General features: G+C 43.7%; 4 protein-coding genes across 4 annotated transcripts in view; 1 reads left to right on the forward strand and 3 right to left on the reverse strand.

Moving 5' to 3' along the window:
* fars2 (phenylalanyl-tRNA synthetase 2, mitochondrial) overlaps positions 1-14754 on the reverse strand; it is a 124416-nt gene extending 109662 nt beyond the window's left edge. Inside the window, exon 1 of the mRNA XM_069667798.1 lies at positions 14502-14754. The gene's annotated coding sequence lies outside the window, so the exon portion shown is untranslated. The remainder of the gene's footprint in view (positions 1-14501) is intronic.
* Positions 14755-19468: 4714 nt separating this feature from the next.
* lyrm4 (LYR motif containing 4) lies at positions 19469-57263 on the forward strand. The gene is made up of 3 exons (XM_069667799.1): positions 19469-19557; positions 31285-31405; positions 56014-57263. Exons 1-3 carry the CDS (start codon positions 19472-19474, stop codon positions 56062-56064), a joined length of 258 nt encoding a protein of 85 aa, XP_069523900.1. The 5' UTR covers positions 19469-19471; the 3' UTR covers positions 56065-57263.
* Positions 57264-61705: 4442 nt separating this feature from the next.
* ppp1r3g (protein phosphatase 1 regulatory subunit 3G) lies at positions 61706-62503 on the reverse strand. The gene has a single exon (XM_069667829.1). It carries the CDS (start codon positions 62501-62503, stop codon positions 61706-61708), a length of 798 nt encoding a protein of 265 aa, XP_069523930.1.
* A 2887-nt stretch (positions 62504-65390) lies between these two features.
* On the reverse strand, positions 65391-71438 carry cyb5a (cytochrome b5 type A (microsomal)). The gene is made up of 5 exons (XM_069667932.1): positions 71144-71438; positions 67530-67658; positions 67399-67428; positions 67119-67153; positions 65391-66504 (listed from the first exon to the last, which is right to left on the reverse strand). Exons 1-5 carry the CDS (start codon positions 71279-71281, stop codon positions 66420-66422), a joined length of 417 nt encoding a protein of 138 aa, XP_069524033.1. The 5' UTR covers positions 71282-71438; the 3' UTR covers positions 65391-66419.
* Between the last annotated feature and the right edge of the window lie 217 nt (positions 71439-71655).

Genomic DNA, 71655 nt, shown 5'->3' on the forward strand with positions numbered 1-71655 from the left:
TACAGATTTAAAGAGACCAAATTAATTAAAAGGATCACAAATGATCCGACGTCCTGCTCATACTTCAGCCTTTGTTTTGGTGAAAGGTAAAAGTCGTGCTGCATTCGCTGGTCTGATCCTTTCTGAGAGGGTGTACAGGTGATCATCACTGTTGATACTTAAACATCTAAGAGTTTGTTTAACACTTTGTCTCTGATGAATATGAGACAAAATCTCGGAGCTTTTTTCAAATTAATTTAAAGCAGCTTTATGAACACAAGTTCTGTGGACGTCAGAGAAACGCTTTTTCCTTCAGCTCAGCTGTGATGAAAGTGCATTATTCATCGACTCGCTTTGTTTCATAGTTTTCCTGCTCAGCGCCGTCAGGAAACTCTGTCATCATAGAAAAGGACTGAGCCTGCGAAGCAGCACAGAGCGGCTTTATGAATACGAGGAGGCCGGCCGGAGCATCGATCGCTTCGAGCTGTCGTCCTGAGGGACGGCGAGGGCTGATCTGAATCAATCATCCTCTGCAGTGACCACACGGCCGCGTCTCAGCGCTCCGTTTTTCTCCCCCGACCTGTCAGATTCAGCACGCAGCAGCTTCAGCAGGAGGAGGGAAATATGTGGACCTTAGCAAAATCTGAAGTTAACTTTGGCTGTTGTCGTGCAGTGTTGTCAAGCAGGTTATAAACCCTGAAAACACAGCATTTATCAACGTCCAGGCCCAGATCAGGGGGAGGGGTTTCACTGCTTCCTGAAAACAACACGATGAAGATTGGGATGGGAATTGGGAACGGTTTCCAAACTGTCTGATCCATCGGACTCTCTGTCTCAGAGCTCGTCCAATCATTTTAGCCAGGCCGACAGTCTTTGCAAAACACTGACGTCAAACTGACGTGTCAACGCTGGAAATGTGCAAGAAGAAGGAGTCATAGCAGTGAGGAAACGACATCCAAGGAAAGGATGCTTCCCAATATTTAAGTAACACTTAATGCTTAAAGATCTTCCTACACAACATGGACTTAAACCCAGGCGTGTGTGGAAACAAAATCAGGTTACATTCTGCTTTCACCCCACCGTGTACACAGGTTTGTCTCCCAAACAGAATAAAAAACAGCTGTTTCGCTGCTCAACACCTGAGTAGGACGACTTTTCAGTCCCCACAGAGAGTTGCGTTTCAGACAATTCATGAAACTTTTCCGTTAATTTGACCTATTTCCCCCACAGGCGCTGACATGCAATATGCTGAAGTATCTGTCCGCACAACGTGGGCTTCAATGTCAGACAAATACGGTGGCCGACAAGGGCCATCGTGCAGCAACGGCCCAAACGACTTCCATTAGGAGAAACGTGCTGCAAATTCAGAAACACATGCAAAAGAAAAACGCTGCAAATCCAGTCATGACTACGGACGTGCTCCAGGCCTGTAGGGGGCGCTCCGTGTAACGGGTTTATTATTGACGGCAGAGAGAGAGAGACTAACGTTAGACGTCCCTGGAGCTGAGCGTCTCTGTTGTTCATGTGACCGCTGTGCAAAAACACAACTTTAAAACACGAGCGAAGAACTTCAGCTGAGGAGCGGCTCCTGATCGACTGACAGCTTTGCTAAAGTAACCGTTACAAAGTGTAGCTGTTGCAGCGCGGTTGACCTTGTCGGCCACCGTAGAAAAGTCCTGTATTAGACAAACTACACCTGAGTCCATCCATGTTAGCGCTTCCCATGTGTAGCATCGTTTTCATGGAGCCTTATATCCTGATTATAATCGCTTCAGATGCACAAACTGGACCTAAACAACAGAATCAGAATAATAAAAGTTTACATGCAGAGAGGGATTTTATTTCTTCATATATCAGAAGACAAAACGCTGCCTAAATGTAAGCAGTTTAACGGGATCACTTCCTGTCTGCGTTCTCTCTGTCCTGGCGTTAATGCATGCGGATGTCTACAACTGCTTTTAATGCGACTTATAGAGTAAAAAGCTCTGCGCAGTAAATGTGTGGAACACTGTGGAGAAAACAGTCCCTCGCAGACGCTGCCTGCTCGGACTGGAGTCTCATTAGGATTGAAAAGCAGTTTGTAATATTGATGTTTCCATCTTCCAAATGTTAAAGCATTCAGGAGGCGGCGTTAACGTCTTAATCCGATATAATCCAGAATATGTTTGTCGTCATGGTGGCAGAATTTTAGTCTGCATTTTATTTAGTTTTTATTCTGTGAACACGTTTAGATCATGAGAGAAAAATAAATACATCTGACGTCAGCTGCACCTGTGAAGGGAGCGCTGCAGAAACCTTTGGCTGCAAACAGACCACCTGTACACCTGTAAAACACTACTGCTGGGAGTGTGTGCGCGTGTGTGTGTGTGTGTGTGTGTGTGTGTGTGCGCGTGTGTGTGTGTGCGCGTGTGTGTGTGTGCGTGTGTGTGTGTGAGTGTGTGAGAGAGAGAGAGAGAGAGAGAGAGAGAGAGAGAGAGAGAGAGAGAGAGAGAGAGAGAGAGAGAGAGAGAACCAGAGAGAGAGGGGAAGTGTGTAGGCGTGTCAATCCTGGCTGTAACACAGTAAACATATGCTCATGAGACGTTGGAAAGATCGCAAATTGGAAATTGAAAATATGCAAACACACACACACACACACACACACACACACACACACACACACACACACACACACACACACACACACACACACACACACACACACACACAGTCGGGTTTCTTTGGCTAATTTTGACACTTTGCAATTCATATTTTCAGTGTTTGGGGATTCGAAAGAAGCCGGCGTCTCATTTCTTCCCGTTTAGCTGTCACCCACACACGCAGCTCCTCTGCAGAGAGGATCGACTGTTAATAATGATACAGCATTGGCCAAATAACAATACTGACACATTTGAAAGCGTCTGCTGAGGCTGAAAATAGACTGTTTGAAAATGCTAAATCATTCTTGAGGTTGTGCATGCAACATGAGGGAGTGATAACACGGAGGCAGCCAACATTTCATGACTGAGGTTTGGTTTGTTGGTCAAGAAGTTTATTATATCATTAAAAGTTGTGTTTGTTTCATCTAATTTTATAAACTTTGGGAAATATCTTGTTTTGAATTCACGTTTTGTTTGTTGGCGTTTTTCTCATTTCCTGCTACAGGCTGCAACAGATGTCAGAGCTAACGGGTCAAACCCTGACTGTTTCCAAACTGTCTGATCCATCGGACTCTCTGTCTCAGAGCTCGTCCAATCATTTTAGCCAGGCCGACAGTCTTTGCAAAACACTGACGTCAAACTGACGTGTCAACGCTGGAAATGTGCGAGAAGAAGGAGTCATAGCAGCGAGGAAACGACATCCAAGGAAAGGATGCTTCCCAATATTTAAGTAACACTTAATGCTTAAAGATCTTCCTACACAACATGGACTTAAACCCAGGCGTGTGTGGAAACAAAATCAGGTTACATTCTGCTTTCACCCCACCGTGTACACAGGTTTGTCTCCCAAACAGAATAAAAAACAGCTGTTTCGCGGCTCAACACCTGAGTAGGACGACTTTTCAGTCCCTACAGAGAGTTGCGTTTCAGACAATTCATGAAACTGTTCCACAAATTTGACCGGGCGCTGCCATCCTGCTCATCTGTATCCAGAGCGTGTGCAGTAGAGATCGGCTGGTGGAGCCGCAGTATCGACGTCCCGCCCCTTCCTCTACCCGACACACACCTTTACCTTGTGTCCTTGGCGTGTCGGAGCCCTCAAAGTTCAATGACTGTAGTGTTAGTGTTAGTTACGTGTCCTCTCGCTGTTCCTCCTGTCAACAGAGCTGTCAATCATGAGGCCACACCCCCTTTTTTACAGAATCAAATAACTAATTAAAAATAAACTTGTCAGAAAAATAAACAACATGGAGGAGGCGGGCTTTATGAGCTATACTGCAGCCAGTCAGCAGGGGGCGATAGAGAGGGTTTGGCATCACTTTTAAGGAGCCGTCATGTCGGCCATCTTTTTACAGTCTGTGGGTCAAACACAAGGTGTAAGGTCATGACTGCATCTTTTACCTCCTAATTGTCTGCATACTGTGTGTAAAGCTCGTTCTGTGTCGGGGCAGCTTCAGGTGTGACTGACAACAGAGGCAGGGAAAGTGAACGCAACTTGCTCCCACTCCAAAGCATGCCTCCTGTGAAGTCAATTATCTTTGTGTGAGATGCAAAATTTCTTCTCCACGAGGCCAGAAAAGGTGGAACATCAAGTTTTTCACAGTCATCAAAATGAGTTTAGAAAAAAGGAGAATTAAGGAGAGAGTTCAGCGTGCAGTCTAAGCACACAGAGTCTTTTTAAAACACAAGTATTACTGATTGCTCCAGCCTCACTTCTGTCTCCAAGTTTCTTCCTTTTGTCTTCTTGTATTTTCTCCTGCAGGTCTTAAAACATGTCCTCCAGCTAAAACACAGGCACGACTCATTTGAATTTGTTGGACCGACTTTGTGCACGGAAGCAAAAGATGTACAAACTCAACTTACAAGACGGGTTACACAGAAGTACATTTATATTTCAGCTGAAGTTATTCCGGCTCACTGCAGAGCTTAGACTGAATGACAGACAATTTTCTCTGCTTCAAATTTAGATTTCTTTTCCAACAAGCTCGTTTGCTCAGCAGGTCGGAGGGTTTGTTCATGACTCTTGGAATCTGTGAAGCTTTTAGGCGTTCCTCAAGGAACCTGATCGGGTCCCCTTCAACATACATGTTTGTATCGTGTATCACTTTGTGTTTACTGGGACATATTTGGTATGAGCGGACACTTTAGGATGGTGAACAGGATTTTTAAATTTACTGTTGGTTTGCTCAAAGTTTGGCTGCACAGGTTCACTTTGAAACGATGGAGTGTGTTTCTGTGTGGAAAGTTTCTAGATCGTCAGGCTGCAGAACCAGCTTTGATTCGTAGATCATTTTTTTCCAAACATTTTAGATATTTAAATGAATTAAGAAAATGACACGCGGATCAATCAATGAAAACATTCGTTATAAGAGTTCTAGGCGTGACGCTGAGCGCAGACGAGTGACATGTTCTTTCGGTGCACTACAGGATCAATTTCTAACTTTCAGCAGGATTTTAAATCCACAAATGTTCATCTTCTACAATCTCCTCAGTGCTTAACACTTGATCTTTGCGTAACAGTGTAACAGTCTGTTCTTGACCTGAAAATGATTCATAAAGTCGCTTTAACGTCTTTATAATGTAGACAAAATGTTCCTGCCTGAAAACAGTTGACACAGTAATTTTTACTCTTCAACAAGAAGCACCCAGAGAAATCAAAAGCTGGATTCACCTGCTGTAAAATGCAGAAATATACTGAATGTGAAACGTTTGTACTCTGTTGCTGCAGGTGATCGCAGAAGAAGAAAAGAGGGCTGAGAAAGTTCTCCTTTAAAACTTCGACTCTTAATATAAAAGACGTTTCATGCACAAAGTTTCCGTCTCTGGAAACTGCTGCCATTGTAGGAAAAGAAAGAGATGAAAGAGGAGACGGAGGAACGGGTGAAGCCGGCAGGTCGCAGGTGTGTGTCGGCCCGGAGAGTCGTGTTGAAGAGTAATTGGCAGCAGAGTGAGGATGAAAGGCTGAGCCGCTGACCTGTAGGTCCGCTCTGACAGACTGCACACTCCTCTGCACGCATGTATGATCCCAACTTCCCCACGTCTCTCTGCCCGTTTCTCACAAGGAAATATATTCCTCTCAAGTCCGGCGGCTTTTTAAACAAAGGCGAAGCAGAGCTGGACTTTCTGTTTAATCCTCGTCTCCTCTGCAGATCTAAACTCTGCCTCTCGTTATGTTTCAAAGCCGAGAGACACAGCAGACAACGCTTCAATGACGGCAAAGTGTTCAAGAAAATACACGCGGAAAAGACCCTCGAGGAGGCGCGTGTGTTAGTTATTGTAACCCTGCATGATTGGGACTTTTCACCCCCTACCTTTGTTCAATAAAAGCTCTAACAGCCTTCTGTTTTTTCAGCTAACTCCTTTCTTTAGTGCGCTTTATTCTGCTGTCTTTAGCCTGATTATACTCGTGCAATTACACCAGCAGAACACTAGTTGGCGGTGTGGTCTGGATGCCACTGTGCTGACGGTGTTAGTACTTCAAACAAAGGCTACAAAGGTTACTGGGGCTGAGCGGATCATCCGCTTTGTACGAGCAGATCTGCGATGGATCTGAAACAGGTTTTAGTTTTGGTATATTGGAGCGCAAATTCCTTAAAGAGTGTTTAACTTCTCTCACAATCACTCACACAGACACACGGTGTTCATGTTTACACAATGAGCCCATAATAAAACATAAACTTCATCAGGCTGCAGCCCTGAGAATGTGAATGTGAACAAAGCAGCAGGACAGAGTCTCTGGCTGGTTTAGATTTTCCCTGTAATCCTCTGTCAGGTCCACAGAGAGCCCGACACACTCTGCTGCCTCCTTATTAGCAGCTGAATGTTTTATTTTCACCGTTGTTACCCAGAGTTCCCGGCTCAGACGCAGAGAGGGTGCTAACTCTCCGAGGCCCGCAGAGGCCTCGCAGGTCATAAAACATGGATTTAGATGCTGCAGTGTAAAAATGAAAACAGGAAACACGTTTAAGATTCTTTAAGGATTAAAACCTTTTTTTTTTTTTTACATGCAAGTGCATTAACGCTCAAAAGGTTAGGGTTACTCAGAGTCCCTCAAACCCTCTCTATCGCCCCCTGCTGACTGATGCTGTAAAAAGGGGGCGTGGCCTCATGATTGACAGCTCTGTTGACAAATGTGGCTCCTGCAGCGTTCTGTTCCCGAGTAGCAGAGTAGAGGAGGAACGGCGAGAGGAGACGTAACTAACACTAACACTACAGTCAGTGAACTTTCCATCAGCGTGAATATCTGCTTCAGACCGACACAAGAAGCTGTTCTGCTGCAGACTGAGCCCACCTGAGGGCTCCAACACGCCAAGGACAGCAGGTAAAGGTGTGTGTCGGGTAGAGGAAGGGGCGGGACGTCAGTACTGCGGCTCCACCAGGTGATCTCTTCTGCACACACTCTGGATACAGACGAGCAGGATGGCAGCGCCCGCTCCGGGTGGTTGAGGCTTCACTTAAGTACAACGAGAGGAGGTGGAGACGCGTCGGCCATCTTGATCTTAACTAGCCTCCCTAGTTTAGATCTTTTTAATGTGGTAAATGACCATTATGGCACAAATTCAGCCACCAGTTAAAATGTCTCAGTTTTTATAACAAAATGACATTTAAATATCGTTTAACTGATTCAGAAAGTGTCCGATTAATCAATGATAAAAATAATCTTTATTTGCAGACGCCTACTTCATTCATTTACATATGTGGTGGGAAGAAACAATGACAGGATGCAGCAGAGTTACAGTTTAACTGATTCACACAGCTTGGAAGTGTGTGTGTGTGTGTGTGTGTGTGTGCGTGTGTGCGTGTGTGCGTGTGTGCGTGTGTGCGTGTGTGTGTGTGTGTGAGTGTGTGTGTGTGTGTGTGTGTGTGTGTGTGTGAGAGAGAGATAGGTGTCCAGGAAGTGTTTCAGATGTTATATAATCGAGCAGCTCACCATGGGCTCTGTATGTGCACGTGTGTGTGTGTGTGTGTGTGTGTGTGTGTGTGTGTGTGTCTTTAGAATAAGGTCTGGTGGGCTCAGCAGGTTCAGGAAGGGCTTTCTAGAACAGATGGAGGACACGCACACACACACACACACACACACACACATAGAAGAAAGGCTGCGCACACACAAACTCACACACCAGAGAAATCAATTTGACATCCTGGGTGATATTTGGACAGCAAAGGACTACGTTATATCACACACACGCACACGCACACACACGCGCACGCGCACGCACACACACACACACACACACACACACACACACACACACACACACACACACACACACACACACACACACACACACACACACACACACACACACACACACACACACTGATGGCCTGTAAACTGCTCTGCAGTTTCCAACAATTAGCACAGCAGCTAATTTGTCTTCAATGACAGCAGAACAAATGCTAGCACTCCCCGTCGCTAATACAGTTAGCATGCTAGGCCAGATCATTACTTCAGTCCAACTAGCTGTCTTTAGCTCTCCGGCTACACTGCAGACTGTAACTGGGACTCACTTAACCCTTCAAACTCTGCAGTACAAATGGGCCTTCAGTGCCTGCATGGTGATTTTGTAAGTGAAGAAGGGAAAGGACAGGAGGTCCAAAGACAGACAGGTTAGGTTAACTGGCGACTCCACCTTGTGGGTGGAGCTAATAAAAGAAGAGGCAAATAAAAGGTAAAAGGGGAATAAGGTTGTGATACATTTGAAACTGTAACATAGACATGGTAGGCTGTAATGGCTGCAACATAATCCTTGATGGGTCAAAGGTCGTCCACTACAAGTTCTTGTTGTTTCCACTGACAGGCTCAGATTGTTCTTCTAAGTGTGTGACAACATGACAGAAAGGATCCCTACAGAGATAGACCTTTTTGTTACAGAGGAAGATGATTGTTTTAACCACACACAGACGTTACATCGCTCTCTGCAGACACACCAGACTCCATTCAGAAAAACACTGATTTAAGCTCAGACCGCAGGAGTTATCGCTGCCTCTGTCAGTTAGTTTGTGTAATCGTGTAAGTTTGATGTTTAACATGGTAAAACGTTTGCATGTGGTGGCTTTGAAGAGAGCGATGGAGCAGCTGTTTCTGGTTAAATGTTAAACGTTTGCGTCGCTAACATCTCCCCTTTCAGAAGAAAATGTGTGGCAGTAATTTGCAAAACATTGGAGGGACAAAATAAAAACAGATGAATGAGATTTTTTAAGCCTCTTTTCACTGGCAGAGGATCGTGTCTGATCCTAACCTGATTGGATATCCATCTAACAGCAAACTGTCATTCATCGCCCTCCAGGTGAGTAAAACCCGAGCGCGCACGCCTCCTCCTGACCTGCAAACAGCTCATGTTGTTCTGTCATTAACAAGGTGCAGGCAGGTGGCTTTCTCTCAGCTAATGTGTTTAGTGCTGCACACCTGGGGTCCGACCTCATTTACAGCCCCGCCAAGAACACCAGCAAAGGTCGATTAAGGTTCCACAGAAGACAAACAGCCTCTTGGGAAATGTAGTTCAGAGTCAGAACTAAAGGACGCCAAGTTTATCTGAATGACGGAGATTTCATCAGCCTGGAGCCGGAAAGAAACACGAGGATACAGACGGAGAGAGGAGGAAGTATTTTGGTGTAAATGTTGCCTTGTTTGTCTTTACATATTCAGATTCTCAGAGTGAAGAAAACAGCTGAGTGATGATCTTGGACAGCAGATTTAAAGCTGCTTCTGTAACGCAACGAGACCAGGAAGGACGCCAAGAGACAACATACACTGATGCAAATGTGATGCCACTGAAGGCAGCCATTAGCCCGTTAATCACCTTGGCTGTAACTCTTAAGATTCGGCTCTAATACACAAATTTAATCCCAGACGGGTTTCAGTGTTTTATTATTCAAATTAAGCACTAATGAATTCAGAATCAGGCAGTAAAACATAAAGCACTGCTGCTGCTTTTTCTGTCACTGCTTTATTTCTAAATGGTGGCTGTGATGATGATTAACCCCGACACCGCCTCAGACATCTTTTCCATCTTTGGTGTGGATTTGTTAATTATTCGATCCACTATAATCATCACCATCATCATCTGAAGTCTTGCCACATGCGCTGTCTGCAGCAGGAACAGGAATCAGCAACCCGGGGAGAAAGTAAACACAGAGGGCTGCTGACAGCATAGGTGGACGCTAGCTCTGTTAGCACACTTAAACGTTGACGCAGGTTTTTCAGACCCGCTTATAAATGTCGATTCTCTCTTTTCCCACTGCCAGTGAAGTATCCTCCTGTCGGTCTCTTTTCTGCTGCGTCACCGTCTGACATCACAAACGCTCTGGAGACAGGGTTAGTAACCAGTGAAGATGTTACGGTGGTTAGGTCTTTATTGTCTCTATTACTCATTCAGTCGGTTTATCAAACGACAAATTTGGAACGATGATCGAGCGCTGCTCGGACGGAGACGGGCGGAGTTTGTAGCTGATATAACAAGGAGTTGCAGCATCGCGCCAGAAAGGGGGCGGAGACTAGTGTGTTGACACGGGTTTTGTGTTCACATCAATGTCGATCGGAGCCGAGGAGATAATTACCCGGGTCAACTGCAGAGTCATGTGACCCGGGTCTGAATGCTGATTGTAACCTTTCCCACAAAAAAGCTGGGTGTTAGCGGGTGCTAGCGGGTGCTAGCTGGTGTTTTGACCAGTGGGAAAGCGGCTCATGTCAGCACGGCAGTAAACTCTGGTGAGCCCAGGAAAGTTTTCAGTTATATAGAGGAAGGACCTTCAACAGCTAACTCTTAGCTCGTTATGCTAACCCAGCTAACGTAAAAGCCTCAGATAACACAAACCACTGCACACGCAAGAGAAGCTGGGGCCAAAAGCTGCTCCTGTTTCTGCTTCATTGTTTGTTGTTGTTTGATGTCCACCAGGAGCATGATGGGAAATAATCTCAACAGGAATCTGGTCATAGTGTGTAAATAGTGACCCTGCGAGACCCCGCAGCCTTTGTTAAATCTTTAGTCTGTGACTGAAATGTACGAACATGTGTGAGCGCTTCAAAGTGAAGCCAGGACAGCTGAGGCAGGAAATGTTCTGAGGAGAGAGCGGGGGATGACATGACACCAAATGAACCTGCGATCAGTACGTCGAGGACTGTAGCCTGTATATGAGGTGCCTGCTCTTCCAACAGAGCGACACCAGCAGGGGGCGCAGTCTATGAGAACATGCTCCTCCTCCTCTCCTGATGTATTCCCTCAGTAAACATGTTCCTAATGACTTTATGGTCTCAGTCTCTAGTTTCAAGTCTTCTTCAACACAGCATGATGTTCATTTAGTCGCTGATGCTCCCATTGAGAGTCACACAGACCAGGAAGAGGGGAGGGGATAGGGCGGGGCTACCTGTGATTGACAGGTCTCTACCCCTGCGGCCTGTTTCAGTTCAATGGAAAAGGACCTTTGTTATGTAACGTTTACCTATTTGTGAAGATTCTAGTAGAATTAAGCTTAAAAAAAAAACCTCCCACAATGACGTCACCATCAGCAAAGCACACAGTGGAAGGGACAGTTAGAATCTCTGTTAAATAACGCATCACGCTTCTTTTAGTTTGTCCAAGTTGTTCACACAAAGAGTTAAAACCTGCTGCCGACGTGTCCCGTGTTTGCACCTCAGAGGAGTGGTGTGAACAGATCTGCATGTTCGGAGTAAACATCGGTCCGGAGAGCAGCGTGATGAGATTCAGAGCCGATGTCTCCCCGGTTGAAACCTGCGGCGGGGAGTAATTACAGGCGAAGGCAGGACGTGGATGCCCCTCTGTTATTAATGAAAGCTAATGAAGGCTGTGGCTCTGATCTGCTCTCCTCCCTGCATCCCTCTGTATCAGGGGGATGGGGGCAAATAGGAAGCTGGGTTAATTTAGACTACAGGCAGAGATCCAATACTAATATATCTCTGTGTGTGTGTGTGTGTGTGTGTGTGTGTGTGTGGGTGTGTGTGTGTGTGTGTGTGTGTGTGTGTGTGTGTGTGTGTGTGTGTGTGTGTGTGTGTGTGAAAGGCTCATTAAGAACACAGGGAGGTTTCCTGGTTAGACTGAATATCGCCCATAAAGAAACGGTTCAGTAGAAGCTGTTGGTGCGGTCACTGATCATGTGTCACTGAGCTCGTACGTGCAGGTTCATGTGTCCCAGGTCACATCACACTTCACACTCAGGAGTGTTTGTTTTGGGTAAAAGAAACTAAAAGTAATGAAAGGCTTTTTGAAGGTCAGAGACGTGCAGGACAAAATATAAACACATAATCAGCCATGAAAAATCGCCTTGGAGTTTGGATTGATCACATCAAACAGAAGACACAAAGTCCAGTCGCAGGTTTCAGAAATGAACTAATGCAGAAGTGAGTTGGACTTTAATGTGATGCTTTCTGTCACAGTTAAAAAGCTCCGTTTGCTTTGTGCTGGTTTCACAAAGGAGACGAATACGCACAAATTGTCTCCATGATCGCTTCAAATTTCTACCAACAAAATGTTTGTCTAAGAATGATTTGACTGATGCAAAAACAGTGTGAGAGCGACACTTTCAGCTCCATTCTGTGCTGCGTTCAGGCTCATGTACAAACTCAGCATCAAGCTGAGACTTAAAATCAGGTTCTTTACCTGAGTGTGGTGCATCATGGGTGATTTGACTTTTGACATGTGACTTTAGTTTCTCCGACCGTCTCTGTTGTTCCCTCTTCCTCTCTAAACTGTCGCTGCGAGGTCGGCGCTCATCACATGACACGCCAGCTCCCCCACAAGTGAAGCCCGAACCTCTCCATCGCCCCCTGGAGGAGCGGCTGATAGTTTAGGGAGCGCTTGATTTGATCTGCAGCAGAGTTTTCTACGTGTGGAGCGTTTTAAACGTCAGTCATGCTTATTTAAACGTTGAAGACAAAATCGTGATCAGGGTTAATATTGGATTAATGGAGCAGCCCTACAGGAGCTGATAGCTGATGAGGACTTGATGTTTCCTCTGACACCCAACTCAGAACCATCTGCAGTTTTTATCCAACTGGTCGTGAAGACCGTAGAGCTGTCTTTAATCCACCGTCCGTCAGACCCTCTTTATTCACCTGTTCTGTTTGTTGGCTGCTCAGTTTTTTTAATCATCACTGCACATTTAAATCCTGTGAAAGCACTCTGTAGCTCCGAGTCAGTAGTGCAGATGTGTGTCCCTGACCGTCTGCAGGACCCTGACTGTGTCACATGAACATTTAGACTCCTCCCCCTGATGTTTCTCTCTGCAGCTTCTCTGCACCACATCAAAGCTTCGCCTCCTTTGAGTTATATTTGCATTTTGCTGCCAATTAAAGCAGAGGTCGAGTTTGTTTACATCTGCTGCTCTGAGTGTGACATTAAACGCGCCATAAAGCTCAACTCACAGCGGATTGTCGTCATGCAGCCAGAGCGAGGTCACGGCCATGAAATATTCATTGGGAAATAAACTGAAACACAGACGTTGGTGCAGGTTACATGATTTTGGGAAAGATGCTGCTCGTGTACCAGGTCGTTTAAAATGTATTATCACTGATGTTTAATGAAGGACACTGCGTATTTTAGCACAACTGTTCTGTTGTTCAACTGTCTCTTTAAATCGTCTCTCGTTTTACTGTTCACTGTTTTGTTTCTTTTTTCTTCTTCTTCCAGTTTTTAATGATCATCACAGCCCAGCCACAGATGTTTCACTCAGTATACACTGTATGTGTTCATTTCTTTCCCCGACAACATCTGCTCTTTGAAAACCATACCTGCTACTAACCCTTGATTTTAATTCTCCGTGGTTCCTTCGGTCGCTCACAGCGCTTGGTAGACGTTATCAAAATATTGTTATCAAAGTTAGAAAATAAACCGTACGCTAAAAACAAAGCCAGTTCCTGACTCGCATTTAAACTCGGCCTGCGGGATACGAGGAGAAAAGTAATGTGCGATAAATTGTTCAATAACGCGGCGACAATATGACGTCCAGTACATAAACAAAAACTAAAGAGTGCATCTTCATGAACAGTCCTACAGCCCTTTTCACACTGCGGCTCTGCTCAGCGCCCTAACGAAGCTCCGCCTCCAGGCAGCATTTGTTATTTTACATTAAACCAAGAAAGGAAGACAAATAGACTTTACTGATCCCAGATGGTGGAAAAGTACTAAAGTATAACTTCACTAGATGCTCCATGTTCCTCATTGTAGCGCAGGCGGCTCGCTGCTCTGCTGAGCTTCTCCTTCAAAGTAACGAGAGTTGTTTTTCTTTAATGTGGTTCTCATACTCCGTCATAGTTTTCCTCCAACCAAAGCCAGGTGAAACGTGATTGGACGATGCTAATCGGACTACAAATGGAAACCAGTTTGCTTGAGAGGAATCGGTCCCTGATTTACAGATTCTGCATTTATAAGCAGGTAAATGTTTATTAAGATAACTTATTTAACAACTGAATCTAAGTGACTCCAGCACGTAGACATCGAACACATTTTCTGCGCTCTTCTCTTCTTTCTCACCAGCCATGCCAACTAAACTCGCAGTTATCACCAAACTGACAGCGATTGTTCTGAAGGTAGCCGACCACGAGCTGTCCCGTACTCAGGCACGAGACTGTTTCTCTTATCATCGGGTGTCAGGAAGATCTGTCCTGCAGCGCTGGTCTGGACCCCGGCAATCACATTAGATTCACAAGAGATTAGTATTTAAATGACACATCAAATCAAGCACAACACCGGTTAATTAAAGGGCTCTTCTGCACTAAAACACTGCAAACACACAGACAGCACATTAAGAGTCAGAACAGAGATCAATATGATGTTCAACACAGGGAGACATCACAACAACACACACACACTACAGCACAGAGGCCTAGTTAGAGCTTCACACACACACACACACCTGTGCACCTACTTCAGCGTGTGGAGCGAACGGTGCAGAAGAGTTGTTGATGCAGGAAGGAGACGAGGCGGCGGACCTGAGCGGAGACGATGTGTGGACGGAGGGATGGACGGGCTGCAGGCGATCAGCTTCGGGTCACGGGCTGATGTGTCCCAGACGGATTCTTCCGCAGGTCTGAACACCGGGAGGAAGCGATCGATGGAGGGACGGCGGGGCCTTGATCCACCAGGCAGAAGGGAGACAGAAAACTCAATCTGCAGCTCGCGGCGCTGATTCAAAGTGAGAAACAACAAACAGACGAATCAAACACACTCATGTGGAGCTCAGGGAACTCACTTTGATCCAGGTCTCAACAGAACTTCCCCACACAGAGAACAAACGTCAACACTGCGACTGAAAATCTGCAGAATGTTCCTTTACACCTTCTAACACTCGTCTGAAGAAAGCTGACTTCATTATCTGAAAGATCTTTTTTTTCCGCTGCATTGATCAGTTAGTTTGTGTTATTGTGTGACTTTGGTGTTTTAAAGATCCAACTCAATGTTTTAGTAACACACAATAACACAAAACATCCAACCAATCAAGACAGCAGGAGAGCAGCAGCTCCTGTGTTTGGAATAGTGAGGTAAAATCACTGTCTTTATGAATGGAGTCTGGTGTGTTTGCAGAGAGCGATGTAACGTCTGTTTGTGATTAAGACAATCATCTTCCTCTGTGACAAAAGTTCTTGTTGTTTCCGATGACAGGCTCAGATTGTTCTTCCAAGTGTGTGACAACATGACAGAAAGGATCCCTACAGAGATTTCATCGCTCTCTGCACACACACCAGACTCCATTCATAAAGACAGTGATTTTACCTCACTAATCCAAACACAGGAGCTGCTGCTCCACTGCTGCCTTAATTGGTTAGTTTTTGTGTTATTATGTTACACAAACATTGTGTTGGATCTAAACCAACCAATTAAAACACCAAAGTTACACAATAACACAAAAAAACAAAAGCAGCAGTAAACCTGCAGCTCCCATGTTCTTAAAGGTAAAATCCCTGTTTTTATGAATGGAGTCTGGTGTGTGTGCAGGGAGCGATGTAACGTCTGTGTGTGGTTAAAACAATCATCTTCCTCTGTAATAAAAAGGTCTATCTCTGTAGGGATCCTTTCTGTCATGTTGTCACACACTTAGAAGAACAGCTCCTTTCCACTTTTTTGTTGACATAGCGGATATATGGCTCCATATCACTCCTGCACTACCAGGGAAACTGAGGTTGCGACTGGTGAAAACCTTAAAAACTTAATTGTAAGGTTTAGGGTCATGAAAACATTTTTGTTCTTTGGCAAGTGACCATGGTGTGTATGTGTTTGAGGATTCCTTACTTACTATAAACTTTTAACGGCTGTAATTCAAGGAGGGAATCATGAAGAGCTCGAATCAAAGGGACAAACATATCGGTTATTGTTCTAATGTTTCTCAGAAATAAAAGATTTCCGTTTGTCTTCCAGGAAAATGTTTAGATTTTAGATAAAACCTTGGAAAGGTTCCACATGTAAGAAAACAAAATAGCTGCTTTCCGTGGAGGAGCAGATGTGACACCGGACTGAAGCTGGATAAGAGGCGTTTAGGGGGCCGGTGTGAACAGTGACTCTTACAGCAGCGTGTGCTGATCGGCAGGATTCAGACTGAAAGCTGCGATTAGACCGAGAGAGTCGGTCCAGTCACCTGGGACCGACGGAAATCCTCCTTTTATTGATCTGTCGCTCCTGCAGAGCCGTCCATCAGTAAGCACGCTCTACACACACGACTGCTTCTATACCTGTGAGGACCGTCTTCTACATAACCCATTCTGTGATAGTTTATAACACAGCTGAGGTCTTTAGTCTGTCTGATTAATGGTGACAGGGAGCTCTACAGGGCTGATTAGACCAATGAGAAGACAGGGGAGTGTTAATGCACGGATAAGACAAATAAAGTTTTTGCCAACTAATTTCGTTGTGTATAATGTAATAATATTTTAAATCACATAATAAGCAACTAATAAATTAATCAGAACTATTGGTCATTTATTAATCTACTGAGATACACTTCTGGACAATAAATAAAATCTCTTTATGCCTTAAAATAGTTTGGATCCATCTCCACACCTTTGTCTTCCTCTAGTATAAACAGATCTATGACTATACAACAAGCCCCGCCCACAGACTGCATATTAGAACTGGACGTAAGCAACATGAAGTCACCCATTTGTTTGTAAACTCCTGGTTTTAGAGCGTCCAGTTCGCCGTTTTGGCCGTCGGCATCTTTTTTTTTTTTTTGGCGCCAGAAGTGACCTGTCAATCACAGGTAGCCCCGCCCTAACCCCTCCCCTCTTCCTGGTCTGTGTGACTCTCAATGGGAGCATCAGTGACTAAATTAACATCATGCTGTGTTGAAGAAGACTTGAAACTAGAGACTGAGACCATAAACTCATCAGGAACATGTTTACTGAGGGAATACATCAGGAGAGGAGGAGGAGCATGTTCTCATGGAGTCGCCCCCTGCTGGACTTTAGAGAGAATGCAGGCCAAACAAACTCATTGGACCAGAACAGCAAACATGACAATAGATTTTATAACCAAGTTTAAGCATCACACACACACGCACACGCACGCACCAACAACTACAACTAACACACTTTGCCCCACTTTAGACACATAATATGAATATAACAATGGCTGCAACACACAGACACACACACGCGCTATTGACCTTTACACTAAAAGACAGCAGGACATCAACAAACAGGATGTGTCTCTGACCTTTCACACATCCAGCGCTAAAGAGCATACTGTACACACACACACACGCACACACACGCACACACACAGAATTTGTAATTGTCATTTTGATTCACTCAATTCATGGAAAGGTTTCGTTATTTTTTTCTCCCCCTTCATCAGAGTCTGACATCAGACAGCTGACTCCTGTGTGTGTGTGTGTGTGTGTGTGTGTGTCTAAATTGATATGTCATCTCAGTCCCCCCCCCCTTGACCCAGCTGATTGAAACCAGCCCAGGGGTGAAAGGTCAGGTCCCAGCAGCGAGAACACACACTGTCCTCGACCTCGACACTCCAGCCTCTCTGTCGTTGCTGTGTTTGATCACATGACCGTGTTGAAATTCAGTATTGATTAAGGGTTTTTTTTACTCTTTACAAATAATCAATGAATCCTTTGGTCTATAAAATGAAAAAGAAAAACAACAGTTTCAGCACAAAGAGATTCTGTTTATCATGATGTCAAACAGAGAAAACAACCGAGGCTGAAACCAGCGAAGGACAATTGAAAAGACAATTTCTGTATTTTTAAACCGGGGCCCTATTTTTTTTTTAATACATATTTTTGGGTCTAAATGACTGAAAGGTACAAACAGTGTGTGAGTGTCTCCAGTCGATGTGTTTATCCTGCAGCAGTGAAACAGGCTGTAATGGCTGCAACATAATCCTTGATGGGTCAAAGGTCGTCCACTAAAAGTTCTTGTTGTTTCCACTGACAGGCTCAGATTGTTCTTCTAAGTGTGTGACAACATGACAGAAAGGATCCCTACAGAGATAGACCTTTTTGTTACAGAGGAAGATGATTGTTTTAACCACACACAGACGTTACATCGCTCTCTGCACACACACCAGACTCCATTCAGAAAAACACTGATTTAAGCTCTCAGGACACATCTTGTTTGAGTTATTGTGTGACTTTTGTGTTCTAAAAAAGTTAGTTTAGATCCTACACAATATTTGAGTAACATACATAAAACAAACTAACTTGACGGGGTAAAGGCTATAAATCTTTCAACTGTCGGGCTAAAGGTCTAAAGTAAAGACCTCTTAAATATAAAAGCATTTGTAGATCAAGTGAAATCAAAGAAATAAGCTTAATACTGAAGTCTGCGAGTAGGATGATAATAGATTCTTACTTTTATGCTGTACTGAAGTACAATTATTAAGTATTACAGCTTAATGAACAGAGGCCATGGTCAGGTTAAATGAATGTTATTTTAAATAGCTGTCTATTAATAGGTCAGTATTAAGAAAGGAGCCAAACATTAACACACACACACACACACACACACACACGCTCGCCTTAAATTAAAGTTATCCTGTGAATACTGGACCAGTTCATCTGTTCTGATATCAAACAAAGAAAAACATGAAGAACATGTTCGATCAAACCTTGAAGCTACGTAAAGGGACATTTAAAGAGACCTTTGGGGGGTACATGTGAAATTTAGTTATATTTCTGTAACCCCGACAGTCTTGATGAAATAGTCAGGTGACAGTCTAATACCTGTTTAGTTAACCTGACAGGAAGGTCATAAAGAGGTACCACACGTGCTTACAGTGATGCACCCACAGCCTGCATGCATGGTGTCTTACATGCACTTTAAAGATAAACTTAGGTGTCACAAGCCATGTAAGAGAATACGAATTAAACTAATAAAAACACTTGAAATAAGCTGACTCCGACAGTTGCACTTCTGTCAGGAGTGTTTGTAGCAGAGTAGCTAACGTGCAGACCTCCTAATAAGAACATTTAGAGGGGTAATACAGCGCTGTGTGACCCAACATGCTGCCGGTTTGTGCTCTGAAGTCAGGCGCTATGTCCTCACATTATCGCTCATTCATTAAAACAAATCATTAGAGTATTAACAAGGACTTTAAAGAGGTTAAAATGAGCAGAGCTAACTCACCTTCTGTCACACTCCAGCGTTGAGTTGTATTTAGACGCCGGAGACGTGCCTGTGTGCTTACTTGAATATATATCCTTTTCAAAATGAAATAAAAACAATTAAAGCGACTTTCTATTACATAAATATGAGTTCATTAGTATGTGGCTTTTTAAGAATTAACGCGGGAAAATAAACTGTCACGTGAGACTCGTATTTCTGAACAGGCGCTCTATAGTCACGCGTCCTTAAGGGTCTTTAGGGTTATTCGGTCGTTGCTAGCAACATCATGGCGGCGTCCACACGAGCACAGGTGATTTCTCTCTACAGAATGATGCTGACAGAGAGCAAGAAGTTCCCGTCGTACAACTACAGGTAGGAAATGATGCCTGGCTGATCTGAATTATCCTTCTGGCCGGTTTTAAGAGAATGTCAGCGTCCGGAGAGATGCTAATGTAGCAGCTAACGGCTCTGTTTCACATCTCTGTTTTCATCATCCAGCCTGACAGATTCAGTGTCATAACTGTTACTCAGCGATTACGAAGCAAAATATCTGCATGGAATTGTGTCCCTGAACGCACCATTTGATTCTTAAATCTACTTACATGATGTGTTCTGTGTTTAGTTTTTGAGGTCATGTTAATATTTAGATAGTTTGTGGTGTTTCAAACACTTTAATGTTGCTGCAGCCCTTAACAGAGTCCTTGTGATACGTTAAAGGAGCATTCCGGTAATTTCCACACATTTGTCGTCGTAGTTTTTGGAGGTGTTAATGCAACTTTATGATCAGTTTGGAGTATTTAGATATCATATTGTATGTTGATATTTTGTCTATAACTGTCTTACTGTTGTCTGATGTAATGAACAAATTAAGTATTATATTTAAATTGTTTTTACCTTCTCAGCAGCATGTAGGAAATGTATGTGTGCAGCAGTGTGTCAGACAGAGTGGTCACAAGGTTTCTCAGTGAGACTCTTGTTGTAAACTCAGAAGCGATTCAGAGCCGGGGTCTGTGGCCTGGTTTGGACCTGATCCCTGACCTGATTAGTCAGCAGGCCTCCTGCTGCTCAGGTCCGAGCAGGATTCAGTGTGTTATAGCTAACATCCTGGGAAACACTCTGTTTTATTCTGAAAATCAATCCAGCCAGCTCCTGGTAAAGCTAAAAGTGGCTTCAGACTGTTATTGAATTAGTATTGACTTTAATCTGCTGAATTTGCTGCTGTTTCAATAGTTTTGCTTAATCTCTCCATTAAACTCTGTTTCTCTTTGTGTTGGTACTAGAGCTGCAACTAACGATTATTTGTGTTGTCAAATCAGTTTGTTTTTTTCTTGATTAATTGACTGGTTGTCTGGTCTTAAAAGTGTTGATCAGTGTTTTCTAAGCCAAAAATGACATCCTGAAATGTCTATTTAGTCCACAACCCACATGGTACCCGCAGGGTCTTAAAAACTTGAAAAAGTCTTAAATTTAATAATCGTAAATTAAGGCCTTGAAAAGGTCTTGAATTTTGTTCACAAGTCTTAAATGTCGTTTTCCCTCTCTTACTTACATGATGCAGCGCCATAAGTTGTCAAACATATATTTTCGATATGTCATTCAAATGCAGGACAGTCTGCTCGCTGGCTCCACAGCCCAAATTTGTTTGCCTGTCACTGGTAGCGTCCAGGGATATGATAGGCTGTTTCAATTAGCCAGGCAGGGAGCACACGTGGGACTGTCTGTTAGATGATTGGCTGTTCACTCATGGGGATGTTAGCATGGAGATGTTACAGGTTGGTGACGAGCTGGAGCTCCGTGCTCTCATGTTGTGCATATACACGTAAAATCATCCAACGTTTTATCAAGCGTTATTTTGCTAATGTTTTATCATTCAGGCCTAATATTCAGAACTTTATATCAATTTGTATCAAAGTTAGGATCACATACAAACACAGTCCCATTTACAGTCAGTTATTCAGTCATTGGTGCGAGGCCCGGTTACGTGTTTCTCACAAGATCCAAGATCTGGCAACACTGCTGTAAAGCGCGCACACCCTGCGCGCTTTATTATATTGCATTATTTCATTCATATGCATGCCAGAAAAGGTGTGAGGTTGGTCTTAAATTTCATAGGAAGTGGTCTTAAAAAGGTCTTAAAAAGTCTTAAATTTAAGTTGAAGAATCCTGGGGGTACCATGACCCAAAAATATTGACTTTAAGATAACATATGTAATCCAGCGTCACAGGAGCGTGCTCGAAATTAGCAAAATACTGGGTTAACTTGACCCAGTGCCTATTGTGTCATTTTTGAATATTACTGTTGGCGTATTTGATTTAAAAAAACAACCCTGATAGTGGGTCAAAACACCCCATTGGTACTGGGCATAGACTGCTTAAAAAGATAGTGTTAGTTACGTCTCCTCTCGCCGTTCCTCCTCTACTCTGCTACTCAGGAACAGAACGCTGCAGGAGCCCCATTTGTCCACAGAGCTGTCACTCATGAGGTCACGCCCCCTTTTTATAGCATCAAATAACTAATTAAAAGTCAACTTGTCAGAAAAATGAACACTTGGACATAAATCAGCAGGATAAGAACTAACTATAATGACAGAAACCATGTTGGAGAAAAATGTATTTGACGTGTATTTTGGTTTTATAGTTTGACTCATGTCCCATCTGTTAACATGGAGGAGGCGGGCTTTATGAGCTATACTGCAGCCAGTCAGCAGGGGGCGATAGAGAGGGTTTGGCTTCACTTTTAGGGAGCTGTCATGTCGGCCATCTTTTTATACAGTCTTTGGCAGGGGTTCTCAAACTCTTGGGGCCAGGGACCCCTGAAAGAGAGGAGAACATTTTCCAAGGACCCCCTTATAATCGTAACACAGAGTAAACACATGCTTCGTAACATTTGCACTCTTAGATGTTATTGGAACAATTTGAATTGTAAAACTTATCAACCTAAATACTTCAGACCTGCTTCACAGTGATGAACAGAAAAACATTTTATTTGACTCATGACCACCTGTATACTTTCAAACAGAGGCTCATTGTATTCTAACTGCTTGTGGACTCAGCTTGACAGCATTTATACTTTTCAAGTCATTGATCTTAAAATCTTTCAGAAAATCACAGACAGCCGCAGGAACGGTTCGCTGCCACCTGAGTGAGTTGATTCATGACAGATTGACGTGATGTGTCACAATCATGTCAGTTTCCATTGGTCCGAAGGTGCAAATGGTCCTCATCTGCAGACATGCAGTTTGTAATGATACAGCACAATATTAGAATTTAATCATCATAATGATTTCGTGGACCCCCAGGCTATGGTTCGAGGACCCCCAGGGGTCCTAGGACCCCACTTTGAGAACCACTGGTGTGTGGTATACTGTGCCATCCAGCTCAGTATTTCTTTAACCCTGTGATTGAGCGTTAGTGTGTATTTAATCTACACTGTCCACATGCAAATGTCCATAAGACAAACTTTAGCCCAGAATGCACCTGTTCTCACCTGCTCTGATATCCCCTGCTGGTCTCTCTCATACCTTTTCCTTTGTGACCTTTCAAACCTTCATCAGCTGTCTGTGTTTGTGCTACTTTACAGAATTATGGCATGGATATTAGAAGCCTCGGGGTCCTCATGACATATATCCTCCCACAGCCGCTGCAATTTTTGGGCTTTAAAATTCACTTTAATGACACAAAGTAAAAAGAGCCGTAAATCAAAAGTGTCATCGATAAATCTCATTTTCATTGCTTCATCTTTTACTCATCTTCATCAGTCCTGCAGCACATTCATCATCCATGTTATTCTCGCTCTCTCTGCTTAGTAAAACCTCTGTGTGTGTGTGTGTGCGTGCGTGTGTGTGTGTGTGTGTGTGTGTGTGTGTGTGTGTGTGTGGCTGGGGTGAGTTAGGGACAGCGTTTTTCAGCTGTCATAACACACACACCTCTCTGCACGGACATCAGAGAGCCCTCTCCCTGCCCGCCTTCATGCGGACCGTCGCTGTGTTGAATTATTGAGCGGTCAGATGAGAAATAGCCTCCTGCTGCTGCTGCTGGTCCAAATGAAATAAATTCCCCCGCCTGTCCGGAGACGGGCCGCTGGTTCTGTCTCATGTGGGGAGGAGGGAGGGGGGGGGTCAGTCCTGGCAGAGAAAACATTTGAAAATAGAAGGAAATTAACTTTATGATAAAACAGATTTTATAATTTTAATACATTTGCTGAGGGACTTTGTAGTCCATTAAAACTACAACCACATAAGCAACGTAACCTGGTTCACTGTGTTGTCCTGCTGGTACTGTAGGTACTGCCCTAATGTTCCTACATGTACCAGCATGCATTGGACAGCAGACACCCAAAGAAAGAAATCACGTTTCTGCCGTTTTATCTTATGAGTCAAACAGCAGTTTGTTTACTTCATCAGCTGGTTCCAGGTCAGTGTTATCACACCACACGTGGACACCAAGAGCTTCATTATGAGAGATACAATCTCTAATATCTCAGTTTCATGGCTCCCTTTGTCACGGTTGTAACTCTTGATTTTCCTGGTTTGCTTCATCTGAGCGTCGAGTTTGTTTCTTCTTCTTTGGATTTTCACTTCTTGTTGAAGTTGTATCTGTAGTCATCCATCTTTTCTTTGTTTGTTCAGCCATAGTAGATTACTGTTTACTTGCAACACTTGCAGAGAGCGGAAGTTTTAGTGGACGCACTTTGATCCATCAAGGATTATGTTGCAGCCATTACAGCTTGTTTCACTGCTGCAGGCTGAACACATCTACTGCAGACATTCAAGGTGTCATTTAGGGCCCAACATATGTAAAAATAGGATCTAAAATTCTCGGATACTCCCTTAAACATAAAGGACAATGGTGCAGGCGACAGGACATGCAGTGGGTCAGGGTGACGATGCATTTTCAGAGCAGGGAACAGCCTGTTGCACTTGTTGCTCTGTCCTTTTTTGATGCAGGCAAATGATTTTGTCTCACTTTTGAATGTTTAAAGGGACAGACTCCCTGAGACACCAGCTCCCTGTGCTGCATTACAGACAAAACATCTGACATCCAGACTCCACCGATACCGCTCTTTGTCTGTGTTACGGAGGAAACTGGAGATTCATTGTCTCTCCTGTTACTGAAAAACACCTTTTTTTCTTTAAGAATGAAGTGAAAGTCAGAACCCGGAGCATGTTTTCATCCTTCCCGTCATAAGCTCCAGGTCGTGGTGGAAACAGCGTGTGCCGGTGTGCTGCTTGGATGATTGTGGAATGACCTGAATATGCCAGACGTAGCTGCAGGCTGTATTTTGTTGTCTCAGACTACAATAGCAGCTGATGCTCACAGAGCTTCCTGGGAGGAGAGTTTGGCTGAATTTGGAGAGTTTTGTCGGTGAGAAAAACACGGAAATAAAAAAGAAATATGATGAAACATTCATGATTCTCTGCAGGAAAATTAGATCAACACAGCAGCTAATCGCTACAGGAAACAGAACATAAACACGGAAATGTAATTTAAACTCTAACACAGCCAGTTGGGGTTTTATGAACATATGAAACGTATTACTTCAGAGATAGAAACTGTCAACAACATTGAATGGAAAACATTTTAAAGGCTGCATTCCTGTGCAACTTTTCAAACTGATGCATGAAATGAGCTCAGGGGAGGATTTATTGGAGAACAGGAACATAGATGGATAACTCGGCTGAACAGAGGAGGTGAAGGATGGAAAGATCATTAGAGAAGTGTGAAGCAAGAGGCAGAGCGTGAGAGAGTACAATAAAGACTTGAGAAACACAAAACATGACAACAATATTGACTCATTAAGTTAATTTGACTGCAGTGCACCTTCAGACCAGCAGGTGGCGCGCTCACAGCTCGCGTCAGACTGAACCCCTTTCTTTAGAGTCGTGTTAATGTGTCGTTTTAAAGGAAACAAAATCGTCTTTACTTCCTCAGTTGTTCCAGAATACCTTTTAACCAGCACGACACGACCTCGACCAACGCTCCTATTTCTGCTAGATTTTGACCTCTAGTGTTATTTAGACTGAGACGAGTTTAAGAGGGAGTTGCTCGTCTACTTCTGCCTTAATCAGTTGTTTCGGATCTTAACTAATCATTTGAAGCCGCTCAATGGTAAGGTAAAAGGATTTTTCTGAATGGAGTCTGGTGTGTGTGCAGAGAGCGATGTAACGTCTGTGTGTGGTTAAAACAATCCTCTTCCTCTGTAACAAAAAGGTCTATCTCTGTAGGGATCCTTTCTGTCATGTTGTCACACACTTAGAATAACAGTCTGAGCCTGTCAGTGGAAACAACAAGAACTTTTAGTGGACGACCTTTGACCCATCAAGGATTATGTTGCAGCCATTACAGCCTGTTTCACTGCTGCAGGCTGTAATGGGGTTTAAATGTAATAATTTAAGGTAAAAATAGAGCAGATGTTTAAAAAAAGCTGGAATTCCCTTTAAATGTTGTTCCCGTTCCTGTTGTAACTGTTAACACAAACTTCACTTATATCTTTCCTGTATGTCCCATCGAGGATGTTCCTCTGTTGCCCAGCTCTGCTTTAAAACACCTTTTATAAAGCAGGAAGAACCCTGCAGGGCAGAGACCCTCAGGTGTGTTAGAGACGGGCGGAGAGGGAGGGATGGAAGGAGAGATGATGGAGGAGGGAGGAGCGCTCTGTCAGAAGTAGGTCACTTCTCTGCGTAGGAACAACAACAAAACAAGCTGGGATAACAAACGATCCAGTGTTTTATCTTTCATGTGAGCTCAGTCAAATACTCTCTCTCACCTCGTCTCTCTCTCTCTCTCTTTTTCTGGTTTGTCATCAGTGTCTCTCCATCATTCTCTCTCTCTTTCTGCCTCTGCTAACCTCAGTGGATTTAGTCAAACACAATATCAACATCTGAGTGAGTGTCGAGTTATCAGAAGCTTCTGATGAATAAATGATCGTCTTAATCTCCTCTCCTCGTCTCCTTCCTTACCTCCCTCCCCTCTCATCTAAATCTTCTCTCCTCGTCTCCTTCCTTTCCTCCCTCCCCCTCCCGTCTTAGTCTCCTCTCCTGGTCTCCTTCCTTACCTCCCTCCCCCTCCCGTCTTAGTCTCCTCTCCTGGTCTCCTTCCTTACCTCCCTCCCCCTCCCGTCTTAGTCTCCTCTCCTAGTCTCCTTCCTTTCCTCCCTCCCCTCTCATCTAAATCTCTTCTCCTTGTCTCCTTCCTTACTCCCTTCCCCCTCTCGTCTAAATCTCGCCTCCTCCTCTCCGTCCTTTCCTCCCTCCCTCTTCTCGTCTAAATCTCGCCTCCTCCTCTCCGTCCTTTCCTCCCTCCCCTCTAATCTGAATCTCCTCTCCTTGTCTCCTTGCTTTCCTCCCTTCCCCCTCTCGTCTAAATCTCCTCTCCTCACCTCCTCTTTTCTCTTCTCCTCTTTTCATCTTCCAAAGATCACACGAGAGAATTCCCTCTGAAGTTTTTAGTGAGGGGACACACACAGATAAATCATTCACACTCAGAGTTTAAAGGAATAATAATTTGCACAGAGGAGCATCTCACTCGGTCTCTGTCAGAGCTCAGTAACGGAGCTCAGCGTAAAACGTTTATTTGTTACTGACGACAAACAATAAAAACGCACAGGTGTCATTAAGAGTTAGGTAGAAAGAGGAGTGTAAATCAAAGCAGCAGAGTAACAGTCAGACGATAAAGACACCTGATCCTACATTTCCCATAATGCAACACTGTAGATCCTTTCCTTTAGATCCTTCCATTTTCAACACGATCTAGTTTGTTCCACACATTTTCTGTCATGGATCTGTGGCCACTGAGTCCAATCAACTATAACCCTGATGACATCACTGTGACATCATCAGAGTCGTTCTATCAGACATTACCAGATCATTTAAATGAACCCTATGTGATCCTTTGATCGCAGGACACTTAACCCATTCAAACCGATCGGAGTCTTTCAACCTTCGCCGCACCTCGCTGTGCAGCCATTGATGATGTCATTGCGTTAAATCACGTGCAGCGTAATGCTTGATTTTTATTTGAGGCTTCAAATCTAGGCTGTAGTTTATGTTAGTGTCTTACACCATTGTTAGCACGTATCCTTGTGCTCTGGTGTGTCTGCTTCACTCTGCAATTACACCTCCACAACACTAGTCGGTGGTGTAGTTTCAAACAATGTTGGCTCAAACAGAGCGGATCGTTTTGGAGTTGAGTAACAGTTAGCTTTCAGGTAACAGGTAGCTAACAGCTACAAACAAGCGCCCTCCAAAGTTTCAGTGTAACGCTGCCATGTAGAGCAGTGACAGCTGTCGTAGTCTGCTGTACGAAGGAGGAAAATGGCCGCTGTGTGAGTACGCGGAATGGCTATTGCTGCTTGGATACGTAGTGTCATGTAAACATTATATTTTTATTGAAGTCGGGCTCCTAATTTATGAAATTCAGATCTACGTGTGACTGTCGAAGCCTTTGAAATGTTTAAGGGAGAAAAAGACGCTGTCAGTCAGAGCTGGTGTTCTCTGCTACTAGAAGCAATAATATTTGAAATTAGCGGCATAGCTGTGGGTAAAGTTGTACAAACAGCTCGTGGTTTCGCCCATTTTACATTCCTACAACACCCAGCATGCATTGCGCCCCTCCCTCTGAAAGGAACGGCCCAGTGAGAGACGCTGGAGTGAAATACGACCGTTTAGCTGCAGGTGACGGCTCAGAGCGGGACTGAATCTGAAACACGACGGGAATATACCGGTGGATCGTCTAAAACATCTTCAGGTTTGCAGTCTGCATTTCAAACCTGACGATGGTGAACGAGACATGACGTCGAGGCGGTGTCCTCGATTGAGGAAGTGTAGTTAAGCGAGCTCCCTGGCCTCCGCCAGATGAAGCGTTTTACGTAGTCTGACGGAGGTTTTCCAGGGCCCGTTGGAGAAGCGGATAGCGCCCTCCAGAGGCACAGAGCCAAACTGCATTTGTTCCTACCATAATAGCATTAGCTCCCCATGATAGCATGATCGGACTGAGGTTGGAAATCGGCGAACTGGCCCTTTAAAGGCTTCATGTGACTTTGTGTGACTTCCTGTCCAGAGGAGACATCTTGCTCCCGGACGATAACATCGGCGGTCCTCTCCTTCCTGCCTGTTGAACTTTCTAACCTCTTTGTTGTTTTCATTTCCCCTCCGTCTTTTGTTGTGCTCGTTAGCGGCGGGGCTCATTACGCCGCGTCCATTAGCTGAGAGGTTTGTGTGGATCAGTTTGATGGAGGGGCCTGAAGGCCTCGTCTGCGGCCCGCTGAGCCTCCGACTGAGAGAGAGAGAAACAAAAACGGAGCCGGACGTTAGAACGAAGGACTCTTAGTTATATTTTACACATTTCCCCTTCTTTGACTTTTTTCTGTCCCCCTTTTTTTCCTTCCCTCCTTCATTGTGTCCTTCTTCCATCCTTCCATCCTTTGCTTTTTAAATAATTTCCCCACTTGTTTCCTTCTTGTTTGCTCCATCCTTCTCTTACTTCCTTGCATCCTTAACAATAATATGCTTACCTTGTTGTTCTTACCTCTTTCCTACCCTTCCACATTACTCTCCTCTTCCCTAACTTCTTTCCTTTATGTTTGCTTCATTAACTCTTGCTCCTTCCTTCCTGTCATGTTTTCTTCCTTCCCTCCTTCCACGTGTCCTTCTTTCTTTCCTTTGTCCCTTTTTCTCTTTCCCATCCTTACTTCGTTCATCGTTTCCTTCCATGCTTTACTTTGAAAAACGTTTTCCATCTCCACATTTACTCCATCCTTCTCTTTCTTCCTTACATCCTTTACCTTAACTATGATACGTCCTTGTGTCCTTTTCCTTCCTGAAATGTTTTCCTCTTACCTTTTGCTTTTCTTCTTTCTTGTATTTTGACTTCCTAATTACTTAATTTCCCTTTTTCCTTCCTTCCCTACCGTTCTTCCTTCCCTAATCCCTCTTCATCCATCCTTCTTCCATAACCTCTTTACTCCTCTCTCGCTGTTTTCTGTCCTTCCTTCCCTCCTCCCTCCTCCTCTATCCATCCCTCCTGTTCCCTCATCGCTGCTCCGTCACGTCGTTGTATCGCCGCTGCTCGTTGTTAAACCGCAGCATGTAAATCTCATCCGTCACACTTTTATTGGTTCCGTCTTAAATCCTAAATGAGTCGGAGACACAAAGACAGACGGAGAAGATGAATGGGTTTGCAGCTCTGAAACTTCCCAAGGTCGATGTTGTCGTTTCCCTGCATCAGAGGAGCTGCCAGCTGTAATGAGGCCCGAGTCTATCCGGGAAAAAGAGCCGAAAATTAAACCAATAATCGTTTTCACTCCTTCACTTCTGCAGCCAGAAAATCCTTCCGTGTTTCCAATTCGTCTGTTTTGATTTACTTCCTCATTCTGCGGATTATTATTCTGGACTCTGAGGTCGTCGTGGCCTGAAGCTGAAACTCTCACCTCTTTTCACTCTAAACGTGGGTGTACTTCGAGCCTGCCTGATGGAGGAAACAAAGGCATAATTAAAGCATTACATCTCTTTACATCACGTATATCCATGAGGGAATACTACATTCTCGTATCAACATTTCAAGCTACATAGTTTACAAATATCTTTTTTAAGAAGCAGACTGCTCTCACAGAAATGAAGCCGTATAGCTGGTCTTTAAAAGCAGCTTTTTATGACCCATTTCCACATTGATTGTAGTAATTATGACGGGAGCAAACGAGGAAGTCAGATGATTTAGTGTGGAGGAAGAGGAGTCTGCAAAGGGAGGAGGTGGTGGTCTCCTGTTTTCTGTGAGATATAATGACTGTTTTTATCAATGCAGTCTGGTGTGTGTGCAGAGAGCGATGTAACGTCTGTGTGTGGTTAAAACAATCATCTTCCTCTGTAACAAAAAGGTCTATCTCTGTAGGGATCCTTTCTGTCATGTTGTCACACACTTAGAAGAACAATCTGAGCCTGTCAGTGGAAACAACAAGAACTTTTAGTGGACTTTGATCGGACAAATTGACCTTTGTTTTTTACTGCCAGGCCGTCGACAAAGATGCTAACTACACTTAGCACTCTGATACGTCTGCTAGTCACACAACAGAGTCCTGATCTGAGTGTGGGTCTGACTGAAGCTCAAACATGTCTGAGTCTCTCTATTGCTGTGTTCGAAATGCCATACTATACTAGGAGTACGTCCTGATGGGGCCTAAATGTAGTATGTAGTATGCAAACAAAAGCAAAATGTGCAGGATGCCAAAAATACCTGGATGTCGTACTGATTCGTAAAAAATCTCCAGTATGCATAGGACCAGTCTGCCTCGCCTACTGTATCCCACAATGCAAAGTGCTGGAACGTCACAATGGCAGTTGAAGTGACGGACAGCAGCAGCATTCCAGCAGAAGGGGGCGCTATAGCTAAAGAAGCGACAGTTAGTGTTTACTTCTGCCTGGCGTAGCATACTGCAAAATGAATTTGAAAAGCTCCTCCATACTACTACTGCCGAACGCAGTATGTAGTATGTAGTATGTGGTATATAGTACGTAGTATGTATTATATAGTATATAGTACATAGTATGTAGTATATAGTATATAGTACGTAGTATGTATTATATAGTATGTAGTATGTAGTACATAGTATGTAGTATATAGTATGTAGTATGTAGTATATAGTACGTAGTATATAGTATATAGTACGTAGTACGTAGTATGTAGTATATAGTATATAGTACGTAGTACGTAGTATATAGTATATAGTACGTAGTACGTAGTACGTAGTATGTAGTACGTAGTATGTAGTATGTAGTATGTAGTATATAGTATATAGTATGTAGTATGTAGTATGTAGTATATAGTATATAGTATATAGTATATAGTATATAGTATATAGTATGTAGTATGGCGTTTCGAACACAGCTGATGTTTTCTGTAACAGCAGCAATGATAAGCAGAATTTCTTAATGAAGGTGAACGATCAGATGTGCTTCCAGACACTTTTTCTTATCACAACTGTGTGTGTGTGTGTGTGTGTGTGTGTGTGTGTGTGTGTGTGTGTGTGTGTGTGTGTGTGTGTGTGTGTGTGTGTGTGTGTGTGTGTGTGTGTGTGTGTGTGTGTGTGTGTGTGTGTGTGTTTTACAGGACCTATGCACTGCGGCGGGTGCGTGATGCCTTCAGGGCCAACAGGAAAATAAAGGATCCAGAAACTGTGCAGAGACTGATGGTGGAGGGACAGCAGACACTGGCACTGATACAGAGACAGGTGACACACACACACACACACACACACACACACACACACACACACACACACACACACACACACACACACACACACACACACGCAGACTGTGCTGTCTCTCCCTCAGGTTAACCAGGTTGACCAGAATGCAGATGAACACCTGTTTACTCACTGACCACCTGTCGTACACACACACACACACACACACACACACACACACACACACACACACACACACCCAGTACATCCTCAGCCACACACACTCTCTCATTACAGTGGCTACTCTCGGCTAATCACCTCACTGTTGGTCACTTTGTTCCCATAATGCATCAGCTGCTTTCAGCCAATCCCAGCAGGGTTTTGTCAGTCTCTCTGCCTGCCTGTCAACGACACACACACACACACACACACACACACACACACACACACACACACACACACACACACACACACACACACACACACACACACACACAGCCGCTCATCGTATCTTTTCCTGCATCTCTTTCATTTACATTTTAACAAACACAAATTCTGACTGACAGGTGGCTCGCAGGAGTCGCAGATAAAGTTTGACGATGTTTGTGTCCCGAGAACCAAAAGTTAATGTTTTCTTATTAGTACAGCGCACTCCTGTAGCTCCTGTGAGGAGGTTTGATCTGGTTCTGAAACACACTGAATGAATCCTGATGCTTCTGTATGAGCTACAGAAGCAAACAGACCTTCAGGAAGAAGATTGATTTTTTTTTTTTATGTGTCGGTGTCGGACGATCAGATTAACAGCACGCTGCAGAAACATAAAGATTCACAGTGAGTGATACGTTTGACTCTTTAAAGGAAGCAGGAGGAGATGTTTCATCGGAAAACACGACTAACACATGAACAGGACAAGATCAGGAAAGAAAGGAGACACACCCCTTTGTCCACAGGGGGCGCTGACGTGCACACAACATCACAGATCCTCACAGGAGCTTTAGATTATTTAATGCACGTAACATAACTGTTACAAACATACAGGATCTGAAGGAGAGGCAGAAGTGTTCTTGTTCCTGTTTGTAGTCCTTTAAATATTGGCCAATCACGTCTGAGCAAGCTTCGGTTGCATGCAGCAAAACAGCCTCTGTGGAGGGTAGAAGAGGGGACAGTGTTTGTTGGCATGAAACTGAAACTTATGAGCAATTATTAGATGAAAATTCAGCTTCTTTGTGTACTTCTATAACAAACATCTATGTTGTAAATATCGTCTCTCACCTCCAACTCCAATCCTGCATCTGAGGTCACTAGTCAGACTGTAAACAAAGACCAGCGTACAGATGTGGCTAGACCGGAAACTACAAAATATTAGCCTTCAACCCAGAGGCTAAGTTATCAGACGATGGCGGAGATTGTCCTAAACCAAACCACACTGCGACGTTTACCAACATTAAACACGTGTTGCAGTTTATTTCCGGAGCGTCTGTCGCTAGTTTTCTCCAAAGGTCATTACAGTAATTTGGGGGTCATTAGTGATCCACTTATTCAGTGAGGATGATTAGAAATGTTCTAAAACACCTGTAGAAGTCATGTGTTTGTATCATATCAGACGTGCTGGGACTAGTTTTCACACGCTCCCACAGTCTGCAGCAGGCGTGACAGTTCTGACACGCGTCCTCCATCATCAGTGTGCTGAAATTGGCCGGGGCCTCCGGGGTTTACACCGTCTCGTGTCTGTTGGAGCGGAGCAGAAGCTGTGTGCGTTTCCCTCTCTGCATCTCGCCCACACTGACGCAGGGATTAAATGCATCAGAGGGGGGAATATGCACCTCGTTACAACCCTGCTGCAGTACTACAGGCTTCTGGAAAAATCCATATCACACACATACAAACATAAACACGTCTGCTTCCTGTGGTGGAGGCTTTAGGTTTCCTCCCCTGAGCACTGATCCATACAGTGTGTTATATGAGAGAGAGCGGGAGGGACACAGTTTGCTGCACTGTGAATGAAATCTCTCTGCATCACAAGAGGAAGTTGATTTAAGTGTACATTTTCACCCTATATTGATTCTTTAACAACCAAACTGTTGATGATCAGGATGAGACGAGACTTTAAGAAGGGAAACAAGCAGCAGGAGAAACATTTAAGGAGCTTAGAATTAATAAAATGCAAATAAGAAAAAGGTTTAAAGGAACGACATTCAGAACATACTGCGGCAGTAACGGTCTGATGATTATTCTTACTGTTTCTGAAGTCTGGACGAACAGTTTGATGTTTTCGACCGTGATCTTTGGCTACAGTTTGTGTCATGAATTATTCTAAGAATCGAGCCGCTAAATCCTGCAGCAACCTGCAACATAAAGTTTGACTCCATGTCAAACCGTTGGCAGGTGTCCCGTTTTTGTCCTTTCTCCCGCCCTGGTTGATGACCTTTGACCTCTCCTCAGTGGATGCTAGGGACAGGCATCAAGGACTGGTACTAAATCAATTGCAGTTGATGATTTGTTGGAAGCTGCAAGTAAACAAAAGTACAGCGAGAGTAGACAGAGTAATTATTAACTTCTGATTGATGTTCCTAAATAATAAAGACGTCAGTCCTGCAGCAGACACGACTTTATTTTCACATCTTTTCATGTGTTTTTGCACCAAATTATGCAGAATAGTGTCAGTGAGGCGTATCCATATCAGTATACATAACATCCCTTTGCTGCTGGATGCTGTGGCTGCTGTTGGTCTGACGTTCTGATGAGGCCTGTAATCTGAAACTTCTTGGTCTGACAGAAAAGCTTTTTCCCCTCTCGAACTAGATCAAGCTCTCCCAGAAATCACCTGTTCATTTAGTCGTGGGTTTGACCTTAAAGGGATAGCTTGGATTTTTGGACCCTAAGTTGTATGAAATACTTGCTTGTAGTGTCGTGGATGCAAAGCTGTTAGCTCACTCAGCGAGTCCCGTGGTCGGAGTTCTGTCCGGTTCTGAACGTAGAGGAACTCGTTCCGCTGAGACGCCAGGGTCATGAAAGCTTTACCCTACAGAAACAACACGCAGGCGATGGTGATCCATTTACAACACAAAATCATCATCCTAGGATTTCATGCTGCGCCGTTCTTTTGGCACTATTTTCTCTCTTGACAAAACCGGTATCACTACGCCTGTGCCAGGCCGGTTTCTCAGGTACCCGTTTCACATTGATTCTGACTGATTCGCGTCATCGCTGAAGTAAACATGTCGGACTATGAAAGTGATGAGGAAGATTTACCTTGTACAACGGATCCAGCGGGACCTCTCAGGGCACGATCCGTGTCAGGAAAACGGTGACATGCGTGGGATGTTTTTATTAGTACAGCCAGAAAAATCACAACTTGGCACCATTTCGACGTGTTTTCCTCTGTGACGACAAACGCCGTCTCACAAGTTACCAACTCCAGCGTGTTCTCTTAGAAACAGCTGATGGATCACGTCACCTGAGAAACCGGCCTGCTGCAGGCGTAGTGATACTGGATTTGTCAAGAGAGAAAAAAGGGCCAAAAGAGAGAGTGTGTGTGTGTGTGTGTGTGTGTGTGTGTGTGTGTGTGTGTGTGTGTGTGTGTGTGTGTGTGTGTGTGTGTGTGTGTGTGTGTGTGTGTGTGTGTGTGTGTGTGTGTGTGTGTGTGTGTGTGTGTGTGTGTGTGTGTGTGTGTGTGTGTGTGTGTGTGTGTGTGTGTGTATTTAAGTGGATATTTCTGTGTGTCTTTGTAAGTTAGTTAGGGAGCACAGATGATGGATTGCAGCTGCAGAGACGATGCTGTTTCTGGAGGAGAAACTAAACCAGCATGTTCGCCCTAATGAGAGCGAGTGTGAGAGTAAGAAAGAGTTTAAGACGGAGGATTGTGATGGCAGGAGAGTCACGAAGAGAGGGAGGAATGGAAATAAGAGAGATAGAGGGAGAGAGAGAGAGGGAAGAGGAGGAGCTGGATGCAGAGTTGAATGTTGCATGATGGATTGATGCAACTGCTCTCAGTCTGTTTACAGTGTGTGTCCCACTTCAGCTGGATTTACACACACACACGCACACACACATACACACACGAGATGATAAAGTGAAGCCATAACATTAACAAGTCCTAGAAAAAGAGCGTGTGTGCCTCAGAAGAGCCATATCTCACTGATTACTGCTGCTTAGTGTCACCGCAGTGTCACACTGCCTTCGGCCATTTTGGCTCCATTGAGATTAAATGCCACATCGGGAGGTGAGTTATACCTGCCAGCTCAGGTGGGGGAGGGGGGATTGGGCCCCTGGTTCCTGCTCTCGGGGTCTGGACAGAGTCTTATTCACTCCATACCTGAGTTAAACAGGAAGCACACAGAGGGATAAAACAGGTTAATTCAGCTTCTTCTGCAGGTACAGGTGTGTCTGGAAAGATTCATGGGGCTACAATAGATGATAGAAAGGTCTTTGAATGAGGTTGATGTTTTTATTTCTTTCCTGCAGTCAGACGGACACATGATCACTATTGCAGTACAGCCGCTCGCTCTCTGCATTTAAGAGGTGTGCACATGTTTTATTATATAAGTTGTTACTATTTTTACATATTTTAAGGTCTAAATTACAAAAAGGTACAAAGATGTCTTCAGCCTGCAGCAGTGGAACAGGCTGTAAAGGCTGAAAGGATCCCTACAGAGAGAGACCTTTTTGTTACAGAGGAAGACGTTACATCGCTCTCTGCAGACACACCAGACTCCATTCAGAAAAACACTGATTTAAGCTCACGGTTAATGGATGTTGCTTCCTCGATCGGTTGGCTTGTTTGTGTTATTGTAACTTTGGTGTTTTAAATGTTTAATTCAGGTCGTTGAACATACAACAGACAGAGCGGTCCAGGCAGCGGTAGAATCACAGACATCGTGTTGGCTGGGCGTTTTAAAGTACCGCACACTGTATCTGCTTCAAATCTCAGAGCCTCACTGTTCTGAAAAGCTCGGCCATTATGTTTCAGAATATGAACAAATTCGTGGTTCCTGGTTCGAGTCCCGGTTCAGACGTAGTGGGCCTTTCTGTGTGGAGTCTGCATGTTCTCCCCGTGCATGCGTGGGTTCCCTCCGGGTACTCCGGCTTGAAAGGTTGTCTGTCTCTGTGTGTCAGCCCTGTGATTGACAGGTGACCCCCCCAGGTGTAACCCCCGCCTCTCGCCCAATCACAGCTGGGATAGGCTCCAGCCCCCCTGCGACCCTGAACAGGTTACAGATGATGGATATATTATCGGATGAGGACTAAGCCTAGGTGAACCTGAGGCTGAATTCTTTAAGGTGTAAGTCATTGAATGTTTTAGCAATCAGTGCCAATGTGCAGCGTGAGTGAGGACCGGCAGCTGCTGGAAAGACTGTTCTAATGTCATACCACCTTAAATAAGAACAACAGCATGTTTCCAGACGCAGACGTCGACTGTGAGTCTGTTTCCTGTCTGACGTGTTGCAGCTTCCATGCTGCTCACTTTGGGCAAACTAGAGATTTTCGGAGAGCCTGAAGCAGACAGGAGCTGAACTGAAAGTAGGCCAACACCCTGCATGAAATCCTGCGTCACCTCTCCATCTCCTCCTCCTCCTCCTCCTCCTCCTCCTCCTCCTCCTCCTCCTCCTCCTCTTCACCTCCCTCTTACCCTTCCTCTCTCCCCCCTCTGTCCTCCCCGCTTCTCCTTTTTTCTCCTCCATCATTCGATCTCTGAAAATCCCCAGCCTTCCTCCCTCCATCGCTCAGAAATCCCACGCTTTTATTGCCGCTGTTACACCTGAACGCCCCCCGGGTGCTGGTAGCTTTACCCAGCTTTAGACACGCACACGCACGGTAACACACACAAACTGTACGTGACTTCTCACTGCTGAAAAACTCCATTAAGAGGAGAAGGGAGCTGCTCAGGTGGATAAAAGCAGTCAGGTTTTTACTCCCTGTCCTCCCACTCGCTCCCTGCCTCATAAAACATGTTACTGAGGCATGAGAGAGCACGAGAGGAAGCGGGAGAGAGGAAGCGGGAGAGAGGAAGCGGGAGAGAGGAAGCACGAGAGGAAGCAGGAGAGAGGAAGCAGGAGAGAGGAAGCAGGAGAGAGGAAGCATGAGAGAGGAAGCAGGAGAGAGGAAGCGGGAGAGGAAGCAAGAGAGAGGAAACAAGAGAGAGGAAACAAGAGAGAGGAAGCAGGAGAGGGGAAGCAAGAGAGAGGAAGCAGGAGAGAGGAAACGGGAGAGAGGAAGCGGGAGAGAGGAAGCAGGAGAGAGGAAGCACGAGAGGAAGCGGGAGAGAGGAAGTGGGAGAGAGGAAGCAGGAGAGAGGAAGCACGAGAGGAAGCGGGAGAGATGAAGCACGAGAGAGGAAGCGGGAGAGAGGAAGCGGGAGAGAGGAAGCAGGAGAGAGGAAGCACGAGAGGAAACATGAGAGAGCACGAGAGAGGAAGCAGGAGAGAGGAAGCAGGAGAGAGGAAGCGGGAGAGGAAGCAGGAGAGAGGAAGCAGGAGAGAGGAAGCAGGAGAGAGGAAGCGGGAGAGGAAGCAAGAGAGAGGAAACAAGAGAGAGGAAACAAGAGAGAGGAAGCAGGAGAGGGGAAGCAAGAGAGAGGAAGCAAGAGAGAGGAAGCAGGAGAGGGGAAGCAAGAGAGGGGAAGCAAGAGAGAGGAAGCAAGAGAGAGGAAGCGGGAGGAGAAGCAGGAGAGAGGAAGCAGGAGAGAGGAAGCGGGGGAGGAAGCAGGAGAGAGGAAGCAAGAGAGAGGAAGCAGAAGAGAGGAAGCGGGAGAGAGGAAGCTTGAGAGAGGAAGCAGGAGGGAGGATGCGGGAGAGGATGCGGGAGAGGAAGCGGGAGAGGAAGCAGGAGAGGAAGCAGGAGAGGAAGCAGGAGAGGGGAAGCAGGAGAGAGGAAGCAGGAGAGAGGAAGCAGGAGAGGAAGCAGGAGAGGAAGCAGGAGGGAGGATGCGGGAGAGGATGCGGGAGAGGAAGCGGGAGAGGAAGCAGGAGAGGGGAAGCAGGAGAGAGGAAGCAGGAGAGAGGAAGCAGGAGAGGAAGCAGGAGAGGAAGCACCAGTTTCGCTCATAAGCAACGCACAAAGACATCAAATGAAAGCTGCAATGAAGCGTTATCAGTGCTGATATATCTGCTGTGATTGGCTGCTCTCAGATGTGTTGATGTTGGTGAAACTGTAGGAAGACGTGTGAAACCAAAAGTCATTATATAAACATTTTAATTCTAAGTGTGTTGTAGCTGTTTTAATGAGCTCCCATGAAACATCCCTGCAGTGAAACAGGCCTTCGTGAGGCTGTTGTTATTATTGTTGAAAATGAACTAATAAATGGATTTTGGGCCTTTTTGTGAAGCGAACACTTCCTGCTGCTTCATTTTGGACACAAGAAACGATTTTTTTGGCCTTTATTTAAAACACGGTGAAGAGAGAGTTTGAGTTTGATAAACAGACTGAATGAGTAACAGATACAATAAAGACCTAACCACCGTAACATCTTCACTGGTTACTAACCCTGTCTCCAGAGCGTTTGTGACGCCAGAGCGACCGAGGAGTATACTTCACTGGCAATGGGAACAGAGACAATCGGTATCTAGGCAGTGTGACTTCAGCCAAGAGGAGTCAGAAGCACGTTAAAGACCACTTTAGCTTGTGTCTCTGAAAGTATCGTTCAGTATCTCTAAAACAAATTCAGACTTTTAAACTCCAAAGTGTGAACTCCCAGAAGAGGCCCGCATCGTGACTCATCTAAAGAGTACATCTCATTTTTGGCTGTGTGCGTAGCCGCGTCTTTATTTCTGCTTCCTCATCATGTGAACCTGATCACATCTCAGGAGCAGTAGGAGTAGAAGTCGGAGAGAACTCGACTCTGTAACATCAGATCTTTTTCAGGGCTCCTCTCTTTGGTCTTTGCAGCTCATCATCCCCAGCCCCGTAAGCTCTCTGAGGTTTGAAGTTTCAGTATCGATTCCTGACTTTTGAAGCCCTCAGAAACTCCAGCCGTCATCCCGCGCTTCCCTCTGAAGCTGCCAACATGCGAGCGGCCCGCTGCGGGTGTAAAAACAGCACATTACGACATCAGAGATCAAGCTTGTGGGGTCCAAAAAGTAAAAAAAACGTGCGTAATACATGATTGAAGACATTGTTTGGGACTGAATCATCTGTGGGTTGCAGGTATTGACTGATAAAAAGCGAGAGGAGGGTTTTTAGTTTGAAAACATGAATCTTGTTTATTCAGTTTCTCTCTGTGTCCCAGTCGTACCATAAATCACTTCCAGCGTCTGCTGAGGAGAAAAATACATCAGAAACTTGTCCACCTTTTCTTTCTCTGACCTGAATTCATTCCACTGTAACACCGAAATGTTTACTGTCAAAGCAGCTCGTGCTAGTTTGCTCTGACGTCGTGCTCAGGATGGGAAGCTCCAAAGCTTTTATATGTTCTGTTACAAGGTTCCAAAAGATGCAAAAGTAAAAACCGGTTTTTATTTCCACACCTGTCAGTCGATTAGCAGCTGAAAAGAGAAATGAGTTTAGAGTTTAAACATTTGTCAGCTCATTGTTTGTCCAGAGAAAGTCTGACGGTTTTTAATGTTCATATTTAGTTACAAACTCATTCCAACCTGTGCTGCGATATTAACATACATGGATGTTCTCACTACAACATACTGTACGCTCTTCTTCTGTGGTTTTGGTTCTCTGCTACTTTGTTTATGAGTTTATCTTCTATTCTTAGAATTCAGGATCTGATGCAACTCTATGCTACACACACACACACACACACGCACACACACACACACACACACGTACGCACACGCACACACACACGTACGCACACGCACACAGACTCGGCATGATGAAATTCATTGACTGTAGAAGGCAACGTGATGTGAGGACAACAGTCAAAAATGAGCGGAGGAAGAGGGAGAGAGATGGAAATAAATGAGAGAGGAGGAGGAAGCTGAGGAGGCGGGAAAAGAGGGATGAAGGAGGAGAGGGAGAGGGGAGCAAAGAGAAGTGAAGAGGAGGAACAAAAGAAGGAAAATGATGAAGAAAATTTGATTTATTGACTTTCAAAGACGTGATAACTTTCTGTTTTAGTTTGGCTCGTTTTTTTTTTAATCTTTTGTAAAATGTTTACAAAACTTTCCGTCAGTTTTATTTTACACTTTCTTAGTTTTCGTGTTTAAGCTCAGTTTTGGTCAACTAAAACCGAAGGGTCCAGATCTCTCGTGTGATGTCGGGGTTCACAACAGTACAGCAGCTTTGCATCCCGCTTCTCGTCCGTGCATTTCAAAGCTTCGGGCAGAAAAGTGTTTTGTAGACTTTGCTGTGATTTAACTGGAATTAACCTGCTGGAAGGATCCTGGAATAAAGCCCGATGTCACTTCCAAGTCGTCAAAGACAGCAGCTCATTCAGTGACCCAACGCTTCAAAATATGATGCTGTAGGTTAGCCTCTAGCATAGACCTGAACGCTGTCCTTTGACGTTGCATTGAGGTCATGTGACGCAGTACGAAGAGCCAACAGTCAGCTTGTTGTCGCAGTCAGGACTCGTGGATGGTTTTAAAGAAAGGGAATTTTAATTAAACTTCTAAAATCTTTTGTTTGGTTACGTACATTAGGTAAGCTTCATAAGTTAACGGTCATACTTCAGTATTTATTTGAATGATCTTTTCCTAAAACCTACCCAGGTTGTTTTGGTGCCTTAACACAGCCAGACTTTTCCTGTTTCACAACGTTAACCAGGTGTGAAGTGACACGAAAGAGGTACCTTGATCGTCACATTTTGGAGCTTAAGCTGCTTTCGCACTGTTCAGAACACCTGCTGACGGTTAGTGGGAAAGGCTACAATCGGCATTGATGGGAACACAAAACCTGTGTCTCCAAGCTAATCTCCGCCCCCCTTCCAGCGCGATGCTACGCTCCGTCGGTAAGTTCTGCGACTCCTTTCATCTCAGCTACAAACTCCGCCCGTCTCCGTCCGAGCAGCACTCGAACATCGTTCCAAATTTGTCGTTGAGTTTGATAAACAGACTGAATGAGTAACAGATACAATAAAGACCTAACCACCGTAACATCTTCACTGGTTACTAACCCTGTCTGCGGCGCGTTTGTGTGACGTCAGACGGTGACGCAGCAGAAAAGAGACTGGCTGACTGAGACATGACATTTGTTAGCAGGTCTTTTTACGAGTTGGGAGTGAGAACGTGTTGGACATAACTACATCATGAACATCTCAGTTCAAGCTGTGTCAGGTCTGTCTGCAAAGACAATGAAACTTTTAAAATGCTTCTTTTTTGACTGGAGTTTGGTTTGACCATTTGTAATGCAACGTCACAAGAATCTCAACCCTGATAGGCTGTCAGCATCGCTCAAATATCTCGCTCTACCCACTATTGTTTGCTTTGTTGTAATTGATGCTTATTAATGCTTCACTATGTCTTAACATACCTTTAGTAATCACAGGTAGCCCCGCCCTGACCCCTCCCCTCTCTCTGGTCTGTGTGACTCTCAATGGGAGCATCAGTGACTAAATGAACATCATGCTGTGTTGAAGAAGACTTGAAACTAGAGACTGAGACCATAAAGTCATCAGGAACATGTTTACTGAGGGAATACATCAGGAGAGGAGGAGGAGCATGTTCTCATAGACTTCGCCCCCTGCTGGGCGTTAGAGAGAATGCATGTTAAAAGCACTTTTCAGATCTGGATGCTGCGTCCACTTCTTATTTAGTCTGTGGTAAAGTCTCATGTTTTTGACGTAAGTTGTCGCTCGTCCGGAAACATAAACTGAAGTAGTTGAAGTTGTCTGGATCAAAATAACTGGACGTGTCACCGCAGCGTCTGTGAGACATGTGGGTCGTCTTTCATCAGTTTGAAGTGGACCGTCGCTTCACTCCCTCTGACTGAAGGACTCTCTCGTCACCTCTTTATGAGTCACTCCGTCTGTGTTTTTGTCTCATGTTTTTCTGTACCCTCCTAAATTTCCTGCTCTCAGTCTCCCGTCTCTCTCCTCCTCTCTCCTTTTCAACGTATCGATTCAATCCCTCACAATCACTGCCTCTCATTCTCTCAGCCGGGCAGTATCGATGCGTGTGCGTTCAAGTGTTTCCTGTCGTCCTCTCCGTCTCTGCAGCACTGATAGTGAGACGATTAATGAGAATTTACAGTGTGAACAGGCAGGTGAAAACTCAGACACACAAAGACGGGGGTTCCAGGTGGTTTCTGCTCCTGAACGCATCCTCTGAGTGTTTAGAGGACGGAGATTAGTGCGTTTTCCTTCCAGTGTTTCTACCTTTACAAAGACCGTATGACCATCTGACCTCAGGTGTGACTTTCAGATAAAACTGGACCCTTCTGTTCTTGCATTCTCATCTCACAGCACGCCCTTATTGTGAAAAGACTTAACCAATCAGGCTTGTTTGATTCTCTCCAGAAGATGAAGCACAGTCGCTTTAGAGTCGATTTCAGGTGAAACGTATTTAGTTTAAGAAGTAAGAGAAATTCAGGGATGATGGATTCTCGTGTGAAACCAAAGTCGGCCTTTCCTTTTCTTTTTTAGTTACTTAATGCAGGTACTTTTATATTAGCTACTAGTTAATGTATGTAGGTTACAGCACGATCTTTTTCACAAACCTAACCAGGTAGTTTTTGTGCTTAAACCTAAGAAAAACATTTTATTTGCTTTATTTTGAAAGTGAACCTAACACTACTTACTTATTGTAAAAGTCTAACTTAAACTTATTTATACTCTCCCTAACATGACCGCTTTATTTTGAAATCTCACAGAATACAGCCTGTTAAGAACTGATCATATGGCCCTTTTATTTTGAAAGTCTAACTTTGACTACTCATTTCACTGCTGTGTTTTCAAGACTGACCAGACGTTATATTTATACCTATTAATTTCATCCAGGCTGTTTTACTTTGAAAGCGTGACCCAGTTGGTATTTTCGTTTGTGCTAACGTGACAAATTTATTTTGAAAGTGTAACTGAAAGTTGCTTTTTTATAATCACTTACTTGAGCGCTTTACTTTGAAACCTAATAGAAAATGTGATTTTAATGGGTAATTTGACCTTTATTTTGAAAACCTAACCAGACATTAACACGTGACCAGGGAGCCCTGCATCTGCAAAGTGAGGTTTACCAGGAGCGTCTTATTTTGAAGCGTAGGGCAGAGGATGGCACTGTTAGACGAGATTGAACTGAGAGCCTGTCGGTGTGATTAATGTGCGGAGGATGAAGAGAACTCAAAGCAGGAAAAGAAACCAGAAGAAGAAAGAGGACACTTCCTTTTCCTCCTCTCTTCCTTCCTCCTGTCCTCCTTTCATCCTCTTCATCCTCCTCTTTCTGTCTTTCGGTGCGACGGACTGAAACGGGAGATCACAGCAGAGTGTGGCTGCCAGCAAGGGAACTCCACACACACACACACACACACACACACACACACACACACACACACACACACACACACACACACACACACTGTGGGATGTTTCTGGTATGTGAGCACAGTTTGCCTTCATCTCTTCTCGCTCTCTAATGAGTGTGTGCTCACAGTGAAAAAATAAAAGCGCTGATGCATGTGAGGCTTTTATTCTTTAACTGTGTGTGCTTCCTGTCCTTCCTGTGGGGGGCGTGTCCTTAACGTCACAGCTTAATCACTTTTAATTACGCTTGTACCCTGATTGGTTGATGCCCGATGTTTGAGCCCTGGCAGGTAATTGGCTGGAAGTGTGCTGGGTGGGCGTGGCCTTTTGAGTTGCTGTAGCCAATTAGGAAGACGAGAGGCAGGCAAACGAGCTCATTAAGGTGGGTGGGCAGGGCTTCAGCAGAGGAGAAACACAAGGTCAAACACACACAGTAACAGTTACAGAAAGAGGGCTGTGTAAACGAAGACGTCCCATTGGTCCTTTTTTAAGATGTCTGGCGCTCACACACACACACACACACACACACACACACAGAGCAGAGGGAGGTTCTCATTGCAGTAATATGTCTGTGAAGGTCTTCCAGCAGTAAAACGATGTAGTGTGGTTGCTTTCAGGGAGGATCAGTTGTCTGTGATCGACAGAACGGATTTAAACTTTAATGACTGCTGTGAAGAAGAAGACGTTTACACACACTGGAAATCACATTTATTTACAACTAATGTGCAACAACACTGAGAGATATTTTTCATCCTAGGGCCTAGTGTGTGACAACATGACAGAAAGGATCCCTACAGAGATAGACCTTTTTGTTACAGAGGAAGAGGATTGTTTTAACCACACACAGACGTTACATCGCTCTCTGCACACACACCAGACTCCTTTTACCTCACAGTTTCTGGTCTCCTGCTGCCACTACTGGTTATTTTTTTGTGTTATGATTGTTAAGGACTCTCAAACTTTGGTTTGTGACATGATTTGTTTTGTTTGCTTAATTGACTCTTCGCTAAGCCCCTCCCTTCATAGGCCACCGTCCAATCCTACGTTAGCAACCGTAACCAGGCGCGGGAGGCCTGTCAAGCTTGCAGAACCGGTGTGCATATTGAATCTGCAAGTCAGACAGCAGATATCCGCAAAGTTTAGAGGCCAAAAACTCGAGAGGAGAGATGTCTGACATCGAATAAAGTTTGTGGAAGACCTCACTCGCAGCTTAGATCAACAAAAACTCCCCGTTTGCTCCAAGGTAAGACGCTAACTAACTTGGGTAAGTTAGCATGTTAGCAAAGACGGTTGAATATCAATTATAAGTTAATCCAGATCCAGTGTTTGGATCAAGGCCACGATATGCGAGCGATATCCTGACGTACTTTAAACCAAGTGGAAAAGCGAGTTTTGCTAGCAATGGGCTAAAACATATGAGATAATGAAAGTTACAGGGAGTCAACTAAACATTAGCTTAAGAAAAACAATGTGTTGACTTACCCTGCTGTGCGGGAACATTGTTCCTGTATTGATGTCCTGAACATCACTTGACGTGGGCGCTTGCTTTGGGACTGAACTTTTGCCATAATGTTTGTGTCCTCTTCGTTCTCACCACTCCGCTGACACATCATGTTCTGTTGTAGCTTTTGAAAGCGTGTTGTCGTCCTTTCTGTCGACTTCTCTGATGTTTGGGAACTATTTTTCCATAAATTTGCCTTTTTTTTCCTCAGAGCACCTCTCACTATTATAGTTGAAAATTATTATTTACAAAACCTTGACAGGCGTAGCAACAGTAACCAAGGGGGGCGGGACTTAGCGAAGGGTCAATTAAGGAGCTGGGTCATCTTTTTTTCCTGGCCTACATTAGCATGCTCTTGAGTAGCTAGCATGTCTGCAGTTAACTCGACAGCTACAGGAGTTAGCCGCCGTTAAGCCCACGAGTTTTCACGCTGGCATCAAACTTCTAGGATCAAAAGTTGACTCCGTGAAAAGACTTGAAATCGTGTTGTTTCTTCTGCCCAGCCTTCTGCCTCATGTGTGAAGTCAAAGTGTCCTCACTGGGGAAAATCTTGTCATCATGGCCTCCGTCTGGCTGCATCCCGCTGCCTCCACATCTCTCTCCAACATCGCTGAGTGTTTGTGTCTTTGTAGTCTGGATGCTAATGTGGACGATGGCTCACATTTTCAGCCTCTCCGCTCATAGTGTTCAGAGAAGGTGGCAATCAGACTTTGAAGCAACTTAAACTCCATGCAGACGACTGAACTGTAAATGCAAATGCAGACCAAGACACTGGGAAAGACGTTGTTGTAAACGGGCCTGTAGCGCTCTTGAACATGCATGAATAATTAATCAGGGAGATGAAGCTAGAGGAGATTCTGGCACTTTGGAAAACACACACAGGACGTTTCAACAGGATGTTTAAATACTACAGCAACACAACACAGCTGCAGCGCTCATCACAAACATGCAGGAACAGCAGATAGCTAGAGGACATGCAGGAAAAGATGGAAAAAGAGGAGGAGAGGAATACAATGAGGGGATTTGACAGACTCACTCAGCAGGTAAAGAGAGGATAAGTTACAGGAGGCAGGGAGGGCGAACGAGGGAGATGAGGGGGCTAAGGGGAAGAATGAGAACGGAGAGATATAATTGGCTGGATTAGCATGAAACAAAGCAGCAGGATGTTTGAGATGCAAAGATACCGTCCTTCAAAACACCAGCACTCCCTGCTGAAGTGTCCTTGAGCAAGGCGCAGAACGTGTGACCTGCGGCGATCCGTGATGTCGTACAGCAGATTCAAGGTGATCTGCGTGCAAACGTGAACATTAATAAACCATCAGAGCGACAAAGAGACAACGGAGAATTCAAGCCTGAGAGCAAGTCACAGGTCTTAGAGTAAGACAAGTTTCATGTGAATGAAGATCAGTCGAAGTCAGGTCAGCCTTTATACATGCGGCTGCATGGGATCGACTCGCTTTTGGAGCCAGCCTCCAGTGGTCATTTTAGGAACTGCAGTTTTTGACACCCCTGCATTGGCTTAATTTTTCAGCTCCCGACGTTGCAGCTTGTCTTTTACTCACCGCCTTCACAGATGTTCTGGGCCAACAACAGCTGAGTAAAGAAACTCTGTCCCTCTTCACTGGAGGAATAAAACACTTTTACAGAGTTGAACAGAGTTTGAAAACCGATGAACACCCTAAAGGGCAAAGCAAGAGACGAGAGAGGAATAAAATAAAAGGTGTGAGGTTTTATTTCTTGGAAAGTTTCACCTCGATGCAAGACGCTCTGGTTTATCTGCTCAGTATCAGTTTTCTCTCTCTCCCTGCCTTTCTCTGATCCCTCCGCCCTCCTCTTCAGCCTCATCACTGCCCTGTTATGTACGAGCAGAGACGTGTGTGTGTGCTTCGACAGTGTGGGTCCACCCCTGCACCGATGATGCTGCTCAAGTTTACATCATCATTTCACACACAGATGAACTCTGAAGTGTTTCTCACTTTTCATCTTCTCACTTTTATTTTTGGCTGGACGGTTGCCACAGAAACACTAACCTGTGTGAGTGTGGGGGTTTAGCGTGCTGACAGTGTGTGTGTGCGGCTGTATGTGTGTGTGTGTGAGTGTTTGAATGTCTGTGTGTAAATAGCAGGTTAAGTATCTTTATTTCTTTGTCTCGTCTGACATTTGGAAGTAAAGGAGGGTAAACTCGCTGAAGCATCGTTTGTCACGGCTCACAGTGATTCGATCTTTCAGGAATGATTCTTACTTGGATCATTTTAAACCACAGCACTCCTCATTTCCTTCAGTAGGAATAATAAAAGGTTTGCCGAGTTTAAAATAATAATGTAGATCATACTTTATATCCTTTAACGTCACCACATCTCAGGACTTCCTTAACCGAATAAAGACAGCTGTACTTTAGTAACTGCATACGTGTCTCATATCTCTGTTACCGACATGATCAAGACTCATACAAACATTTTCAACATAAAATAAGGTAGGAAATATTAGGTAATTGAAGTTACATCTTTACGGTGAATATTTATGTTGAAATTAGGGATGCAGGATATTATCGGCACGTTATCGGTATTTGCAGATTATGGTTTGAAATTTGAATTTTTCTGCCGATATTTTCCGCCGATAAAACAGCGCTTTAATTCTGCCTAAATGCTCGATGACTCCCTAACAAAGCTCGACGTAATGCTACGACAATAACTCGGTGCGATTGTGTGCACACACGCAAAGTTATCAACAATATACAAATAAAGACGAAACAGTCTCAGAAACTCGATCTGATGAGCAGAACTTAAACAACTTTCACAGCTCTTAACTAGCTAACAGTTAGCTCACATTCTCATTTTACCAACTTAACATCAAACACGCCGAAAATACACTCGCAGCCAAAGCCGACGCTAACAGAGAGTAACATAAACATCAGAGCAAAACTAACTCACATATTCACGACGCACGCATGATAAAAAGAGTCGGTCTGCGATCACTGATGTCTCCGTAGTAGCTGCAGTAAACAAGTCCGGGCACGTCTCCCTCACTGCCGTGTGTCGGGGGGGATGCTCTTACTTTTAGAAAAAGGGTTTTTGTTGTTATTTTGGTGGATTTATCTAGATACTACAATACCCATGAGCCTCAGCTGGTAATGGAAGGAAAGTGAGTCAATGGTAGCTTCATTGTTGCATTGGGACTAAAGCTTTAGCTTGCAGTTAGCCGCAAACGTAACAGAATTTGAAGCTTCCTGATTGGATGTTTTTCAATCACTTGGGGAGTTGTAGTTGCCTTCCATAATTCCAACATTCGAGAGCTGCCAGTTTCTGGTTGCAGTCTTTAGAATGTTCCAAAAACCACCCGCCAGCTCCTCACTGCCCGGACATCAGCTGACAGGACGGACTTTTGCTGCCTACTTTTTCTTATTTAAGTTTTTGCTTTATTTTGCACGGGCGATGGTCGTGTGTACTGATGCTCCAAACGCGAGTGTGGGCTGGTTGTCAAGGGAACGCACTCTCAGAACGTTGCAGTTTGTTGGGAACATGTCAAACTCGAACAACTCCATCCAACCAGCTCCAACCAACACCAACTGTTGGTTGGGTTAGTGAGTTGGTTGTAGTTGGTTGGCGTTTGTCTGGGCAGTCTGCAGCCACCTCAACACAGTTTGTCGACTTTTGAACATGGAGTTTAATTTCCATCCTGGACTTGAAGACGTCACCAAACGCTTTGTTCTGCAGAACTGGACTTTTATATTGACATGCCAAAATAACTCCTCAAATCCTGCAGTTTGGACAGCCCTGTCTTTCCCTCAGTGGCTCCTTCTCTGCAGAAATACAAATCTGTAGATACTTTGTTTAGAGTTTAAACAACAGCTATTCATACCAACCATAAGACCTGAATGAAATAAGATGTAGGTTTGTTTTTCTTATAAACCTGTTCTTCCTCCTGCGGCCTGACTTTCAGATGGTAAAATGCTCCTGCTGCTGGGCTCTCATCTCCTGACAAATGGAAAGGCTGGAACATCGTGGAGCGCTCCTCATGCTCAGTTTATTATCTACCTGAGCACCTCTCATCCTCCTGCTTCCCTCTCGCTCCTACACTCAAAGACCTCCATGTATTTCAGTTTGACAGCATCCTGCTGCCCCAGCCCCTCCGCCTTTTTCATTTTCACACAAGAAAACCCTCATTTTCTCCGTCTGAGCCGCTCTGCTGGCCACCTCCAGGTTCCCCTCTGTCACTTCATCTCTTTCCTCCCACTTTCAACGGCTCCTTAACTTCAGTTCTGACTGTCTCCTGCTGTTCAGGGCAGCATTTGTTTTGCTTTCTCTAAAATTAGCCACTGCTTTTCTTGTTTGACCATCCAGCTACAGAGGAAGAATATCAGTCATCATATCTTTTACGTTAATAGAAACATTACCAGACATTTGAAATTATCTTTATAGTCAACGTTCTCTGCAACTTTCACTCCTGCTTAAATAATTGTTTTGGTGTTATTAAACCTGGGCCCCATTTGTTACATCGTTTTTAGTCTAAATGTCTAATATGTTAAAACAAAGTGTGTGAATGTCTCCATTCATCCTGCAGCAGTGAAACAGGCTGTAACGGCTGCAACATAATCCTTGATGGGTCAAAGGTCGTCCACTAAAAGTTCTTGTTTCCACTGACAGGCTCAGATTGTTATTCTAAGTGTGTGACAACATGACAGAAAGGATCCTACAGAGATAGACCTTTTTGTTACAGAGGAAGAGGATTGTTTTAACCACAAACAGACGTTACATCGCTCTCTGCACACACACCAGACTCCATTCAGAAAAACAGTGATTTAAACTGGCCGTAAACAGGAGTTGCTGGTCTACCTCTGCCACAGTCGGTTATGTCATTTGTGTTATTTTTTGTTACACAAATGTAATGTTTATCCAAAACCAACCATTTAAAACACTAAAGACAAACAGTAACCTACAGAGCGAAGCCCAAGTATACGAGCAGCTCCTGTGTCCTGTGAGCTAAAATCTGTGTTTTCTGAATGGAGTCTGGTGTGTCTGCAGAGAGCGATGTAACGTCTGTGTGTGGTTAAAACAATCATCTTCCTCTGTAACAAAAAGGTCTATCTCTGTAGGGATCCTTTCTGTCATGTTGTCACACACTTAGAAGAACAATCTGAGCCTGTCAGTGGAAACAACAAGAACTTTTAGTGGACGACCTTTAATCAGGGAACCACCGACACCTGATTGTACGAAGGTCGAACAGTAATAGGTCTGTCGTAGATGGTGTGCGCTGAAAACACAGTCTGATTGACATTTGGCACTTTGGTAAACAACAACACATTTGATGTTTGCAAACGGAAATTATGAATTATTTGCCTTCAGAGCGGGTCGTCCAGGAGACTAAGCCCAGGTGTGATCTGACAAACTACATGTACGCATGTTATCACAAGGTGTAAACAGGTCCATCTGAGGTCATGACAGTCCGCTTCAGGCTCTTCAGAGAACATGCTCGGGGTTGCAGTGATTCTGTCAGAACAGCTGTAATGTATCAGGCCTCACACACACCTTCAGTCTCCATCATGAGCCGGCTGCAGCAGCAGTCTCGTGCTAATCTCACACCTCCTGCCTGGTGGGAGGGAGACTGAAGGTCAGTCAGTCACGACTCAGCAGGGAGGGAACTGTGTGTGTGTGTGTGTGTGTGTGTGTGTGTGTGTGTGTGTGTGTGTGTGTGTGTGTGTGTGTGTGTGTGTGTGTGTGTGTGTGTGTGTGTGTGTGTGTGTGTGTGTGTGTGTGTGTGTGTGTGTGTGTGTGTGTTCATGCTCTCTATACTGATCCTGCATGTCTTGTGTGAGCGGCTGTGATGCTCGGAGGAGGATATATGATATATATGGTCTTTACGTTAGAGAAAACTCCCATGAGGTGGAGAGTGGAATTTTCTGAATCCTGTAAAAATGAATCGTTACATCTCGTTGAAATAACGACTCATTCATTTTGGAATAAAGAGAAGAAACACCAGGAACAGATGTGACTAAATGAGATCACTTCAAAGGTTCTGGATGGCTGAGAAACCCAAAGCTGCAGTTTGGAACAGGAAGTGTTTCAACCAAGAACAAATTCCACTTCACAATAAAAGTATTTACAGTTGATACATGCTAATCAGGAGGAAACGGATGCTAATTTTTGTCTTCTTCACGTAGCTGTACATCTCCATGTAGTCATGGTGATCATTTTGCATCTGAATCGTCCTTTAGCGTCTTTTTGGGGCCTGTTTTGCACATTTTTGTGTCGTTGTTTTGTGCTCTTTTGACGTCTCTGTGGACAGATATTTTTGTGGTCATTTTGCATCTTCATGTGATCTTTTGATGCTATGTGGCCATTTCGCCTCGTTCTGTGGTTGTATTACGTCCTTCAGTCGCCAGTTTGTGCTCATTTGACGTCTCTGTGGTCATTTTGCATCTTCATGAGGCCTTTTTTTGGTCTTTGTGTCTCTTTATGTTTTTGTGATTGTTGTGCATCTTTGTTTGGCTTTCTTGTACTCCTTTTTGGCTGTTGTGTCTCTTTATGGATGTTTTGTTGTCGTTCTGCATCTTAAAAAAGCTGTTTGTGATCATGTTTAAGGACATTTTTTATCTCTGTGGTTTGTTGTGGCTTTTTGTGTTTCTTATTTGGCGGTTTTGAGCTTTTATGGTTGTGAGTGTCTTTGGTCATTGTGGGTCTTTGTGCTCCACGTTGTGTTTGGTTGATCCTCTGATACGTTTTGTGGCCATGTTGCCTCATTACGTGGTTGTATTGCGTCTTTGTGTCGCCGTTTCGAGCTCATTTGTCGTCTCTGTGGTCATTTTGCACTTCTTTTTGGTCGTTGTGAGTCTTTGTCGGCCTTTGTGTCTCTTTATGGATGTTTTTGTGGTCGTTTTGCATCTTTATGTCGCTGTTTGATGGTATTTATGGACACAGTTTCATCTCTTTGTGAGTCTTTGTGTCTCAGTTGCTCAGCTTATAGGTTGTTGTGAGTATTTCTGGTCAGTTTTCGGGTCTTTGCATCTTTATTTGGCTGTTTTTAAAACCTCTCCGTTGTCGCTGTGTGTCTACAACAAGTTGCGTCCCCTTGAGGTCACTGTTCGTCCCCGTCTCAATTTCGCGTTAACGTTAATTGGCTTGCTAGCTCATTTAGTGCTAATTCGCCAGCTAATGAATTAGCCACGAGCACAGACTGTTAGCATTTGCTAACCCCCCGCTCCTCTCCAGCTCCACCCTCTCGTCCATATATGGTCACTTCTGCCTCCTGAAAACCAACATGGCGGCGGCCAGACCCCGACCTCCAGGCTTCAGAGCAGGAGATGACAAAGTAATGAGTGACATCACGGTGGTTTGGTCCATTATTCTTACAGTCCATGGGACACAGGTAAAGAGAGCAAACAACCACATTAGTATCCCAGCATGCTTTGCTGTCATTAGGTGCTGACCTGCTGCTTCTGTCTTAATGAGGTTATTTAGATCGGTGTTTTAACTGAATAATCCAGGTGAAGCATCGCTGTCTTTACTGGTTCATGGTTTATATTTAGAGCTGCTCGTTTATTATTCATGACTTGTTGTCTCTGTGGGGGATGAACCCGACTGCACTGAACTGAGATCAGCTGAACAGAGACGACAGGCAGGAAGAGAAACAGACGGAGAACAGATCCACCAGGCGGACATGAAGACAGAAGGAGAAACAAATGTAAAGAGAAATAAAACCGGCTGATGGAGAGAAGGATGGAGAGTAACCAGAAGAGACAGATGAGGAGAGAGAGAGGGAAAGGTAGAGCGAGAGGACGAGCGAGGTAGACTGTATGAGACAGAGAGAGAGAGAGAGAGGCCTTCCCTTTGTTAGGAGACACAGCCGCAACAATTTACATGAGAGCCAAGCCTCCTGCGAGCTGATTGGTTCAGGGAGCCGCCCGCCCCACCGCCACCCCCCTCCCTCCTACGCCACACTGCAGCCAATCAGGACGCAATACACACAGGGGGGCCCCGGCCGGGCGAGCGAGGGTCTGCTCTGATAGTGTGGAGAGAGAGGGAGTGCTTCTGGTGTATCAGAGAGAGAGTGAGGGTTGACGGCAGAATAATTGATGAGGTGAGCAGACAAAGTGCTTCAGGACGACGCGCTCTGTTCGTGGAGAGACTGCGCCCCCTGGTGGAGCTGCAGTGATACAACCACACATCACACAAACTGAGGCACAACAATACAGTTGAATTATTCTGTTCAAAGTCTTTATACCACAATGCAGTAGTGAGTGTTTGCAGCCGTGTTTGTCACCTTGTGCATCATGTTTCTGCTCTTAAAGGACTTTAATCCTCACACTGTGTAAATGACAGATGCAGGTTTAGACTCTGTTCGTCGGCCAGCTGTTACAAAGTGTTCTGCAGTGTTCAGTTGTTTGGTTAGTCTGAACAGTGAGAATCTGCTCCTCAAAGAGATTATCTTTGTAGCCAGAGAATCCTCCAGGAAGCTGCAGTGTCGTGGCCTCTTCTGATCGTACGAGTGCATGATCTCTGTCGTCGTTCTGCTCCTCCTGCCCGTGAATCTCTGCAACCACAAACCCAGGTGTTCCACAGTAATCTGATTAGATTACGGCTCTCAGGTTGGATCGAATCTTGAGACTGGGTTTTTTAAAGGGAAGAAAGGATTCTGTAATCAGATGAGATCAGTATCTATCTGATCTGTATCTCTACAGAGACTCAGCAGATAAAGCAGACATGAGGGTTGGACAGCATCGACGTCAAACATGAAATTTAGTTTAAAGCGGCTGTGAGGAGCTGTGAGGGCGCCCCCTGTGGACAAAGTTTTACTTTGAAAAACCAGGACAACAGGAAGCATTAGCTCATCCTGGATAGCAAAAGATGGTATTTCTAAATCCAGAACATTCTGATCCAGATTCAACTGTTTGAATCACTGGGCCCAGGACCGTGATCGTGGGGTTTATGGGCAGAAACAAAGACTTTGAAAAGATGACGCACACACACCAGTGTTGCTGAGTGGACCTTTTATAGTCATGATGTTTATGAGTATGGACAGAGGTTAGTTCTTCGACTGTGCTGAAACGCCCTTCTGCATTCTGCGCCCACCACAAGGTGGAAGGGACTACGATGTCAGGACAGGAGGCGAGGAAAAAACGCCTCGTGTTTGTTTGTTTTGAAAATTATTCCAGAACGTTCCAGTTCTGATCCAGAACAATTATTTGTGTGGCTCAGTGTCCTGAAACAGCAGGTGAGAACAATCAGCTGATGTTCAGGAGGCGACAGGTGAACTGTTCACACTGATGTACAGACAGAGAGCAGCGCAGTGTTCAGAACATTTGTGTGTGTGTGTGTGTGTGTGTGTGTGTGTGTGTGTGTGTGTGTGTGTGTGTGTGTGTGTGTGTGTGTGTGTGTGTGTGTGTGTGTGTGTGTGTGTGTGTGTGTGTGTGTGTGTGTGTGTGGTCATGTTCTGTAGATCAGCCTGTCGTGTCTACGTACAAAAAAAGGAAGAAATCGATGGTGAACTGTCGCCCAGGCACACGCACGCACACACACACACACACGCACACACTCAGTTTGTACACACAGTACAGCTGCATCACAGTGGACCATAATTGGCTCTTCTATTTGACAACAGAGTTCAGCTGGACAATATTGACATAACACAGAGACGAGGCTCTCTGGACCCTAAACACACACACAAAGACAGTCACACACTTCTGTCCTCTAGCGCCACCTTGAGGAGAAACATTTATTTGATGGAGCTCAGAAGAGAGTCAGGCGGGACATGTTGAAGGTTTTGTGCTGCTTGATTACAAACAGAATGAATGCAAAGCTGCAAATGGGGATGAGATACTCTTGATGTTGCATCAGAAAGGGTCAAACCAAACTCCATTCAAAAAAGAAGCATTTTAAAAGTAGTGTCCTGTCTCGTCCTGCAGAAAGACAAAGCAAAACACAGACAAACAAAGCATGACTTTACTTTTTAAAGATCTGAAACATGATGGAGTTATCAGCATCTTTTCAACCTGTTTATTGCCTTACATTGAGGCTGTGTCACAACATTTTTCAGCATCAATATTCTCCTGAATTCAGAAAGGATCAAACCAAACTCCATTCAAAAAACACGCATTTTAAAAGTAGTTTTCTATCTTCTTGCAGACAGACCTGATAAAGCATGAGTTCAGACTTTTTCCAACCCTGCATCCTGATGTAGTTATTTCAGCATCCTTTCAGCCTGTTTATTGTCATCTCAGTAACATCTGTGTATTGTGGCTTCATCGCGCTGTAGTGAGACAGATCTCAGCCCACGTGTGACAGATGGAAAGCAGGAATTTGCTTGTCTTTTGGTGTGAACACAACTTTAGCCCCTTCAGGAGATTTTGCTGAATTTATCTTGGGAGCAAAATCCACTAATCCCCACAGCTTCAAAAGCCACCAGACTCCATTGACAAAAACAGTGATTTTAGCTCACAGAATAGAGGAGTTACTTGTAGGCTGCTGCCTCTATCAGTTGCTTTCTTTGTGTTATTGTGTGACTTTGGTGTTTAAATGGTTAGTATGGATCCAACATAGTATTTGTGTAACACTCTGATCGAGGCGGGGAGACTAGCAATTCCAGTATTCTGTTAGGTAAAATGAGTGTTTATGTCAGTGGAGTCTGCTGGATTTAAAGAATACCTTATTATAAATCATTTAGCAAACCTAATTAATCGTCTTTATTATTGACAGGGAGTACGTGCCCCGTGTAGTCGGGTGTTTCATCTCGCTTTGTCTCTGGTTTTCTCTGCAGGTCGCCATCGGGAAGATGTTCGAGACCCAGAAGACGGTGGTGGAGGGTTAAAGGGGGAGGCGCTGTACCAGCAGACGACAGGAAGTGACATCAGAGACTGGAGTCAACCACTGCCCTGACACCACCAACAACAACAACCAACCAGCTTCCTCCTCCGAATCCAACCAAACGCTGTGTAATTAAATGATCACTGGGTGGAGGTCGAGGTGTGAGGTGCATTGTGGGAGATGTAGGCAGAGAACAGCTGTGAAGTTTGTCGGAGTTTAGACTTTAAATTGTTATTTTTTCCTTTTTTAACGGATGCACCGATCAGATCTTTGAGCTGTTGGTGACCTCTGATCAATCACAGACTCTGATTCTACTTCTCTTTCTTTAGGTCATTTATGAGCCCTTAAAAACACAACGTATAATTAGCATCTTCAAAGCTTCACTTTAGTGAAAAATGTCATTATTTTTGTGATAACTTCAGGTGTCTTGTTTTTCTGAAACCAAAGCATGTTTAGTTTAGTATCAAAAATGTCCAGAAAGCTTCCAAAAGCAGCGAACGTTTGGCTTCAAGAAGACTAAAGACTAATCTATAATCAGGTTTGTGTTTATTTAGTTTTATTTGAGGGACTTTTAGAGACATTAAGAGGCAAAAACATCGAGTAGATCGAGAGCGGTAATAAATCTAATTAAAAATCAGCTTGTGATGCCTCCGATTTATCTGAAAAGATTTATTTTAGGTTTCTGTTTAAGCATTTACAGTTAAAGTTTCAGTTTGGACAGTAAGATTATTGTTTTTATTTTTATTATGTGGAAATCAAGTTTGATGAAAGTCACCTGACAGGACTTTCAAACACTCAGAAAGGTTCGGATGTGAGCTTCAAACTGTCGCACAAAGAAGTGACAACAAAGAGAGACGAGGACAAAACTCCAGATTCACTTGGAATATTTCTACTCTAAGAAGAGTTTTGAGTCTTGTCCTCGTCTCTTTTTTGTGTCTTATTTTTCACACAAACAAGTCGACAATTCATCTCCAGAATTTAAAAACACCAAGTATATTGTCCTCAGTTTGTTCAGCCATTTACCCCTTACAGCACTAAGATAATATAAGTTTATATTCTCTGATGGTTCACAGCTCGCACTGTAGGAACCTGATCGCTGCATCCCAGATTCTTTCTTTCTTTTAGTCTTATTTTTGTATTCTAACGCACAAATCAAATATCCTTCATGTGATTGATATGTTATAAAGACCGACAGCTGAGCCACTTCTGACTTCTCTTGTATTCAATCAAGTGTCAATGTCTTCACTCCATCACACAACGGCTTGAAGTGAGAGCGAGGAGAAGGTGATATTCGTGTCTTGTGTCCATTAAAAGCAGTTTAAATAAAGTTGTGACGGAGGAGGAGGTGCTGCAGATTCTCTCGTGTAGAAAAGCTTTCAGTCTAAACTCGCCTCCGTCCCTTCAGGTCAAAAGCAGCTCAGACTTTTCCTGAAAGTGTACCTGTCAGAGGATTTCTGGGTATCGAAGTCTTTACTTTTTCTCCCAGTCTTTGTAGTTCAGTTTTCAGTCTTTAACGTCTTTTGTTCACTTTATTCCAACATTCACAGGAAGACATTTAAAAGGCTAAAGTCTGACCCCCTCTCACATCTAAAGACATTTCTGTCACAGACATTAAGCAAAGACTGGGTATCTTACCTGTTCAGATTATTTCCCATCATGCTCCTGGAGGAAATAAGAAGAAGAAAAACAAACGATGGAGTCGAAACTGAAGCAACAAAGACCGTTTGCGTGGGGGAAAGTAAGTCAATCATTGTAAAATAAAACATTATGTAAAAATGTTCCTTTCAGTGTAAAAACCAGCTTAAATGAATAGTTCCAATTTATCTTCAAAACATTATTTAATCATTTTGGGTCACAACTTGAACTTGTGACCTTGAGGGTTGATCACATTAATCTTTCCTGTCCAGAACTCATTTTTCCAATTTTTCAGACACGACCTAAAGGCAGCATTTGATATATTTTATTCTGAACTTGTTTCCTTTTATGTCGAGTCGCTTCTGTTCAGCACACATCACCGTGTGTGTGTGTGTGTGTGTGTGTGTGTGTGCTTGTGTGCGTGTGTGCGTGCGTGTGTGCGTGCGTGTGTGTGTGTCGAGCTGCTGTGTGACTGGATGTAGCAGCAGAGGAGGTGCGTTTGGTGTTTGGTGAAGGTGAAGGAGGTGGCTGACCCACAAGGTTCCAGCAGCTGCTATTAATAGATCCGTCTGTTGGTTTAAGGAGGAGCACACTGGCCCACTTACACACAAAGACACCAATACACAGTGACACACACACACACACACACACACACATGTTGCTCAATCAGTGATTGCTGTTTTATCAGACGCACACACACACACACACACAGGATGCTTCGTGGAGTTTGTGCAGAGTCATGCACGTGCTCCGTACGAGTCCTACATTCACTAAAAGGCCCGTGGCTTCTGGCTCGTAGCTCACTTCTGATGGCTGCTTTTAGGATTGTTTTGAAACCCAGCTGGTTTTCTGAAACCAGGGAGGGTTAGTCTACGGATTGAAATTAAATTTTGCATCGTACCAACATGCTAACTTTATACTGTAAAGTTGGAGACGTGGTTTAGGAGGCCTCCTGTATCCAGCAGTTAAAGTCCCTTTTATTCTCTCATAGACAGCCTGAGGTCTGTGGTCATGTTCACGTTTAACTGTCCAGCTAATTTAAGCAAATTTAGGTTTCAAAGAGTTGCAAACAAAAATGCCAATTAGGCTCGTTCCTGTAAACTGAGGGGAATAAACTAGGCTCGTTTCAAAGTGTAGTTTCATCAAAAGTTAACGGTAACAGCTACAATTTACGGCTGTAATTCAAAAAGAAACCAGTCAGAAGACGAGGTCGGGTAACAGAAGGAAAACAAGCCACCCTGGCTATCAAACTCATGGATTTAAAACCGTCGATGTGACGTGTCATATTCATCATCCATCATAAGTGTGTTCAAAGTGCAAATTGTAGGCAATATAACAAATCGCTATAATCTCACTGCTTACAGATTGAGCAGCACCTAAAAGGACAGGATAGTGAAAATCATGCAGCTAACGTTAGCATTTAGCCACTTCCTGGCTAACAATACTGTGTGATTGTTAGCTAGAAGTAAGACTAGCCTACGTACTCGCTGCTTATTAGATGGACTAAACTAGCTAGACTAGACTAAAGTTAGCTAGGAGCTGTTAGCTAGGAGTTTAGTCCTCCGGAGTTTGTTTGTATTGGGGGATTTTTAATCTTCTTGTCTCTCTATTAGCCCACTGTGTATCTAGTTAAGTGTGTGCGCGCCTCAGTGCGTTACTGCCACCTTCTGGATTGGAGGGACATTTTAATAAATTGAACCATTTCCAGAAAGCTGTTGTGATTCTCCTCAGCTCCTGGATACACGTGAAAGTCTCCTGGTTGAATCCTCAGGACAGAAGTTGGCCGTTAGCCGGGTCATTAATGCTCTTCAGTACACAAAGTGAAATTTGAGGTTTACCTGCCATCTCACTTTGTTCCTCTCGTCCGTGTTGACTGATCAAACACATGTCGTCAGGTATGTCAACAGGACTATTTTCAGAGGCGTCGAACTTCTGAACTTTGACCCTCAAGTAAAGATGGTTTCAGACAGACGGGGGGCCGACTGCTGTGGGGACGAGGACCTGACTGATCTCACGTACAGAGGAAATGTCTGCTTGTATCCTGGTCAACTGTAAAACAGTTACTATAATCACAGTGTGCAAACTCACTGCTCGAGAAGCTGCTTTAAGTCAAAGCAGAGGAGAGCACAGCCCTTCAGCAGAGCTGCACACAACTAACGTTTTAATAGAAACTAATGAAAATGTAGTTTTTAACGTGACTTTGGATCAACAGAAACATCTAAACTCACACTAACAAATCTAATACATTATTATTTCATCATCCGCTGGTTTCACTCACTTTGTCATTAGCTGACACAATAGTGTTCGGTCTGGTGTCGAAATGTTAACTGGCAGCAAAATCTAGCATGCACCACGGCTAACGCAGCATGTTAGCATTAAGTACAGCTTTCTGGTGATTCATTAGCATGTTGTGTGAACTTTTGCATTGTCATGTTGACGTGATGTTTTTTTAGGTGTTGAAACCATAAAACTTACATTAGCAACATGGATCACGTCTAGCATAAGCATTTAGCACACCTTTTGGTGATTGATATCATTATCAATAGCTTGTTATGCTAATATGTGTGTTATAATGTTAAAGTTTTCTTCTGTTTAAATGTTAGGCATGACTTAGGCTAATGTGGTATGTTAGCATTAAGCACAACTTTGGTGATATCATTATTTTTAGCATGCTATGCTAATATTAGTATTTGCATCTTAATTTGGTAATTTTCCTTTTTTGGGTTACAATGACACGAGGCATTGCTAACATGGCACGTGAGGTTTCTGTTGACTCATTAGCATTAGCATATCAACATGTTGTTGTAGGGTTGAAATTGGCAACATGCTGGCTATAGCATGGATAATGGCTAGCAACTCATTAGGGTAGCATATCAACTACATGCTAATCTATGCAATACTTTCATTATCATAGTCACATGGTCATTGTAGTGTTAAGATGTTGATGTGTTTGACTTTTGGCTAACATAGCATGATAGTTAAGTACAGCTTTCTGTTGACTGGTGTTAAAGTCTTAATGCCAACATTAGCTTGCTAGCTCTTAATACCAAGATGCTAATAATAGCATAGATTATGTAATAAGTGTACATCAATAATTCAAACACTGATATGCTATAAAAGGTACTCAAAGCAGAGCTACAGAGTAAAACAGCACACGCAGGCCTGTTTGTGTAAATGCAAGACGACCGCTCGTTTAACTTTTGGTTTGAAAGCAGAATTTATTCATTGACATCAATTTGACAAAAAGTGTCACCCTGGACACGATACTTTCCTAAAACTCCTTTTTCAAACTAACTCTTTAATCATCTCTTTTATCTTCTTACGGTCTTCAACAAACTCTCAACACTTTCTGTTGAAGTGTCAGCATCATGAGACTTCAGGCTGAAAGTGGTTCTGTTTATTCCTTTATTGAACTATTAACTTTATATGAACTTCTGCTTGAAGACTTTTGACACTTATTTAAGTTGTTTATCTCTTCAAGTCTGAATTTATTCTAATCATTGTTACATTATTGTTGTGTGATTGTTGTTTACACCTCAGAACAGTTTGTGTTTGACAAAGCATGTGTGCAGCCCTGATGTTAGCTGTGATCACACAGCTCAGGAAACTCTCACATTCACATTATCATCAGTTGTTCCTGAGTCCTCAGGGAGAAGCAAAGTCCGAAGATCCAAGTAGAAGTTCAGAAAGATATCCATAAATGTCAGCTCTGTTTCCTTTAGAGAACTCAAACTGTGCTGTCCCTCAGAAACACATTGAAGAGCTTCGGTCAAACAGGTGTTGATGAGGCTGAGACATTTAAAGTTTAGAAAAGGCACAGCAGGATCATTCGGAGGCAGAGTGTTACGTGCCTCAACGACAGCGATTGGATCTGTGTTGTTGGATCTGTTCAGATGGAAACTGGATCTTCAAGTGAAAAAGACAAATAAAAATACAGATGGTGATTTTTATTCAGCAGATGGGACGGATGGAGAGGTTTTACGCACAGATTTACAGGTTTTACGCACCGGTCAGATGGCGTTGAAAGCGGCGCTGACAAAGGGCGCGGTGCCGGGCATGCAGTGGTACCTGAGGGTGTAGTTCTGCCCCTCGTTGTTGTCCCAGAACTCCCCCTCCTCGCTCCTCAGATATACGGCGAAGTGCACGGCCGAGCTGGGATCCATGAAGGGCGGCGTGTACACCGTGAAGCCGAAGCGCTCCCCCACAAAGCCCGGCTGATCCGTGGCCATAGGCAGAGCCTGCGCGTCCACGTGGGACAGCCAGTCGTTGAAGGTGTACCTCACTCCCACCTCTTTGTCGGTACAGCCGGTGAAGACCCGGATCTGCCCCCGCACGTCAAACTGCGTGATGGTGACCCTCTCCAGGCACACGCGGAGCTGCCTGACTCTCCGCCCTGGGTCTCCCGGCTCCGGGAAGCAGGACACCAGCCGGTCCGTGTCCAGGCTGGTCTTGAAGCTCTGGCACAGTTCGGTCAGGAGGTCCTGCTGCGGCGGGAAGCTCTTGTGCCTGGACAGAACTTTGCTCGGGATCTGCGGCTCCTCCAGCGAGCTGAAGTGCTTGACACTGGCCAGGTTCAGCCCCATGGAGTCGGCGAACTTGACTCGCTTCCGCCCTTCACTCCCGGAGACCCCGTCCAAGAGCTCCGCGGGGTAGGCCGGCAGGGACTGGGCTCTCCTCCTGTCTCTCATAAACCTCTCCAGCTGAGAAACGTCCACCTCGTCGTCCAGATCTTCTTCTTCTTCCTCCTCCTCGTCTCCTTCCTCTTCCTCCAGGCCGTTCTCCACGCTCTGCAGAGATGACCGGGACATCGTGCCCGGCGGCCTGTGTGCTGTGGCCGCGGGGGTCCCGTGGCGGGGCAGCTTGTATAGAGTAGACTCCCGCCCCCCCACCCCCTCGGAGGACAACATGGTGACAACAGAGCGCGTGCAGTGTTCCAAGTCTGCAACTGCTGTCACAGAAGCGCGCGCGCCGTCGCGTCAGAAACATCAACTTTCACCTGTTTGCGTTCAGCGGAAACTTTAACACTAAAATGATTCACAACAGTTCAACAAACAAAGAGGACAACATTCAGTGGCAAGAAAATATGACATAAAATCCTCCTTTAAAGTTCCGCATTCCTCAGTTTATTATTATCAGTGAATATAAACGCTCTCGGTAAAATCACAGCAGCTTTCTCAGCTTTGCAGTCTTTTACATCATGTTCCTTTTCCTCTGAACAAAAGTCTGTCTTCTCTTATTCTGTCAGTTTAACTAAACCAAAAGCTGCCAGCAGCGTAAAATAATCTGTATGCATCTTTAGTCAAAGTCCCTCAGAATATTATAATTTAGTTTCACAATTTATACACACACAAACACAGTAAATAAAAGGAGTCCTTTTAGTGATTTAAATTTTATATTAATTTAATATTTTATGGAAAAGATTCGGAGCTAACAGGCGAAATAAACCTTTCATGAACTTTATAAGTAGGACTTCTTCCGGATCACACGTTTTTTTTCTGTAGCCTCAGTTATTAAAAGTTTCCTGCAGGAATCATTCAACATAAATATCCCAGAATTCCTTGAGTTTAATCTGATTTCTAAGAGTGTAGATACAGAAAATATTTCTCATTTACAGTGAAATGTTAAACTGTTCTTTAAGTGTTTATGAATAAAGTTTTGTTACTGTAAATAAAGACACATTACATCATTGTATTTCAATAATCAAAACCAGCAGCAAACACGTTGCTGAGAAACAAAACTGACGTGTGGTTACGTAACGTAGCGGTTGAGCTCCGTGCGTCATACAGAGGATAGTAAACAAACACGTGTCGTCATCAGCAGCGTGTACGTGCGGGAGTCAGTGTGTTCGTACTTTTACTTCGGCGCTGGGTTTAAACACTTCTTTACCCTGTTGGAAACGTTCCATCATGAACGCAGCTAAACAACAACACTGAGACAGCAACCAGCTGAGAAGGCGTCAACAGAAGTTCTGTTCAAGTGAATTGAGCAGAGCAGGAAGACACAAACAGGGTTGGGGGTTCGATTCCCACAGAGTTCCCTCAGGCTGAACACAAGTCACCTGCAGATGTGAGGACTGTAGCTCGAGCCCTCTGCTCCTGAGCGAAGTGTTACAGGCACATTTCTGTCAGTGTGGGTCAGTTTTGGAGGAAAGCGTTGGCCAGAAGAACTTATTGTTTGATTGTTAAGAAGCTTTGAACATTTGAACATTTGAAGATTGATTTACAGTTGATTACATTCTGGATTAATCGATGAGTCGTCCGCTGAAACAAAGTCGAAATGGTGGAATCGGTGGATCAGTGTTTCCTGAAGCTCCGGCTGATGTTGTTTTGTCCAAAACCAAAAGATTGTAGTTTACTGCCACAGAGGAAAGAAACCAGAAAAAGATCCCTTTTTAGAAGCTGAAACCTGAAAAAGAACTAGTAATCGATCAATGAAAATAGTTAGTGATTGTTTTTATAGCTGAGAACAATCACGTGACTGTGACCGCTCGTATTGATGATAGAAATCACCTGCTCGGTTAAATAATGGGTTCAGATTTAGAAGATTTCTTTGCGTTTTATTTTTTAATTGGTGTTGAAATGTTTTTACCACTAGGTGGCAGCATCTTCTGTGTCCCGGCCTCCCGCTGCTCAATTCTTCTTTATCGGTTTGTTTCAAATGAAACCAAATGTTTAGTGTAAAAATGAAAAATGAATATACTAACATTTCTTTGACAGTCAGTCGGTGTGAAGTTGGTTAAACCTCCTCTGGATTTATCCATCTGTTCAGAGTAAACGTTGTCGTGTTGAGAATCCACAAGGTGGCGCTGCAGGACTGTCACTTTACCCACTGTGGGTCAGACTGCAGTTTAATGCATGAATCTGATAAAGGTTCCTCTGCGGCCGCCGACACAGTTTGGAGCGCCACAGCTAGTAAACCACTTCTATCACCCAAAGAGATTTCAAAATAAAAGTCAAGAGAAATGTGTGCATGCTTTTTTTGTGAGCCGCTCAGTTAGAGGAGTTTTTCAGGGTGAATTCATTTTTAAATTTGACTTTAAATTCTATATTTCTGACTCTAGGAGTTAATCTGTTAAATTCAGCTGCTCCCAGCGGCGTCTTTCATTCCAGATATTATTGCCTCCTTCCTTTTCCTGTCTGGTTTCAGGTGTATTTATTGTAAAGCACTTATTTTCCTGCTGAAGTGTATCAACCATCAGTCAGAAATTCTGCAGAGCCCAAATAATCAGATATACATCCTGTCCAAGTTTACTTTTCCCAAACCGATGACCTCGGGAAGAGTAAGTAAAAGAACTGAACTGTGTCGAGTCATGTGACACGATGATGTGTTTAGAATGAACATGTGTAACATAAGCTGCACTTTTTAAAGATGTGAGACCTTAATGTGTCCAAGTACACTGTAAAACCTGATCAGTTAGTTCACCTCAAACCATCTGAGGACACCAACTCTTTATTTATTGTTGAGGTCACTTAACTAAATGAAGTAAACAGGACACATTCCACTCAGTGTGTTGAACTTAAAATGAGTATTCTGAACTTATCGACTAAGATGAACTTAGTTCAGTAGTTTATCTCAACTTCAAACTCTGCTGTGTCGACTCATTTCAACTGAGGAAACGACGACCTTTAACCTTTTATCAACACAAAACACATACGGTAACATTCGGTGTATAAGACACACTTTTAATACGTTTTTTTCATCTTTTTATAGAAACATTTATAGTTTTTTTTTCAGTAGCTTCCATGTCATGTGACCCAGTGTCCTCAGATCAGTGTCAGGTGTCTTTGACAAATAAGACACACCTCATTACATTGGATTTAGTTGCTGCAAATATTTTATATTTATATTTTTATGTATAATTTTATGTTTTCTTCGACAGACATGCACCGTCATGATCGTCATTGCAGCCACCACCTTCACAACATTCAACGTTACCGTAGGCTGCCAGCTACCGCTAGCTACCGCACTCCTTAGACCCAGTATAGGTGTATTTAGCACCTGTTCTCTCGCACCATGCATGTGTTGCTGCAGAGAGATCAGCTGATCAGTTTCTACTCGTTTTCCTTGGTGCAGAAAGTAAAATCTGACAATCAGAGATCTTTGATCGTCTCAGTTTCCTCTGATAGAAAAAAACGGAGCCTCAGTCAAAATGATCAAATCACAACTTTAAACAAAAACAAAAGCAGTAATTTTAAAATCAAAAACAAAGTGAACGTTTAAAATTCTTTCAAAATAAAAGCATCAGTAGGTTCAAAACACGACACAGGTTATTAAAAACTTCACGTTTTCTTCAGGACAAAATCAGAGTTGTGATCAGTCACACGTGTGATGACACCTTGACGCTCTGTTAGCTGCTGATTGCATATTTCATAAATTGACATTCAGGCACAAAGATATAAAAAAATTATACATCCACTGCATATCTACAACATTATATGTCATAGATTTTATAAAACATCCATATTCAACAACATATGACTTCATTAATATAATGCCATGTGATTGGTTGGTTCAACAGCATGAAATGCATCTTGGGTATTGTAGTGCTGTGACAGGAGAGCGGCAGCGTAGAGTAAGTGATCAGATGGTTTTAATCCTCTGCCTGCTGCAGCCAGTCGTCTGTTCCACTGCCACTCTACGCTGCCATTGGCTGTTGCAGCTGTCAATCAAAAGAAGGTCTGGCTGTTGCCTGTTGATGAAATTACAGCTGTGTGTCTGATGATGTCACTCGCTCTCTTGGGTGTAGATGCGGTACAACAGCGTGACGATGGCTGCAGCCAGAGCGGGAATCACCCAGTTAGTCCACCAGCTGCAAGAGAGAGAGAGACAGCTAGTTAAATATATAACTAAGTTACTAACCAACCAACCAGTTAGACCACCAGCTACAAGAGAGAGAGACAGCTGGTTTAATATGTAACTAACCGACAACAAACCAACAAACAAGAAACAGCAAGAGAAGGACAGCTAGTTAAATTTGCTAGCTCACTAACAAACCAGTGAGGCCATCAACTCTAAGACAGAGGCTAGTAATAATAAATCACCGGATTACTAACCAACAAACCAACAAACCACTTAAACCACAAACTACAAGATAAAGACTGCTGGTAAAAAAAAACAAAGTCAGTTAGACCCCAGCTTGACCACAGAATCACAGCTAGTTAAATGCAACTGTAACTAACCAACTAGTTAGTCCATCAACTGAACTTTTTAAATGAAAAATAATACATTTAGTAACAAACCAACCACGTAAATAGCTTACCAACTAACTAACTAACCAACTAACTAAATAACTGTTGGGACTGCTCTGTTGGGTACAGGAGCAGAATGGCTGCAGAGTGTGTGTGTGTGTGTGTGTGTGTGTGTGTGTGTGTGTGTGTGTGTGTGTGTGTGTGTGTGTGTGTGTGTGTGTGTGTGTGTGTTTACCTGGGCTCGTCATTCAGAGTGGTAACCATAGTTTCCTGTCAAACACAAATAAAACACATCATCACTCTTGATGATTCAAAAGGATGAATCATCCTGAGCTGTCAGGATACTACATTTCCCATAATGCCTCGAGCCGCTCCCTTCCTGGTAGACACAGAAGTCTTTCAAACTCCACCCTCCCAGTTTGTAACACAAGCTGTTATACAGTCTCCAAGCCCAAACTGAGACAACCCCGATGACATCACTGTGACATCATCAGGAGGGGTATTTTTTCACTTACCACAGGTTTGGCGATCTTGTGTCTGTCGTCCTGCAGAAAGACAGACAGAAAGACAGACAGACAGGTAAGTTATGTTATATGATGTCTTGTGCTGCATTAACCCAGTGTTGCTACATTTAGCATCTACTGACCGGGTGCAGCTCTCCTATTATCATGTCTTGGGCCATCTCCCTGGCATCAGTGGAGTGTCCGACGTCCTCGAAGCTCTCAGTGGCATCTCCTCCCGCCTGCTCCCTCAGCACCTCCTCTCCTCCGGGGTGCTGAGATGAAAAACAAACACACACTCTGAGATAAGATGTTGTAGTCTCCAAGATCTCACTTTCTATTTCATTGTTGTTGTTGTGTGATTTTGGTGTTTAAATGGTCCAATAAAATATTTGTGACACACATGAAAGCAACAGCCGATACATCGCTTTCTTGTACACCAGACTCCATTGACAAAAACAGTAATTATACCTCATAATACACAGGAGTGCCTGGTCTACCGCTGCCTCTATAAGCTTTGTGTTAATGTGTGTTGGACAAACATTGTGTTGAATCAAAGCATATTACTTAAAACTCCAAATTTGCACAATGACACAAAAAACTACATGAAGGATTTATTTCAGGATTATCTTATGATCCAGGTAGCAGTCTACCGACACACCTGCTCCTGTGATGTAAAATTGTTGTTTTTATCAATGGAGTCTGATGTGTTTGCAGAGAGCGATGTAACGTCTGTTTGTGGTCTGAGCCTGTCAGTGGAAACAACAAGAACTTTTACTGGACGACCTTTGACCCATCATGGATTATGTTGCAGCCATTACAGCCTGTTTCACTTTTAAAAACAAACAGGAGGAAATAGTGCACTTGTTGGGGACTATTTTCAGCAGTGGATGAATCCACATGTTGTGCTCTAGTGAGTATTTGGGGCAGCAGGGCGGTGCGTGGGGGAGTGAAAATAAACTTCAGTGTGTGTATGTGTGTGTGTGTTCATGTTAATGAAGGAACATGTCACTCAGTGCAACAGTGCGGCTCATTAACGCTCATTACTGAGGCTCTGTGTTAGCCGCTAACCGGAGGAATCTGTGAGCTCATGCTTTATTGTCTCTCGTAGATGGACCTTGTCTCCCTCCTGTCTCAGCCGGCCTAATTCAGGTCGATCCAAACACAACTTTTTATCTAATATGAGCTGGCTTTAAGCACCACTGAGGCACTTTTGTAAACAACCAAGATGGCTGCCAGAGGAAAGCTCTGAATCTGCTAATAAGGCCTGTTGTTATAGCTTTAAAATAAAATCTGTTTGTTTATTTTAACCATTATTAATTGACAATTTTATTTGATGCTAATGTTAGCTGCTTTTTACCATGTGTATTCTGGCTCCCACACTCCTCTCCCACTCGTCCCGCTGCGTTGCTGAATAAATGAGTCGCGTTGCTGCTTTAAATTGCCACAAACTTTATAGCAGCAAGAGGTTTGCTTGAGGTTGAATGCTGCAAACTTGAGAAGGCATACTGATTGGATGTTGGAACTAGCTACCTAGCCTAGCACTCTACCTCTACAGCACACATTTCATTGCTGTGATTTGTTGTGGCGTCCAGTGTCCTGAGACGTTCCAGACTAACTCATATTAGTGAAATGGTCTGGTGATGTCCGGCCATCTTTGTCACAAAGGAAGACGCTACTGGTCGTTATATAACTATAAGTTAAGTCATTTAGCGTTTTGATACCAAATGATCAATCTTGGAAGTTGATTATTTATCCAATGCTAAAATCTGTGACACTCTCATGACTTTCACTGAGATTATTTTGTCATTTCCTGTCCCTGAAGTCAGGTTTTAACTCCCACAGAGTAATAAACTGTGGAGAGCAGCATTTTATTTATCCAGTTATACACTTAAATATCCCCTCTCCCTGATTAAACTACAAAGTGCACATGTAATGATTAACCACAGACCACAATACAAGTCCAGCTCTGCAGCGTGTCCTCGACTGATCCATGAACTCTGTTCTGCTGCCATAAAACTATTGCTTCCATTAGATTCAAACATTCCCAACTGAAGGAAAACGCTCCAAAAAACAGGATATTTGTTCACTGAAAGTCTTTCTACACTCTCCGACGTTTGGCTGTTTTGTGTCGTCAACACAACAACAAGCTGCCGGAGTAAACTGAGCTGTAGAAAGAGTGAGTTCGAACTGGGTTCACTGTAGGACATTTCGTCCACACCCTGACCCATGGACAGAAAAAAAGCTGTGGTAAGAAAACCACGAGTCATTCTGACGGCCCGGACGCTTTCGAGGTCAAAGGTCCGAACAGTTAGCCAGAGTAATTAGGTAAAGTTTTATTATTACTGTCTGTAATTTCCACATTATTGTTACAAATACTAGAGATAACATTTCTAATAAAAAATGAGGGACAAAAACACATCAACCTGGATTTCAATGGAGCTTTCTTTGCTCCAGTTAAAGCCATGAAAAATGAGCAGTGTGACGGGCTTTCTGTCGTTTCATCTGCAGTAGAAATACTGCATCTACGTTCTTATCTTTTCTCGTTGTGATGTCATTTCTTGGGGTGTCTTTAGATGCTTCAAACCTGTAAAATCTGCAGAATCTAAATGTTATGTTAGTTATGTAAGTGTGCTCTCTCTTTTTTTCTTTTTTTTTGAAATCAATTAAACAGAATTACCACGTTTTAAACTGCATGTAAAGTAACATGAATTACATCAACAAACAAAGAGATGAAGCAGAAGATGTCTTCTAGCCTTTAGCTGCAGAAAGAATGAGGTCTCTTGCTTTTATAGTTTTCATTTTAAATACAATTTCTCACTGTCAATCCAAGTTTCACGTTCTCTCAGGTTTCAGGAAATTGTGCTGATCATTTCGAACAGTTAGTTTTAAAGGCTAAATTATTTATTATCAATGGAAAAAATATTTAATTTATAAAGAAGCTGCAGCTGAATGTCATCAACCTTGGGTTTGTTGCTCCCCAAAGTCGTCAGACAGGAAAAGCACGTCATTAATTATTGTTAACGGTCTGTTTACTCTTCATCATAAAAAAAAACTGAGACTCAATTATTCCACAACGAGGTGAAAACACTATAAATAATAAGATCCGATAATTAAAATGGATTTTGTGATTTAAGAAAAAGACAAGCTTTAATCTCACTACATAATATTGCGTAAAATATAAGGAACAAAGTGTTTAATCTCTGGTTTTCAGTGCTCAAAACAAAATTCTGATGAGCAATATCTTATATTTTAAACTTGGGCCAATATATACAATTTATATTATCTTATCTGTCTACATGTTTAAGGACTCAGTATCCCCACAAAATCTGATTATTGGTATCTCATTATTAACAGATAAAGTACTAGGTCATTTGTTTGAAATACTAACTCATTATTGTGACATACTGGATGAGCTTTCATATCTCATGTTTTATTTTTGAAGAGGTTCCCCAAGGAGCCTTTCTGGGGCCACAGCAGGAACAAGTATCCATGCTATTCAACAGAATTAAAACAGTGACTTTACCACCAAACCTCAGCCAAATAATGCCACATTTTACAACAGACATTTTGATCTATCAATGCATCAATTTAAAATTATTTTCTTCTTAAGACGATAGCAGTTTGGTTGGATATTACGGAGAATGAAGTCTGACAGCCTGATCTGTGGCTTGCTTCCTGTAGTGAAGGATTTCCACATGCCGGTTTCAATAAACTTCTGCCGACATAAAACGTCCTCAAAGTGAACTGAGTTTCATACCTCCTCCAGAAACTTGGTGACATCGTAGACTTTGTTATTGATGATGATCCACGTTGACTTGAAGGTGTTCTTCTCCTCGATCTCTGACAGTGTGAAATATTCGACTCCAACGGGGCTCTTTTCCTCCTTTTCCCCCATTTTCCGTCCCTGAAAACTGCGATAGTTTGAATGCAAAGAGCCGCTGGAAGCCGACAGAAGCAGCTAAACGACCTGTGTGTGGTTATATAATCCGGCCGAACCCGTCAGGACCGTGACTCCGCACAAACACACCGACATTTAACCCAGTTTTTATCAACAGGAGAGTCCCAAGTTTCAGCGGTGCATCAATTCTATGAAGTGCACAACAAAACAATACAAGACTTCCGGCTTCTACTTAAGAAATTAAGAGTATTTATGATTCATGCGCTGTAACAGGTAAAGTTTTAGCTTTATTTGCATAATAAAAATCAGGATTGCACACTTAAATACAGTTGTAGCCCCCTCCAAGTAACACAAATAGAAAAAAATGGAAC

This window comes from Semicossyphus pulcher, unplaced genomic scaffold, assembly GCF_022749685.1.
Source record: "Semicossyphus pulcher isolate SPU_LCO1_2020_fin unplaced genomic scaffold, fSemPul1.0.p SCAF_18, whole genome shotgun sequence".
NCBI lineage: Eukaryota > Metazoa > Chordata > Actinopteri > Labriformes > Labridae > Semicossyphus > Semicossyphus pulcher.

Excerpts from the sequence above, each read along its gene's own strand:
- lyrm4 (XM_069667799.1), top strand. The coding sequence starts at position 19,472 with ATGGCGGCGTCCACACGAGCACAGGTGATTTCTCTCTACAGAATGATG. Across the intron at positions 19,558-31,284 it reads TTCCCGTCGTACAACTACAG|GACCTATGCACTGCGGCGGG; the intron begins GTAGGAAATGAT and ends TGTGTTTTACAG. Across the intron at positions 31,406-56,013 it reads TGGCACTGATACAGAGACAG|GTCGCCATCGGGAAGATGTT; the intron begins GTGACACACACA and ends TTTTCTCTGCAG.
- ppp1r3g (XM_069667829.1), bottom strand. The coding sequence starts at position 62,503 with ATGTCCCGGTCATCTCTGCAGAGCGTGGAGAACGGCCTGGAGGAAGAG.
- cyb5a (XM_069667932.1), bottom strand. The coding sequence starts at position 71,281 with ATGGGGGAAAAGGAGGAAAAGAGCCCCGTTGGAGTCGAATATTTCACA. Across the intron at positions 67,429-67,529 it reads TAATAGGAGAGCTGCACCCG|GACGACAGACACAAGATCGC; the intron begins GTCAGTAGATGC and ends GTCTTTCTGCAG. Across the intron at positions 67,154-67,398 it reads ACAAGATCGCCAAACCTGTG|GAAACTATGGTTACCACTCT; the intron begins GTAAGTGAAAAA and ends TGTGTTTGACAG.